General features: G+C 35.9%; 6 protein-coding genes across 16 annotated transcripts; 2 read left to right on the top strand and 4 right to left on the bottom strand.

Annotated features, from left to right (window-relative positions):
- Positions 1-3,723: 3,723 nt before the first annotated feature.
- LOC106430997 (protein WVD2-like 7) lies at positions 3,724-8,179 on the top strand. Of its 11 annotated transcripts, none has more exons than XR_007326148.1 (5): positions 4,941-5,496; positions 5,580-5,778; positions 5,868-6,921; positions 7,368-7,465; positions 7,561-8,179. XR_007326148.1 is itself a non-coding variant. In XM_048762702.1 (3 exons), exons 1-3 carry the CDS (start codon positions 5,027-5,029, stop codon positions 6,189-6,191), a joined length of 993 nt encoding a protein of 330 aa, XP_048618659.1. In that variant the 5' UTR covers positions 3,724-5,026; the 3' UTR covers positions 6,192-8,179. The 11 variants fall into 11 exon arrangements, 1 of the variants encoding a protein (XP_048618659.1); XR_002659972.2 differs by having other exon boundaries at positions 5,868-6,800; positions 6,897-6,921; positions 7,229-8,179; XR_007326147.1 differs by having other exon boundaries at positions 5,868-6,800; positions 6,897-6,921; positions 7,368-8,179.
- Positions 8,180-31,915: 23,736 nt separating this feature from the next.
- LOC125590512 (uncharacterized protein At4g04775-like) lies at positions 31,916-32,394 on the bottom strand. The gene is made up of 2 exons (XM_048764099.1): positions 32,227-32,394; positions 31,916-32,158 (listed from the first exon to the last, which is right to left on the bottom strand). The coding sequence occupies exons 1-2, from the start codon at positions 32,392-32,394 to the stop codon at positions 31,916-31,918; spliced, it is 411 nt and encodes a 136-aa protein (XP_048620056.1).
- A 7,470-nt stretch (positions 32,395-39,864) lies between these two features.
- Positions 39,865-41,476, bottom strand: LOC106431005 (glyceraldehyde-3-phosphate dehydrogenase, testis-specific). Its single transcript, XM_013871802.3, has 2 exons — positions 40,831-41,476; positions 39,865-40,132 (listed from the first exon to the last, which is right to left on the bottom strand). Exon 1 carries the CDS (start codon positions 41,300-41,302, stop codon positions 40,868-40,870), a length of 435 nt encoding a protein of 144 aa, XP_013727256.1. The 5' UTR covers positions 41,303-41,476; the 3' UTR covers positions 39,865-40,132; positions 40,831-40,867.
- A 1,934-nt stretch (positions 41,477-43,410) lies between these two features.
- LOC106431004 (U-box domain-containing protein 11-like) lies at positions 43,411-45,987 on the bottom strand. Its single transcript, XM_013871801.3, has 4 exons — positions 45,606-45,987; positions 45,234-45,350; positions 44,795-45,154; positions 43,411-44,717 (listed from the first exon to the last, which is right to left on the bottom strand). The coding sequence occupies exons 1-4, from the start codon at positions 45,885-45,887 to the stop codon at positions 43,683-43,685; spliced, it is 1,794 nt and encodes a 597-aa protein (XP_013727255.2). The 5' UTR covers positions 45,888-45,987; the 3' UTR covers positions 43,411-43,682.
- A 5,747-nt stretch (positions 45,988-51,734) lies between these two features.
- On the top strand, positions 51,735-52,412 carry LOC106430989. Its single transcript, XM_013871790.2, has one exon. It carries the CDS (start codon positions 51,735-51,737, stop codon positions 52,410-52,412), a length of 678 nt encoding a protein of 225 aa, XP_013727244.2.
- A 1,430-nt stretch (positions 52,413-53,842) lies between these two features.
- Positions 53,843-55,401, bottom strand: LOC106431002 (E3 ubiquitin-protein ligase SINA-like 10). The gene is made up of 2 exons (XM_013871799.3): positions 55,196-55,401; positions 53,843-55,008 (listed from the first exon to the last, which is right to left on the bottom strand). Exons 1-2 carry the CDS (start codon positions 55,325-55,327, stop codon positions 54,322-54,324), a joined length of 819 nt encoding a protein of 272 aa, XP_013727253.2. The 5' UTR covers positions 55,328-55,401; the 3' UTR covers positions 53,843-54,321.
- Positions 55,402-62,174: the final 6,773 nt, after the last annotated feature.

Raw genomic sequence — 62,174 nt, forward strand, 5'->3', positions numbered from 1 at the left:
ATTTCATAAATTTAGGAATATACTTTTATTCATAATATTCTTTGGATTGTTTTATGACTCATGTAATTTTGTGGTTATTTAGCTTTAAAAAAAGGTTTTGAAAATGATGAACTTGTGAAGAAAATAATATTTTGCGATTGATTCTGATTTGATAACATTTTTATAACCTCTTAGAAATGAAACTATACAACTATAAATATTAATAAAATATTAATAAATTTTATATTTTATGAATTATTTCTCAGAAATTTAAAAATCCTTATAAAGATTTATAAAACCTAATAAGTCGTTTTATAACTCAAGAAAATAATTTGCTATCTATGAAGAATAATTTATAAACTTAGAAAATGATTTAAAATTTTATAAAATAGTCCTATATATTAATTTAAAATTAAAAACCATCGATAAGAATTTAGGAAAATATTTTATAAAACTGTTAATTAATCATTTTTTAATTTTAAATAATTTACAAACATATTAACCTTATCAATGGTTATTAATTTTATAAAATATTGTAGAAAATATTGTAGAAAATTAGTAAATCATTTTAATAATTTTAAATAATTTTAAATAATTTACAAACCAGTTAACCTTCATAAACATTTTCTAAACTCTTATAAATGATGAGAAATTCTTCCTTATAAATGGTTTTATAAATCTTTATAACATTTTTATAGATCTTTATATATTGATTTGTAAACTCTTATTAATGATATAATAATCATTATTAAAAATGATTACTAAATATTTATATAATTATAAACCATTAAAAATGATATAACCCATTAGAAATGAATCAATATAAATGACTTTAATTGTTTTTACAAAATATGTATTAATCATCACAGATGATTTTAACCTAATGTAAATAATTTATAAACTCGCTATATGATGCATTAATAGTTATTATAATACTTTTATTAGAATTATATGTTTTATATATGCATATTATTACTTATACAGGAAAATAAAGTTTTTTACAACTGTTTATAATAGAAAATAAAGCTAGTAAATTATTTTTATTAACTACTTTTTGATAACATACCTGATATAATTTATAAATAGACTATTAGGGCAAAAAGAAAAGAAATGATGGAGTATTAAATAGAATTTCCATAATTGTTACCATTAAATACTATAAATGATTATGAGATGACAAAAAAACTATAAATGATTATGCATAAGAATATATAAATAATTTGGCAACTAACATTAATTGGTTTTAGGATTGTCTTTTTTAGATTTAATTAAAATAAATAAAAACTAAAAATCATTGACCAATGAAATTATAAGGATTTTTCTCAAACTGCATGTATAAGTGACACGTCAGCTGAACTTCTCAATTAATATATAGGAGGATTTAATTGAATATTCAAATAATTATACATATAAAAATATATATTTATTTAGATACTACATAGGGTATGTAACGAGTGAAGGTTCTCTAGGCTCTAACATGACCACTGGATTAAAACAAATACATGTGTATCCGACAACCTTCCTTTTTAAATAAAATTAGTATTTGATTTTCATAATCTATTAACATATATCACTGTTTACATGCGACCATGTTAATATTTTAGAAGTAAAGAATTAACTTCTAAAATCAAACAGAAAACCGACTTCTAAAATCATAAAGAGCTTCATAAGATTCTGCTTATTTCAAAAACAGCATTATGAGATGGTAAAGTTCATTTAGGCTACGAGTGGGAACAAGATAAGAGACGTTCCTACACGAAAGATGGTACCACTGCATTCGACCTTCCATTCAATAAACAAAAATGATTTAATTGTGTTTTTAATAAAATAAGATAAATAATAAAGCATTCCAATAGTTGTATAAGTATTCTATTTCTTAAAATAAAATCATGGCCTGTTAGTAACAGTATTTACACTTCATATTTTAAATGTACTATTCTGACCTGGTTAACTAATATCGATTTGTAGTATGAATGTTTACCGGTATGTGGTTAACATGTATTTTATATATAACATTTATGAATAATTTATCTTAGTTTAAAAATATTTATATACTTTAAAAATACGTATGATCTATTAAATATATTTTTAAATTTATTGTATTTATATTAAATTTAGTATTACTATGACAACAAAGTATTAAATACATATTTAACATTAAAGTATAAAATATTTTGAAAATGTGAAAATAATATATAATTCTAAACCAAATATAATAATATAAATACTTTAGACCGTTTGATTCGCTCGCTTTCCATTTTATCTAGGTTAGGTTTGACCCTAGTCGGGTTTGAGTCGGTCCTTTCAGATTGGGGTCTTTCGGATCTTAGACATTTGGATCCAACTAGGTATTTGGAAAATTTTGGTTCAGTTTCGGGTCAGGTTTTCTCGGTCCGGGTCAGTTCGGATAAACAATTTTAACACCGTAAGAAACTGCTATATTCGGATACAAACGGTTTCGGGTCTTTTGGGTACTTTTCATGTATTTTTTTGTCTTATGATCGGTTTCTTTGTAATTTTTAGGTTTTTGGTACTTTCCGTGCTTTTTCATGTTTCCGGATAGGTTTATTTGCAAATTTTGAATATGTTTTATAAATTTTGGGTAATTCAATTCTATTTTACCCTTTACTGAATTTGTACCCGAACTATTTTTGTAACATGCATTAAAAGCATGCAATATTACAAATTCATAAGAATAAAATCTAACTTTTTGCAATAGATATTAGGTTAGGGTTATTAAAATTTGGATCCACTATTACCAGATCGAGTTTAGATTTCGGTATGGGTCGGGTCTAAGACCCGTAGGTCCTCCATAATAAAATCTAATGGAGTAAAATGCATTATCATGCTCGACCAAAACCAGTTTTTTCGGGTCGGTTCCAGTTCCGGTCTTCGGATTCAGATAAATTTCCAAGACCTAGTTTGACTTGTGTGGTCTGCTTTAGTTTCATTCAATCCATTGATCACAACGTTTGATCAACTTTTTCCTTCGAAACCTTAATTGAGAATCAGTTAATGAGTTTTTCATTTTTTTGTTAAAGTTCCCTTTTTCATTTCCTTTCTTGGGCTTCATTCCCTTCTATATGGGCTGTGTGTTTGGTTACCTATTGCGGTGCACATGGTTGCCAATAGGCAATAGGCTATTAGGATACTCACATCACATGTAACTATGACATTGCTTTTCTGTTGTTCCAATTGCATCATAGGAATTGCAAGAGAGAAAAAAGAGAATTCAACCATGCATCTTCATTGCTACTAACAGAAAGAAAAAAACTTGTATTAGGGTTTCATATACATGTATAGTTATATTTTAACAGTACGCTTTGGGAAAGAAGAAGAGCTTTAGAGCATCATTATGGGATATGTGAACATAAATATTTCAAAGTATGAAAACAAATAATAATAATATATAATTGGCAAATTTTTGTGTGGGAATGTTTCAAGGATTTCAGATATCCACTAATTAAATCTAATTATTTTTTTTGCTTCCACATTTGAGATAATCAAATTGATAAGATATCCCCACTAATGATGTTCATAGAATGGGAAATGATAATCATATGCAAATGAGCTAATCATTAGATAAGACTTACGACTTTTTGCTGCTGCAAGCGCGGGAAGTCACATGCAATTGCCATGCTATGGTCTATTGCAAAATCGACATTTCTTATTAATGTTTTTTTTTTTTTTTTTTTGTCAAGGATTAATGTTATCACATGGTTTGGGCTGGTGAGGTATCAATTATTATGTTTCCTTGTTTAGCCTCCATTATATTGGTATGAGAGAGACCTAACCCCTAAATTATTTTCATTTTTTCGTCTTCGCTATAACTTCTAAGCAAAGAAGCATAGTGAAAATACACAAGTCATATTCAACTGATATTAATTTTACCGATATCTCATTCTGATCTAAATATTTTTCATTCAAACCAAAACATGTGTTTAAAGGTTTGTATTACCATCCTTCGTTTTTTTTCTTCTTGTTCTGTTAAAGTAGCATTCATATTAAAATCCGTATAATGCATATCGAAAAAAAACAAAAATTCGGTTGAAAAATTTAAAGAGATCTAATGGTCGGTCCCGTAAGCGAACGTTGGATTTGGCAACAATTGAACATGGCGAAGCGCTTTGCAATTTGCATTCACCTGTGAAATGATATCCACATGATAACATAAGAAAGATCGAACGGTTTACGAATATTCGAGATCACATTGTAAACTCTCGACTGTTGATCGTGACCCTCCTAATTAAACGTCGTTTAAAACGGAGAACGTGGGAAGCGTCCGTCAAAGAAGAGGAAGAAGTACATGTGATGTGACATGAACATGAAGATTAGTATTGATTAGTCACCCTTCGATTCCAAATCTGAATTCAACATTATATTTACAGGGAGTTCTTTTGTGGAAAGTTCCTCATTCGTGCTTTATTTCATCAACTCCGTATACTGGTACAGTAGTACTCTCTGTTTCTCATGCTCTTATTGTCCCAGAATACAGGTATGCTATTTTTTTGTGTGGTTTTTATATTCCCTTTTACAAAACTTCTAAAAGTGTACGTATATTTTCAGTTAACAGAAAATTTACTAACTCGATATGATGGCGGGAGAAATTCAAGAACCGCTTAACCTAAGCCTTCTGGTAATTTCTTCAACTATTGTCAAAATTTTACTACTTTGTCTTCTTATAGTTTCCAATATATTACACGTTTTAAACAGGCAAGAGTGTTCTTAGGCCTCGATATTTTTTATTTTTTGTTTTTTGTTTCCGTCTGCATTTAGTGTTATATTTTGCGTTTGAATTATGCAAATATATGTGTTCTATGGAGAAACTGAAAATGTTCTATTTATCAAAATATATGTATAAACAAACACAAACAAGCCTTTTAATATGTTTCCTAATGGGCTGCAGGAGAATTCTATTCACTCAGGATCCGTTTCATTTGGGAGATTCGAGAAGGAATCTTCATCATGGGAGAAGTAATCATCTTTCTCTCACAATAGATATCTAGAAGAGGCTGAGAGATTCTCTAAGCCTGGGTCTGTTACTCAGATGAGAGCTCATTTCGAGGCTCATTTTAAGAAAAAAGGAATCCAACTTCCGAGTTCTGTAGAAGCTCAAACATGGGGAGAAGTAGCTCAACATCATCAACAAACTGCTAGTGAGAAAGAAGGAAATTTGTGGGAGAGTATGAGTCAGTGTAGCCACTACAGCTATGAACTAGACAAGTGTGATAAAGAAAAGAGCTCATTCGGCGATTCTTGTGTGAGTTATGAGTCTTATGATGATCATAGTTCTCTTTCTGTTGCTCCGGAGAAGATTGGAATTGGTTGCAGTGAGAGAAGTGTAGAGGATAAAGCAGAAATGAGTTTTCCCTCTGCAACTGCATTGAAGTCTTTGAAAAATGACCGGAAAGCTACTCCTAGTTATGTGAAAACGACGAAAACTACTACCAAGAAGCATGTTGTCATAGCAAAGGGGTCTTCTAGTTGTAATACTAAAACAAGTTTTGACACTAAGAGGTAGCTTATATCCTCTCTTTTCATATAAGTTTATGTATGTGTGTGTTCACGACTCTCAAATGACTATTTTGTTCTGGTGGCAGAGGAAAGGAAATGAAGCCGGCCTTGATTGTTAAATCCAATGCATCTCAAGCTCCAGTAACAAAGAAAACTGAGAGCCTGACTCCTCTAGCTGCAAACAAGTTCAGGTCCAAGAACACTTTTGGTTCTGCTATGAAAGAGAGAACAGCTACTAATGGTTTCAGTTCAAGAAGCAGCGAGAGAGTCGAGAAGAGAAAAGAGGTACATAAATTAATATCTAACTTATCTTTCTTCTCTCATTTGCTCTGTTCCAAAATGGAGTTTATGAGGGAACATTTCTGATGTTATAGGAAAATGTGGAAGCCATAGTGCTAAAATCTCTCAACTTCAAAGCAATACCAGTGCTTAGAAGCAGACTAGCTAGACCTCAGCACACGTCAATAGGTCAAGAAAAGGTAAGAAAAGATGCTCAAGCACACTCATCTAAAGCTAGTAGTAATCGGTCATCGGCAAATGAAGCAGCCAAGAGTAAGCTCAATATTAACAAACAGAAGGTGGATACACAGAGGAGTCTAAGTGAGATTAGACCAAATAGCAGGGATCAGACCGCGAAAAACAACGCAAACGGAAGGAGTTTAGCGGTTAGGCGCTCTGCGGTTGAGGTTGCTTGGTGAGCCATTCACCGTCTCAACTGTTTCTTTGTGTTTGCGTTTGTGTTTCTATGTTATAATGATTATAATAGTATACCATTGAAACACATCTTATATATATAAAATAGTTTTGTGCTCTACTCACAGCCTTCCACGTCATCAAAGTGGATAGGGCATTTCGCGCCACGTGTCACCACACCAGAACATTTGCGTTTCTTTTTTTTCCAGCCATTCTCGAATACACTTATTTGAACTGGGCTTTTTTACATATGAAAATTAGGCCCTTAGTTAAAGCCTGTAAGAAACCCATTGGGAATTAGGTTTCGTCTTCCTCTTGCACCTGCGATCTGAACGATGAAATTCCAGAGACTTCAAGCGCAGTTTCGATCTTCGTAACGTTTCAACCATCGATAAATATGTTCTTTAATGGCGACAATAAAATCTCCCCACTTTGTGCTCTTATTTAAGTTTCTGTTGATTCTGAATCAACCATAGACACTATATATCTAGATCGTCCATAACCCAAAGCTACATCTCATGGTCATGGCTTCTTCAAAATCTTAGATTACTCAATATCTCAAATATACGTTTCCAAATTGGAGATATCTCAAGTCCTCTTTTCAGAGTTGCCCAGTCAGTATTACAACTCCTAATTTTTTCACAAGCCATCTTTTTTTTTTCAGTTTCACACCTTAATTTGCTTTTCTCCACACTGTTTGTTTATTTCAGCGATGGCAACTATCCAAATTGACAGGTAGATAACCACTCAACAACCCTGGTTATGTTTGACCATTAGTTCGTTTTTGTTACTTGATTATGTGTGCATTTTCTAAAGCATCTCTCAACTCTGGAACATGTGTCTTAGTGTGTTTGATTGCGTTAAAAGTCAGACTCGATGAAATTTTTTTTGATAACGGGTGTGAAGCCAAAAGTCATCATTGCAAGTTTGCAACCTACACTAATCCTAAATTAGTTGGAGGTCCACATCTTTTTGTTTTCCTTAATAATTTTTAATAACAACATCATACCAGCTTACACACCAACCAAATATCTGACTTCAGGTTGTCTATTACCCAGTGTAATTTCCAGAACACACTCCTACTTTGATATGAAAGCCTGGTCAGCCAGAGTTACCTTAACAAGTAAGAGGCTTCAAACTGGAGATTTTGGAATAATTTTCATCTCCACTACTCACCGCAGGTCTTGTGGAAGTGGCGTAAGTTGCTCCTAAAATTCTTCCAAATATGGAGGTGTTCAGATAATAGAGTCAATCACACTGGCTGCATTCTCCACCACAAGTTCGTTTTCTTACATCTTACATTGCATTAACTCTCAGCTGTGTTTTGAATGTCACTTGCTCTACTCTAATCAGTATGCAACTATAACACCACAGACCGTGGAGTCCCTCTGCACTCCCAAGTTGGTGGCATTGAGACTACTAACAGATGGTGCTACATATCATGTTCTAATTGCTCACAAAAACTACAATGTAGATTCACATCTGCAGGGTGCCGTTACGAGAATGCTGTTGGGTTGTTTACCTGAATTACCATCACTGTGAAAGCTCTCATGAGGTGGACAAAAGAGGTGGAGAGAACACAATAGGTTGCCTTTACAATTGATGAAGGAAGCACAATGGACTCAACACCACTACCTTGTCAAACGGAGACAGTGGTAAGCATTGACAGCAAAGCAAGTGGTGTCACGCGGAAACAGCGACAATGCAGCAAGAGTATTAGCTAATCATCATCATCAAGTGAAATAAGGGTTTGATGCCAAAAAAAAGAAGGTGAAATAAGGGTTTGGGCATGCTTAGTGTTAGGGTGAGATGCAAGTCGTGTAACTTCAATCTCTGTTTCTGGTGGTTTTGTATTTGTCTATTTCTATTAACAAAAAGAAAAATAACTTTTTATTATCATGGTCTGCAAGTTAGGTACTCCTCCCGTTTAGCCTTAGACTTTGTTTAACATCAAATAAAACCCACATACTTATTAATTCTATTGTTTTTAGTATATTATGTTCTTTTTGTGTGTTATAGGTTAACAAGCATAACAAAGATTTACAATTTGTTTTTATTTTTGCTTTTTAAATTGTTTAATTTAATTTTGCAATATAAAAGACAATAAAGATTGCATAGGTATTTGAATTTAAAAAGGCAACATCGAACATAAAATCTGAAATAAACACGACTTTCAGTGCATGTTCGGTTTCAAGATAGTTTGAGGAGGAATATAAATTCAGAAATTTTTTTATTTTATTTCAGTTCTCTTTCGTTCATCTGTTAGGTCCGTCGACAGATCCTCTCTGCTACCATCTCTGTTACAGCATTTAAGAAATATTAATGGACAATAAAATTGTCTATAGAAAATTGCAGTCAGTTATTTAGATAATATGGTTTATTCAATCTGTAACATATAAAAGAATCAATAATGTGTATTTTTAACTACAGTAATTCGACTATTTTCACATCTTTAAATAAGCAATTAATTCAAAATTATATATTAAAAAAAATATCAGTAAATTTAATAAATAAACCCCAAAAAAATATTCAATTTCTGCACTTTTAAACCAAGGATCACAGCTTTTTACAATAACTTCTACTTACAATCATAGACAAATATTTAAAATATGTAAAATAATTTTGTTTTTCTAAATTTTTAATGGTGAGATTTATTTATAATATCTTATAAAAATAATAAACTAAATAGTAAAAATAATGTTTCAAGAATATATTTATATTCCTAACAATACACTAAAATTTAAGATGTTTGTAACTCACCACTATAAGACATAGCTATATCACCTTACGGTGCTTTCAACTTTGAACTCACACAAATAACCAAAGAATGAATATCAAACCACTTTTCTCTTATGAGTTCTTACACTAAACAAGAATTTCATGAGCGAATCCCCGGCGTATACTCTAAGTCTACATCCATAGGCTCAACACATAATAATCTATCATTGATTTCCAGCAACCATCTAACACTGACCATCTAGATAATTTTAATAATCTATCATTGATTTCCAGCAACCATCTAACACTGACCATCTAGATAATTTTAATGATTCAACAACTGAGGACATGCAATTCATGTTAACATACCATGAAATACAACACCCCGACTTAACTCTGCTTATTTAAGAGACAACTTAATACGTGATGAAATTACTAACAGCCGAAGACAATAACATAACTGATGATCTTCAAGTTACTCTTACCATCACAGACTACAACCAAAACGTAACTGCATGACTTAACATCGACCTTATAATCACAGATCTTGAGGGAACTAATAGGCCTCTAACTACAGAAGAAGAAAACAATACATGTACGGTATGCTTCGAAAATTACAACAATGGAACCTATCTATGTCCTCTTACTTGCGGCCATACTTTCCATTTCTACTGCATTGATCAATGGCTTCGTACAAATATAAGCGATGTCCCATATGTGGGGAAAGTCATCTATGATTCAACATTATTATAATTTATAAGAGGGTTTATTATATTCCAATTTTCAGTTTCATTTACATACTGTTTTCGATTTTCATTTTAATTTTCAAACTAAACGTATAATGTTTTTCCTCATTTTCTAATATGTTCCATTGTCAAAATTAGTGTCTTACCAAGAATCAAATAAGAAAGAATATACGAACAAAACTTCATTACACACATTTAAATTCAGATTAGTCTCTAAAATAAAATTTTAAATGTCGTTCTGTCTCTATACTGTGCACATGGTACTTAACAGTATAAGTATGTCTCTAAATAAAATATCAACTTTACTTTATGTTTAAATTCCAACTAAATAACTTTTTTACTACTATCGGTTTTTTATTATACTTTTATTGAATCAATTAGTCACAAATGCTATTACACTTTTAACTAAACAATTTCAAAACAAAGTAATACACTTTGGTTGATAACCATTATCAAATGGATCGAAAAAATATCATTCTCTTTCAACATATTTTCATCTTCATATTTTTGAATATATTTTCTTTACTAAGACCTTAAAATGAATTGTACATTTATTTTGGTATAAAATATACGAACCCAGCGCGTAGCGCCGGAATACGACTAGTATATAATAAAACAATCAAAGCTAGGCGCTCGCAAGAATGGCTCACTGCTATTATGTATCTTCCCCTTTAGTAGCGGAGGGCTTGACTCTCAGCGAAACATGTGGGAACCGAAATTCGCACTGTCGATTTCCGTTTAAATTAGGAAAGTAGGAAAACCCTAGTTTCTCATAGGTCCCGGATATCTGCTAATACCACACGCCAAGTAATCAGAACACGAGATAACAACGATGAGAATATAAGAAATCGTAAAAAGAGCAAAAGGTGTCTTATTCTGAATTCGCGTATGAGCGTTACAACAAGGTAGTCGGCGAGATCCCTAGTTCTAACAACCTAAGACTGCAAAACCTAGTTGAGTCGCAGCTCGAAATAACAAAAACAAAAAGTTGCCTAATTGCTCTAAGTGATAAGTTTTCTCTGAAAAAAATCATCTCTTTTGCCTCTTGCCTTGGACCCCTTATATACTCGCTCCTAGGTCGGTTTACGCTTTTCCCCTTCTGCCCGTAAGCCGTCATATCTCAAAAATGGAGATATTCCATTTTTCCCGATCTTCGTGATTATCTTCGAAAACTTCAGATTTATCCGCGGAAACTTGACATTTATTTTTTCCTGTGAACCAAGCATAAACCGCCATACGGCTTATGGGCTGTTTGGTTAAGAAATCGTAAGTGGGCTTCGAGTCATGTCTGAGGTCTCTTTGGGCCGTCTTTTGACTCGAAACGTTTATTACGGTTTCTTCGATAAAAATGAACTTTTTGCGGTTTTTATCGTAAAATTTGATCAATGACTTCGAATGACGAGAAACATGAAATGGTTCAGCTACGGTCTTCGGGATATAGCATTAAAGAGTAGACGAGAATGCATGGATTCGCGTCGTATCGACGTTTTGGGAAAGCTCGATCGCTTCGTAACGATCGAAACATGCATGTGCTCAGTTGCTACGTAGCGATCGTGCCGTGTGCGTGCTCAGTCGCTACGTAGTGACCGAGCTTGGCTCGAGCTCAGTCGCTACGTAGCGACCGAGCAGTACGCGCTCCCGGTCGCTACGTAGCGACCAAGCTTGGCTTCGAGCTCGGTCGCTAAGTAGCGACCAAGACGTGTGCATGCTTGGTCGCTGCGTAGCGACCGAGCTTGGCTTGTCCGTGGTCCGATTGCCATACTCGAGCTTGTCCGTGGCTGGTTTGGATACGTGTCCGTTGCCTTGAGACAATCGGTACTTGGTTCGATCGAGATTAGAACAAGATTTTACCGCAAGGTTCTTTGTAAAGACATTTTTTACGAAGTATAACTTTCGTAAAAAATGTTCGTGCTGATTTTTACGGAGATTTGGATGTTAACTTCGCCGTGACCGTTTTTGACCCCAACAGTTAGCCCTCCAGCCCGTTAGAATCGTGGATTGTTGATGAGATTCTAGCGTGCGGTTAGGCGAGTTAGGCAAGATAGGCTTGTTGGACGAAGTTCGTATCCGAAGATTCGTAGACAAACATTGACGAAGAAAAACTTATGCATATAAAGAAATTTTTTTTTTATTGGGGCTGCGCCTTATGAAGGCTGCCTACGTATCCTTGTCGAAGGGATCAAGCCTTTCGTAGTTTGTCTTGGAGTTAAGATGCTTACGATCTGTTTTCCAATGAGACATTTACGGTTTAGTTATGTTGCCGTTGATGGCATTTTGTAGTGGACCTTTCTCGGCCTCGAGATTAGCCTTGTTGGCTGTTTATTTGGCCAAGTGTGGTCGTATTTATGTTTTCGGAACTGAAAGTGTGTGGCTTCGAATCCCAGCCGTTTTGCGACTTTTTAATAAATTGTGTTTCGTGTTTTAAGAGCATTTTTGTATTCGTGTGAGTGTAGAGGGACGAGTATGAGTTGTCATCTCATATCTAACCCTTTGTAGATCGTTGTATTAGATGTTCATTTTAGATGAGAATGTACGGAAATTTTTCTTTTCGGAAATTCATGAACGTTGGAATACAAGCGAAGAGACATATTTTAGGATCTCGTATCTTTCGATATCATGCCTAGAGATGTCAGAGACCAGTGCACTGAGTTTAGGGCAAGACCTAGGTTTACTTTTGGTTTTAGGGGGTGCGATGACTAATTCGGCTTACGTATCCCGTTACAGTTTCAACCTGATTCCATACTGATTTAAAGTCCGCGATAGGTTCTCGGCTTATACGACTTGTATGGTTGGAACCGAGCATCTCTCCAAGGATAATTTCTAAGTCTCCTGGAAGTGCTGACCAAAATTTTGGATTTCTTTTATAGCGCTATTACCCTTGTGTCGGGTGTATGAGAGCTATCTCTACGAGATGGCTAAGTCTGTTTAGGACAGTTAAGAGTTTGTTGTGATCAGCAACAAACTTATTGGTAGATATTACTGTTTTTTAATCTTCGTGAAGGATACGTGTTTTAAGAGGGTGTTAGTGCATATGATTGTTTGGTCCTCCAAGATGGTGTTTTTATCGAGGAAGATATTTTCGTCAAAAACTTATTCTTCAGGCGTCTGCGACGTCTCGCGATGCTGAAGATTAGTTCTTCTTTCGTATGCCACTTTTCGTGCTAGAAATATTTGCGGGCTTGAAGATGTTTCGCGGTGTTGTAAGGGTTTTGTCTTAACCCCGCGTCGGAGAAACATTTTTGGTTTGTCTGTGGATGTTAGCAACCAAAACTGTTATTTCCATTCGGATGCTAATATTTTGATTTGCGATCGAGGAACTAGGACTGAGGGGTCTCGTAAATTTGCCCATGGGAAGAAGCGTTTTCCTTCATAGTTCTTTGTGAAATGTTGGTCTTCCGAGATCTATTTCATGCATTTTGGAGGATGTTTCGTATAGCTCTAGGAGCTTTGGTACGAATTTTTCCTTTACATGCCGCGTATTATGGGTAAAACATAGCGGGCTTAAAGTGAATTGTCGAATGTATCAAACTTGGTCGATTGTTGAAAAGTTTAGGTTTTCCGTTAACCGTTTAGTTGTTAGGACTGAGTTTCGTTACGAAGAATTTATCGTATGATTTCCGACTGTGGCCTATACGATAATTACTCTCTTAATAGTCACACGATGTTTTTAGACAAATCGTATATTCTCGTTTAGCCGTTAAGTGATGGAACGATGGTTTCTCGAATAGTTTGGCTTGGCGTGAAGGATGTGTTCACTCAGATAGCCAAGGACGTTGTAGGTCAAGGATTAGACCATTGTACTTTCGCGTTAACATTAAGGTCATGTTAGTTTACGATCGTCTTTAAAAGGGATGCCAAATTCTGGTTTGGAATTTTACCGGAAGGCGTAATTGACCGAGGGCCAAAGAGCGATGGTTAAGATTGATCGGCCAAGTTTGCCAGAGTTATCCGTCTTAAGATGACCGATAGTCGTAGAGAACAATTCTACGCTCTAGGTTTCAGTTATACGACAAATATTTAGTATATTGTTACCTATAGTCTTACGAAAATTGTTTCGTTTTTGTCTGAGGAAGACGAAGCCTAAAAGGTTTAATACAGAACCAGTGCGGAGTCAGCTGCGGGATGATTGCTTTCTCGGATGTGACTGAGGGAAAAGAAAGGCGGATGCCAGTGAGCCGCAGGGCTATTAGATCGTAATGTGAAGAGATAAAGTTTAGATTGATCATCCAAAGTCAGATCTTATAGCTTTGTGTTTGCTATACACAATATACTTCTCCGTAAAACCAGTTATGTTTACTTTTGAAGGTTTCTTAGTAAGACTTTATCTGATTTGTACGAAGGATTTTTCGCGTAAGTAATGAGGACCGGTTTTATGAAGGTTGTAAATCGGTGATATGTATATACATGTCAAAGTAGCGTTGTTTCTGTGGGTTTTACGAGAAACATTTATGCTGTGATTTCTGTGGGAACCGAAATTCGCACTCTCGATTTCCGTTTAAATTAGGAAACTAGGAAAAACCTAATTTCCCAGAGGTCCCAGAGATCTATTAATACCACACGCTAAGCAATCAGAACACGAGATATCAACGACAAAGTACAAAAATCGAAAAAAGAGAGCAAAATAGATCTTATTCCGAATCCGTGTTTGAGCGTTACAACAAGGTATAAGCCTGGGCTCGAGAGCTGTCGGCAAGATTCCTAGTTCTAGCAACCCTAAGACGGCTAAACCTAATTGAGTCACAGCTCGAAAAAACAATAACGGAAATATGCCTAAATCGCTCTAAGTGCTAAATTTGCTCCGAAAAAAGTCTCTCCTCATGCCTCTCGCCTAGGACTCCTTATATACTGGCTCCTAGGTCGGTTTACGCTTTTTCTCTTCTGACCTTAAGCCGTCATAGCATAAAAATGGAGATATTCCATTTTTTCCGATCTTCGTAATTATGTTCAAAATTTCGTATTAATCCGCGGAAACTTGACATTTATCTTTTCTTGCGAACCAAGCGTAAACCGTCATGCGGCTTACGGACTGTTGGTCAAGAAATCGTAAGTTGGACCTCGAGTCATGTCTTAGGTCCCTTTGGGCCGTCTTCTGACTCGAAGCGTTTATTACGACTTCTTTCGATAAAGAATGAACTTTCCGCGGTTTTTAACGGAAAGTTTGATCGATGACTTAGAATGGCGGGAAACATGAAATGGGTTCGCTACGGTCTTCGGGAGATAGCATCAAAGGGTAGACGAGAATACATGGACTAATGTCGTATCGACGTTTTGGAAGAGCTCGGTCGCTACGTAGCGACCGAGCTTGGCTCGAGCTCGGTCGCTACGTAGCGACAGAGCGGGACGGACGCTCGGTCGCTACGTAACGACCAAGCTTGGCTCGAGCTCGGTCGCTACGTAGTGACAGAGCGGGACGAACGCTCGGTCGCTACATAGCGACTGAGCTTGGCTCGAGCTCGGTCGCTACGTAGCGACCGGACAGCGTGCATGTGCGGTAGTTGCATAATGACCGAGCTTGGTTCGTCCGTGTTCTGATCGTCATACTCGGACCTATCCGTAGCTGGCCTAGGTATGTTTCCGATGGATTATGTTTTATCTAAATAGAATTCGAACGAAGCTTTATCTTGGGAACACACGTTGCGACGTTTTCTTGACCGAGCATGATTTGTTGCGGAAAGACATACTTGTATTCTGCGGGGATTTGGACGTTAACTTCGTCGTAACCGTTTTCGACCCCAACAATTTCGATCTTAGGTGAAAGTTGCTTGGAGTTACTCATGGAGTGTTACCGAAGTTCATTTCACTACGATCTAGTCGCAGAACGTTTTTCATAGGTTTTTTGAGAGGATTCTCATGACACATTCATTTCTGGAACGAATTGGTCAACCAGAGGTAGATATAGCCAATGATCGGGAAGAAAGTGTTCCCTTTAATGTGCTCGATGCTACATTTATTCTCGAGTTTACTTTGTCGCAAATGTTTTCGATGCTTTTCTGTGACTTACTCGGTTCAACGGAAACTGAAAGAAATGCTTTTATGCTTGAAAATTTCTCGTAGAAAGTTTTATACGAAACTGGCTTTATAAAGCCGGATAGGGCTTCGAGACTTTGGCTAATCGTTGAATTTTTGTTTGATATTGGTACAGGTTTTCTATACGCATGATTGCGACAAGAAATGTTGTATAGTCTTTGAGATTATGTTGATGATCGTCTGGATATGTTTCTAGCGTTTAGACGAATTTTAGATTGTCGTTTGCCTATTTGGGACGATTTTCTTTGATGAAAGCGTTTTCTTGACTATTTTCAAAAGTTTTTGAAGTTTGGGAATATATGAGTATAGTATACGTACCTACTCCTTTTTTTTGAAAGAAAACGGTTAAACCGATACTTTGAAGAGATGTGTAGGTTTTTCTTTCGAGGTTTGGAATGATCGACAATTCGGGTCGATTTAGAGATGACGCTAGGACTGTTATTTGGTTTTTTCCAGGTTGACGACTTGTAATATGTCGGTTTTGAGAAAATCGCTAGAAACGAATCGGTTTTAAGACGACGTTCATGTCTCTAGTTTTTTTCTCTCTTTAGGAAGTGATTTGGATATGCGTGGCGATCGTTTCTCGATTTTCAGAGAGTTTAGATCGGTTTGCAAGACTTGGCTGAACAGTTATGGAACAATATATCGAGACAGGAAAAATCGCCTAAGACTTAGTTCGCTAGACTATCCACCTAGGTTTTACGTTCCCTAAAGTTCTATGGCAGTCTCAAAGGCGTTTTTGTTTCTTAGTACCTTCCTACGAAAATTCCAAGTTTGATCTTGAAACAAGTCGGACATACCTAAGTGTTCTCGGAGATGCAGTTTTGTCTCTTCTCAGTTTTGCTTGCTTATTTCCCCTTCCTCTTCTCGTGTATCTTCGCCATTTTCGATATTGGTGTTTATCCTTTGAAACTTGACATTTATCTTCCAAACTTGACTGTTATCTTCTACTTAGATACGGCGTCAATTTTTATAAAAAGGTTCAACGTAATCGTATAGTTGAGGCGGCTAAGGTGCTAAGTTAACTGTTGCCGTTTTATACGATCAATTTGAATTTATGCGAGAAAACAAGTCTTTGCGGGTTTTTTTTTTATTATCGTAAATTTTCAATGGTAACTCCAATCGAGACGAAACAAGAGACTTTTCGATCGAGATTTGAAGGAGAACACAAAGATGGAGGTAAGGGCGAGTAGGAGCAAGCGAAGGAGTTTAGACGAGTCTTACTTGTTTTTGTCGTAAAATCTCAACGGAAACTCCGATTGAGACGAAACGAAAAGCGTTTCGATCGGGATTCAAAAGAGAACGCAAAGGAGGACCTTTTTAGGGATGACAGGTTGCTATGTTGCGAGCGGAGGTCTGACAGGTCGCTACGTAGCGAGTAGAAGCAAACCAAGAAGAGTCCTACTTGTTTTCGTCGTAAAATCTCAAAGGAAACTCCGATTGAGATGAAACGAAAAGCGTTTCGATGAGGATTCAAAAGAGAACGCAAACGAGGACCTTTCTGAGGCCTGACAGGTTGCTATGTAGTGAGTGGAGGTTTGACAGGTCGCTACGTAGCGAGTAGAAGCAAGCCAAGAAGAGTCCTACTTGTTTTCGTCGTAAAATCTCAACGGAAACTCCGATTGAGACGAAACGAAAAGCGTTTCGATGAGGATTCAAAAGAGAACGCAAAATAGGACCTTTCCGAGGCCTGACAGGTCGCTATGTAGTGACCGAGCTTGGCTTGAGCTCGGTCGCTACGTATCGACCGAGCCGTGTTTGTACTCGGTCGCTACGTAGCGATCGAGCTTGGCTTGAGCTTAGTCGTTACGTAACGACCGAGCCGTGTTCGTGCTCGGTCGCTACGTAGCGACCGAGCTTGGCTAACTGGTCTAACTCGAGTTTTGATGATACGTTGATGCGGTCGCTTCGTAAATGATGCCAATTTTATTTCTACAAAAGTCTCATCATAAAATATTGACTCTTTTCACTTTGCAAACGACGTTCCGTAAAACATTGTCGAGTTTAATTTTACGAAAGCTATTTCGTAAATTTGTTTTCGAGTTCGGATTGACGAAATCTGTCTGGCAAAATGTTGTTTTGCTTTGTTTCGTCTCCATCTACCATTTTTTGGTTTCGAGTGATTTTTTAGGAAATCAACTTTGTTTCTCGGAATGTTATCCTGGAGAAGTACAGCAGTGGGGGTTGCGTACCCGTTTTCCTGTTTTTCTTCTTTCTGCGAGTAACCTAGGGTTTTTCCGCAGTTTTTGGGAGAGCAAGTGTTATTTTTCTGAAAAGTTTTCGGAAAAAGTCTCTTGGTCAAACCCCTACGCGCTGAGATTTCTCCAACTCGGTAATAAGAAGAACTTTACGGGGTTGGATAGATTTTATTGTTGCCCTTCGTGTTTACAGGCAGAAATCGCGAGCTCGTTTTAGTGCTCTTCCTGTGGCGGAAGGTCGCGACTAAGTTTTCGATTTTGTTGAACACTACGGCGTTTGCGTAAGTGTTGGCCATAGGAGCAGTCAGTGCTGCGAGTTTGTCTTTCATATATCCAGACATCGTTTCGATCAAGCATTTAGTGGCCATGAGTAAGAGTAATCTGTAACCCCCCCCCCCCCTCCTTCTAGCGCCAAAATGTGGGAACCAAAATTCGTACTGTCGATTTCCATTTAAATTAGGAAAGTAGGAGAACCCTAGTTTCCCAAAGGTCCTGGATATCTGCTAATACCACACGCCAAACAATCAGAACACGAGATAACAACGATGAGAATATAAGAAATCGTAAAAAGAGCAAAAGGTGTTTTATTCCGAATTCGCGTATGAGCGTTACAACAAGGTAGTCGGCGAGATCCCTAGTTCTAACAACCTAAGACTGCAAAACCTAGTTGAGTCGCAGTTCGAAATAACAAAAACGGAAAGTTGCCTAATTGCTCTAAGTGCTAAGTTTTCTCTGAAAAAAGTCATCTCTTTTGCCTCTTGCCTAAGAATCCTTATATACTCGCTCCTAGGTTGGTTTACGCTTTTTCCCTTCTGCCCTTAAGCCGTCATAGCTCAAAAATGGAGATATTCCATTTTTCCCAATCTTCGTGATTATCTTCAAAAACTTTAGATTTATCCGCGGAAACTTGGCATTTATTTTTCCCTGTGAACCAAGCATAAACCGCCATACGGCTTATGGGCTGTTTGGTTAGGAAATCGTAAGTGGGCTTCGAGTCATGTCTTAGGTCTCTTTGGACCGTCTTTTGACTCGAAACGTTTATTACGGTTTCTTCGATAAAAATGAACTTTCTGCGGTTTTTATCGTAAAGTTTGATCAATGACTTCAAATGACGAGAAACATGAAATGGTTCAGCTACGGTCTTCGGGATATAGCATTAAAGAGTAGACGAGAATGCATAGATTCACGTCATATCGACGTTTTGGAAAAGCTCGATCGCTTCGTAACTATCGAAACGTGCATGTGCTCGATCGCTACGTAGCGACCGTGCCGTGCGCGTGCTCGGTTGCTACGTAGCGACCGAGATTGGCTCGAGCTCAGGCGCTACGTAGCGACCGCGCGCCCGGTCGCTACGTAGCGACCGAGGAGTACGCGTGCTCGGTCGCTACGTAGCGACCGAGCAGTACGCATGCTCGGTCGCTACGTAGCGACCAAGCCATAAGCGTGCTCGGCGCTATGTAGCGACCAAGCTTGGCTTCGAGCTCGGTCGCTACTTAGCGACCGAGCTTGGCTCGTGCTCGGTCGCTACGTAGCGACCAAGCTTGGCTCGAGCTCGGTCGCTACGTAGCGACCGAGCCGCTTGGTCGCTGCGTAGCGACCGAGCCGCTTGGTCGCTGCGTAGCGACCGAGCCGCTTGGTCGCTGCGTAGCGACCGAGCTTGGCTTGTCCGTGGTCCGATTGCCATACTCGAGCTTGTCTGTGGCTGGTTTGGATATGTGTTTGTTGCCTTGAGACAATCGGTACTTGGTTTGATTGAGATTAAAACAAGATTTTACCGCAAGGTTCTTTGTAAAGACATTTTTTACGAAGTATAACTTTCGTAAAAAATATTTGTGCTGATTTTTACGGAGATTTGGATGTTAACTTCGTCGTGACCGTTTTTGACCCCAACAAAGCACTATTTCTGCAAGCGTAAAGGGCTACGAAAGCTACAGGTGTTTTCAGACTCCCTCAAGCTCATAAAAGCGATGAAGACAAAGACCCTACCATCTGAGTTATATGGTATTGCGTCGGACATCATTGGCCTTGCCTCTGATTTTGAATTTATCTCTTTCTCTTGGTTTCATAGAAGCAAAAACAAAGAAGCTGATGCTCTTGCAAAGCAAGCTTTATTTGTAGAATCTAATGTATTGAACTCTGGGTGTTAAACCTTGTTTTAATGGAAGTTTGTCACAAAAAAAAAAAAGAGCTAGGCGCTCGCTTATGTTATAATCACCATTCAAATAAATAATCTCACATTATAAATGTAGAAGGCATTATTTGAAAGGGGTTGTAGAAGAAACCTCTAAAGTGGCAAGCTTTGTGAAACAATATTTTCATATATATACAAAATTCAATCCAATTTTCCCTTACCATAAAATTTAGTTTTAATTTTCAAATTATATAATTAGATGCTGCGGCCTAGTTAATTATAATTTAGTTTCCCCATTATAAAAGAGACAATATCTAAGTACTAGTATTATTAATCCTTTTTATTCGTTAACTTCCATTGCTGTCCACTACGAAGTCACCAACGAAAAGTGACGTTATTGACATTGTTCGTGCTCATCCTAATTCAAGGATCGCGACTAATATTGATGTGATGTAACTTTTAAAATTGCATATTTGTATTAAGCGTAATAATAAAAGAAATACTAACGAATAGTATTCGTAGCATCTAGAGACAATCTTTTTTTGGCTTTTTTTGCTTTAGTTCAGTATATTCTTTTTTTTTGTCAACAGTTCAGTATATTCAAAAATCAAAAGCATTACAACACCTTATATAAACATATCAAAACTTTCTACAATAATTATTAACTTAATTACCAGAAGTTACCAGAACTCCAACAACCACAAGATTTGCCACGGCTACGATCATCGCCGTCAATGTCCCTGGAACCGACATGAGTTGAGACGACGACGTTTGGTCCGTCTGATGAAGGATTTCTAAAGTAGTAGGGGAAGTAAGGCAAGATAGCATCCGGTGGTGGAGGACCATAGAAGCTGCCGCCACCTTCGCCTTCACTCGCTGGGGAAGGGTAATTCGGTAAATTTTCAGCCGGAGAAGGGTAGTAAAATGCTGGAGAAGGATATGGTGGTGATTGAGTCGCGGGGGGCGTGGAGGAGCCACCGCGAATGGTTGGTTGCTACTATAGCTCCTCCTTAGTCACATAACTTATTGTTGTTAATTTATCACTGGTTAATAATTATTCGATTTTAGTGAATCCCTCTTCGTTAGTTATTGGATTTTCTTTTGTTAGTTGTGGATTTGTACTGAGCCAGGGTTGACTTCTTTGGTTTTGTTGTTGTTATTAGTGTTGCCTTCTTTAGTTAGCATGTTGTAATATTTTCTATAATATATGTGTATATGTGCAAGCTACTCGACATAGTTTAGATCACTATGTACTCGAAGCAGATCTGCCGCGCAAACAGTTTTCTCACACTTAAATCACCATTCACCTCTTTTTTTTTTATAAAAACAGTTCAAACGGAAGATCTGTATGCAATTCAATATTTTTGTCTTTTTGTGGAAAAAGCGGAAGATCTGCATGCAGACCTCATCTGCTAATATTAAGTGGTGTTGATCTGTTTTTTTTTTTGACCATTTGTTACAGATATTTAACTTAAAATATATTTATTTGATTTTATAAATAATGTACGATGATTAACTCAAACTATATAGCTCACATTAATACTATTTTTGTCATTTTAAAATTATAAACATGATGTCCAATTGCCGACAAAACACAACATTTTCTAAAGAATAAGATATAAATCTTTCTACATTCACGGATAAGTAATTAATAATTATTTATGTTTCAAAATAGTTAATATATAAATAAATGATTAAAATTTTATAAATCTATTGAGAGAAGATAATTTTAAATGGACTCTTAACCGAGAACGGGTATTTATTGAGTTGTACGATCAATTATTTTTTATGACCAATTACCGTTTTAAAGATTCTACACCCACTATAGTAGAAAGTTTCGCGGTGATAAGTTCAACCAAGAGTTTAATATTAGTGTAACCTTTCGGTTCTCCAAAGAAAAACTCGATCAACTAGAATGAAAATAGAAGAAGTAGAAGTATCTTATGAAAAAAATCTACAGGCATTTCGGTCGATTCTACAGTATTTAAGATATTTGTTTTGATATTTTAGTATAGCTTTTATTGTTTTAATATATAATTTATAACTTTGAATTGCTTTTGCCATTCATAATAATAAATTACTTTATCTAATTGATCAACATTTCTCTTGCATGATCCACTTGTTCTGCACTTGTCTCACTTGATCTGCACTTGTTCCGTTTGATCTACCTGATCTGCTTGATCTGCAACGCTTGAACTGCATTTACCATTCATACCCTATGTAAAATGATAGGTTTGCATAATTCTCGATTAGTGACCATCTTGGATCCTAGTTTGATTATAATTATATTAACGGTCTGTTCAACTCTCTATGTGGAGATGTAATTTTAAGCACTTAAAAAATGTGGAGATATTTTTTTTGATTAGCGAAAGATATCTGGCGAGACGAGATCCAACCAACTAATTTTATGAATATTTTCTCATCGATGACAGATAAGTCTGCATTTATGTGGGAGTTAGAAGTTTACGCTATCTAACTACATAAAAAGCTGGAAACTTTGGTTATGAATGGGAAGCTGAACAAAAAGTGGTTCGCCTGCTTGTATGGAGCATCCACTCACAAATTGCCATTCACCAAAACAAAATAAATGTGTGCGTACAACTATCAAAATAATAATATAAACTTTTGATCCACAAGCAGTCCAATTTATAGAGCAAATATGAAGATCCGCTAGGAACAGTATAAACACTCCTCATTTGAAGTGTTTTGTGCGGTCTGTCTATTTTTTGTTTTATTTATATTCTAAAATATTATAAAATTCTAGTTGTGTATGAATTTTGTTATATAAGCTAAATCTATTACATAATTTTATGTTTTATATTAAGTCAATTAAATTATTTTCTATGATATTTTATTTATTTGATTTAAAAGTTTTATATGTCGGTTCACTGAGGACGGAGAACTGACACGTGGACCGATTTATCGTAGACTGCTAACATATAGCTAGTCTGGACCCAATTCGATGGAGCCAGGATTCTCCTGTATAATTAAAAATTCTTTTTTTTAATATGTAAAATTGCAAATTTAAATTTAAACTAGTTTCAGTCATATAAGTGTTGAAAAAATCAGTCTTAAACAAAATAAGAACTTATATAATATATTAAATATTCATATTCAAAATTTTATTCTAATTTTATGCTTTTATATTTAATTCTAAAATCTATGTACACGACAAACTTTTGAATAATTTAGATGGTACCCAAACCTAAATTGAAACCCGGAAATATCCAAACAGAAATTTATTAATATACGAATGAAATTTAAATCTCTAACCTGGAAACTTGAAATCCGAGTAGACAGAACCGAATTTAAATGGGTATCCAAAAGCCCACTCTAATTATATTACTTTATCAAAAACATAATTATTTTTAATTCTTTCAAAGTTAGATATAAATTTCATTTCACAGCTCAATATATATATATATATATATATATATATATATGTGTGTGTGTGTGTTTAAAATAATTTGTATTATATTTTGAATAAAATTTATATAACTTATTTTTAAAATAAATACTTTGAATTATAAAATTAAATAATAATATAAATTATTTTAAATATACAGAGTATTTTGAACCACTTTTTATCCACTTTCACCATTCATACATATGTTTTGAACCGCTAGATCTGCTTGACCCACTCTTGTACCACTAGATCCGCTCGATCCGCTCTTGTTTCACTTGATCTATTTGATCCGCTGGATACGCAACGCTAGATCCGCTTCTCCCATTCGAAGCCTTTGCAATGGAAAAAAAATCAATCCCTAACTTGGATCAATATGACGACTCCTCGTCCAGTGCGTCGGTGTGGAGATCAATAAACCACCGCAAAGTTGTTTAAAATGTGGAGGTGTTTTGGTTGACTATTTGTATTATTGACTAAGGAAAAGTTTCGAAAAACATGCATGTTTTGCATTGTATTAAAAAAATATATCTGTTATTAAAAGGAGATATATATCTATCTTATTACTACCTTTTGTCGAATATATGCAACAATCTTATCGAGAAAACAAAATTTGTTTTGTTAATACGACAAAATTTTAGATGAATATTCGACACGTCAACCACTACGATGACCTAATAATGTTCCCTAAAGAAATCAATGCGTCATTGATGCTTAACGTGGTGGTAGATGGTTGTATTTTAACCTCCCAAAGACAAATGGATAGACAGTATCATTTTCTAAAAGACTTATTATTTTTCAAGTAAAAAAATCATAACTAACAATCAAATCAAACAATAATTTTAAATAAAGTTATAAAAAGAAAATGGTAATTAATTAGGGAAATTTACTTAAATATACAAAATTTTAGGACAATTGACAAGAACCATACATATCTTTTTTTTTTATTATTGGTATTTTTTAAATACCAAACGTGCCCTTTTTTTACGTTATGAGAAAAAACATATTTACAGGAATGTCATTACTTTTCGCTGCCACATAAACAAAAACCCGGCGCCACATAAGAATTATGTTCCGTGTTTCATTAAGCCAGTCGTAATTCGCTACATACGTCGTTACTGCTGATTTATATCTATATGTCGGCTGAATAAACAAACGCGGCTTAGTTAAGAGGAAAATGCTGACTTAAGAACATAAGTCAGCCGGACGGTACGACTGAATTACAAAAATATGGCTGATTTATGAGATAAAGGCTGACGTACAGACAAAGGTTACGGCTGACCTATACATCGGCGGTTTGTTTTCTGGAAAATTTGGCTGAGTTGTAACTAAGAGACGGCTGAGTTATGTTTCCCCGGCTGAGTTAATGAATATCGACTGGCTGAGTTATATAATTTACGGCTGACTAATGTGATGTTGTTATGGCTAAGTTTATGATTAGTCGGCCGTAATAGGATGAATTAACAGTAAACTCAGATCGGTTACGGCTGACTTATTAGCGAAAGATTAATTACTAGAATATCATTCGTTTGACGGCTGATCTATGTGACGATACGGCTGATTTATCGTTTTTCATCCTAATTACGGCTGATTAAGGATCAAAAGATTAATTACTGAAATATTTCAATGGTTCAGCTGACTTACATTGTAAATGAGAGCTGATTTACGGAGGCTGAGTTATATATTTGTTTGTCGGCTGATTAACCGATTTTCCATGTCATCCGCCATGTCATCAATTCGAATTTTCCATGTCATTGCTAACAAACTACTTTACAACTACGTTTGTCTGTCTGTTCATCTTTTTTCTTCATCTTCTTTATCTATCTATATATCTATCTTCTTCATCTTATTCTTCATCTTTCTCCGAGATCTTATGGATCCAGTAATTATTGTTTATGGTAACTGGATTAAGAAAAACAGATATGTATTCAACGCCGACAGTAGAGAGTGTAGAGTTATGCATTTAAATGAGAAAACAAAACATGAAGAATTCGCAAAGTCTGTACTCGATGATTACATATTGAATGAATTGAGAACAACAGATTGAATTCGCAACAACAGATATGTATTCAACGAACGACACTCCACCAGTTTACGGAGAACAAGGATGACGAAATGAATCGGAATGACAGAGCAAGAGAGACGATGAAAAGAATTGGGTTTTAATGTTTTGTATTACGGCTGGGTTTTGGGTTTTAATGTTTTACATTACGACTGAGTTATATAAACATGTTACGATTATATTGGGTTTTCTTGATTAGTATAACGGCTGAGGTATGGATTTTAATGTTTTCGTATTATGACTGAGTTATCGTTAATTTCTGCCTTATTTAACTTTTTAAACTCCTCGTGATTATCGTCTCCATGTTATAAATGGCCTCGATATTAGTTTTGAGCCATCAAATCAAGAAAGACGAAACGTTCCATTATTATAAGGCGTTTAATATTATAAAAAAGGATTACCGTGAATGTTAAATCAGTTTTTAAATACTAAAGTATCGTCTCGATGTTATAAAAGTCTCGATATTAGTTCTGAGCCGTATTTTCTATACTCAGTCGTCCCAAAGTATCAATCCTAAATCTCGATGGGCCATGATAAAACCCAAAATATTAACGGCTGAGTTATGTTAATATTAATGGCTGAGTTATATTATGAGTTAAATAATAAAGTATTACCGTCTCGATCTCTACGAAGGCGTCGATGTTATATTAACCAACATGGCTGAGTTATGTCAAATATCATTTCTTAGTTATATGAACGTTACATTAATGGATTATTTCTCGATACTTGAATTGCCTGAAGAGATTCAGGCGTTAGTGGTTGAACGTGTGGCCGGTAACTCCTTCACAGATCTCTATGGCCTAAGAGCATCGTGCAAGACGATGAAGGCGTTAGCAGAGCGGAGCAGGGTAAACCATTTTTACGATGTGTTATCCGTTCCCAGGAGACTCAATATGCCTCCTGAGTTGTTTAAAACTTGCTACGCAGAGAGAAATCCAAGCACACTTTATATGAAGGGTGTACAATTTTTCTTCACATTTAACCTTCAGGAAGAAGGACTTGCTTTCATGAAGCTTGCAGCGGATGAAGGATATGAGCGTGCTGTGTATACATACGCAATGACTAGAAAAATATTTTGGGGTGATGAGGAGTATTTTGCTCGTTTTACGAGGGAATCAGTTGTCAGGATCGGGAAACTAGTTCGATCTCTAAAATGGGCATGGGGTTTGTCGCACAGTGACGAGTTTCTGGCAAAGAGGGACGAGTTCATTTCAACCGTTTTTCCTTCGTTCTATAGTTGCCAATGTGTTCCTATTATGGAGCGAGATTGGGTCTTGTGGTACATTGAAAACAGTAAGGGTGACAAAATGTGTAACCGCTGTTTCTGGATCAAAGAGTTGGGGCTCTTCTTCCGTGAGTTTGAACCGATGAGCGTGATTATGGACACAAGGGAGTGGTGAAGATGTATTTTATCAAAATATTTTCTCTTTTTATGTTCTTTGCTGTGACATTATTACGACTGGTTTATATTTTACATTATGGTTGGTTTGTTGTCTTTTAATTACGGCTGATTTTTGTAAAAAGGGTTCTCTTCAATTACGGCTGAGTTTTAATTTCATAATGACTTAGATATTTTGTTGGAGTGTTATTAAATACGACATGGCTGGGTTAATTAAATACGTGATAGCCGAGTTATTGTTACTTAAAGGCTGAGGTAATGTTAACTTTTTGGCTGAGTTTTGTAAAAAAATCCAAGATACAGACTCGGAATCCGCCATGTCAACAAACTCCTTGCCATGTCATCACTAACGAACGAAATTTATAGCTTGCTTTATGAGACTGTTCATGTTCTTCTTCATCTTAGTTATCTATCGTCTTCATCTTTCTAAGTTGGTTATGGATCCGGTAATTATTGTTTCCGGTAACTGGATTAAGAAAAACAAATATGTATTCAACATCGACAGTAGAGGGTGTAAAGTTCTTCATTTAGATGAGAAAACAACCCATGAATATTTCGGAAAGTCTGTTCTTGATGATTACGGATTGAATGATTTGAAGGATCATATTCAGCTTAGCTACATGTTCTCGAATAAAGCATTGAAAACGATGGCGCACGACACTCCATCAGTTTACATGTCCAATACTCGACAATTGCAAGGTTTTCTAAGCCTGAAGAAAATCGAACAACTACGTCTCTGTGTGGAGATTACAGAGAACAGAGCAAGAGAGAAGAGTAAAACATTTTTGAATTTTAGCTCAGAAGCAGAAGCAGAAGCTTCAGTAGTTGAGTCAAGAGACGAAAATTACAAGGGGAGTTACGATGGTTGCAGTTTGGAGAAGGAACAAGAGGACAATGAGAATGACTGCTCTAGTAATGTCGAAGGAGAAAAACATGACGTAGTCAGAGAAGATGAAATAGGCGAAGAAAATAAAGAAAATGAAGAAGATGATGAATTTGAAAGCCGATTTGATATGTTCGACGATTCAGACGGTGCGTCATCTGAAGATGATAACTTCAGCTAATACGGTGAGTCTCCTACAGATGACGAAGATTCACCAACGCTACTTCCCAAGAAGAGATATCAGAACTTCTCAATGAGCGGATCTAAAGGGAATATGGAGGTTCTAAGTTTGGAGATGTCGTCGATAGACATTGCGGTAGGTCAACGATACGATAGTATAGACGATTTGGAGAGACGACTGAAACTTCTTACAGTCAGGTATAAATTTGATTTTTATGTAGAAACATCAACCCTGACATCATATGTTGTTAAGTGTTGGGTTGATGGATGTCTCTGGAGAGTTCGTGCTTCTACCCAAGGAGAATCCAAGGCGTTTTATGTTCATATTTACGATTCGAAGCATACATGTTCCTGCACAGAGCGTTCTAATCGATCTCGACAAGCAACACCAGATATTTTAGGTATGTTGTACAAGAACTTTCTCGGCAACGTTGGTCCGGCCGTTCGCCCTACGAGCGTCGGAATAGCTATCACTAAGCAGTTTGGTATAAATGTAATTACTTTGTTGTGGCTAAGTTATTTTAACGACACGGCTGAGTAATGTCAAATGTACAGGCTGACATAATCATACAATTCGGCTGGGTTACTATATATTTAGATGCGGACGAGTTATAGTAAAATAGGGTTGAGTTATTCAGTACGTTATGGCTGTCTTAATTATTTGATGCGGCTGGTAATGAGGATCGTTTTTTCATGTGAACAGATGGATTATTGGAAATCACACCGGTCGCTGAAATTTGCAAGGGAAATCGATGAGGGAACACCTAAGTGTGGGTTTGAAAGCTTGCCTTCTTACTTATACATGATAAGAAGGGCAAATCCAAGTACAGTTACGCGTCTTCAAATCGATGAGCTTGGAAGATTCATGTATGTGTTTCTTGCCTTTGGTGCGAGCGTTAATGGGTTTCCTTTCATGCGCAAAGTTGTTGTAGTTGACGGTACGTTTCTCAATGGTAAATACAAAGGGACGCTACTCACAGCACTAGCTCAGGACGGTAACTTCCAGATTTTTCCAATAGCCTTCGCAGTGGTTGACACAGAAAATGATGATTCGTGGCATTGGTTTTTTACGCAACTAAAACTTCTGATTCCTGACGACGAGGGTCTTGCGATAATCTCGGACAAGCATAACTCGATAGGGAAAGCAATTAGAAACGTGTATCCGTTGGCTGCTCGGGGAATATGCACCTACCATTTATATAAGAACATATTGGGACGGTACAAAGGAAAAGAAGCATTCCGTCTGGTGAAGAAAGCGGCGAGATGTTTTAGAATGTCTGACTTTACTGCGATCTTCGAGGAGATTGAAGCGATTCATCCTACACTCCACGGCTACCTCCAAAGAGCTGATGTCCGCCTGTGGACGCGTGTTCATTTCCCGGGCGAGAGGTACAATTTGATGAATACAAACATAGCGGAATCAATGAACAGAGCATTGTCGCATGCTAGAGGTCTAAACATTGTTCGAATATTAGAATCGATACGGGTTATGATGACCAGATGGTTTGCTGAACGGAGAGAGGATGCCAGATCGCAGCCAACGACGCTTACGCGTGGTGTCGAGAAACTACTACATGTAAGTCAGTCGTAACAGTAAAAATAAGTCTGTCTTTAAAATTCATAAAATTCTTAAGTCAGCCGTTTCATAAAATTCATAAGTCAACCTTTATAATTCTTAAATCAGTCGTAATATGTAATAACTCAGTCGTTTCATATTTATTCTTTTTTTGTTAATAGGATCGTGTAACTGCCGCCAGAGAATTGACGGTCCAAAGGATTGATGATCATCACACTGAAGTTAAATATGGATCTTTTAGCGAGTCTTTGAATGTTGTTAATTTGGTAGAGCGAAAGTGCACATGTCAGCGTTTCGAACGCGAGAAATTACCATGTGTACACGAAATCGCAGCTGCGGAGTACGACAATTTTTGTCGTATATCCCTGTGCAGTCCTTACTATAACAGTGAATATTTGGTGAGCGCATACGCTGAATCTATCTTGCCGGCTGACTCAGTGCAACCTGTTCCAGGAATCGTGGCAAACCAACCGTGCTTGCCCCCGTATATTCGTCAACAACCAGGAAGATCTAAGAAAAATAGGATGAAATCTGCTTTAGAAGTTGCACTTCAAAACAAACGTCCTAGGAAAGAACACACATGTTCTCGATGTAGACAGAGTGGCCATAATGCGAAAACTTGTCCGATGTAAGCAAGTGTTGTAGGGATTTTCATGTTTTTGAATTACGGCTGGGTTTTTGTTTTCGCTTATATATATTACGGCTGGATTAGGAATTTTCATGTATTTGAATTACGGCTGGGTTTTTGTTTTCATTTATATATATTACGGCTGAATTAGGGATTTTCATGTATTTGCATTACGGCTGGGTTTCTGTTTTCAAACGCAACTGTTATAATTCCCGCCCAAAATAAGAAACGTCGCGAAGTCAATAAACGGCTGATTAATTGAAAGAATTTGTATTACGACTGAATAAATAAGGCATTTCTCGAACAATTATATGTTCAACTCTCTATTTTTTACAATTTCTCTCTCTATCTAAATGGAATATTTCCCTCTTCTTGAATTGCCTGAAGAAATTCAGGCGTTGGTGGTTGAACGTGTGGCCCGTAACTCCTTCCAAGATCTCTATGGCCTCAAAGCATCGTCCAATTCGATGAAAGCGTTAGCAGAGCGGCGTGGTGTATACTATTTTTAAGATGTGTTATCCGTTCCCTGGGGACTCAATATGCCTTCGCAGTTGTTGAAATCTTGCTACGCTGAGGGAAATTCAAGCGCACTTTATATAAAGGGTGTACAGTTCTACTTCACATTCGGCCTTCAAGAAGAAGGTCTTTCTCTCATGAAGCGTGCAGCAGATGCAGGATATGAGCGTGCTGTGTATACACACGCAATTACTCAAGCAATCTTTTTGTGTGATGGGCAGTATTTTCATGGTATTCCAAGAGAATGAGTTCAGAGGATAGGGAAACTAGTGCGATCTGTGAAATGGGGATGGGGTTTGTGGCATTCTGACGAGTTCCGCCAAAATAGGGCGCTGTTCATTTCAAAGTTTGTTTAGTCGTTCTACAGATGCCAATGTGCAACACATGTGTGGTGACAATGTCTCTGCTTGTGGCACCTTGATATGACTAAGGAGGACAACATGTGTGAGCGATGTTTCTGGATCAAAGAGATTGGCACGTTTTTACGTGATTTTGAACCGATAAGCGTTATTAGGGACACAAGGAAGTGGTGAAGATGTAATCTATCGGTACCTTATCTTTTTAAGTTCTTTTCTATTTTCTTTTTAAGTTCAAATGAATGTAATGAAGGCTTAGTTATTGTTTCTTTTGGCTGATTTATTGTTCAATTACAGTTGTATTACTGTTTTATCACGGCTGATTTATTGTGCATTAAACACTTAAAAAAAGAGGTTCATTTACGTGCATTACAAAACATTCAGATTTCTTAGTTTACGTGCAAAAATCTAAAATGTCAATTACAAACGAACGGAGGGAGTAATAATTAGCCTCGATATTCTCATATCGTTGGCTGAGTTAAAGTAATAATTAGCCTCGATATTTTAAACACGCGCCACCATTGATCGACAACTCAGTCCAATCAAGCAAGTGGAAACGTCCCATTAATAATGAAAGTGGGTGAGTGATAATCTTCTTTGTGGTATAAACAATGATGAGTTAGCTGAGTTACTTTACACTTTACAGCTGAGTTACTTTATACATTACGGCTGCTCGGCTGAGTTACTTTACGCTTTACAACTGAGTTACTTTATACATAACGGCTGAGTTTCTAAACAATGTTATCATTTGTTTGCTTCACGGCTGAGTTTGTAAACAATGTTATCATTTGTTTGCTTAACGGCTGAGTTTGTAAACAATGTTATCATTTGTTTGTTTCACGGCTGAGATACTTTAATACGTTAAGTCTGAGTTACATAAAACATAGGCTGACTTACAAAACATTACTAAACAAAGTAGTAGTAGTAGCAAAGTAACGACATTTCAAACACATTCCTCAAACACCGACCCTGACTCATACATTCTTCTCCTTTTCCCTCAGACGCCGTCTTCATTACTTCAATCTCTTTCTCCAACCGAGCAACGCTAAGTCTGAATTTCGAGATGTCTTTGTTCATGCCACTTATCAATGAATTAATATCCTCAACCTCTTCAACCAAACACTCATCCGCCCATTTGAATAAATGTCTCTGTTTTCACAATATAACCAGATCTAAGTACTACGTTACAGAACATGCGAAATAAGAACCAAACGAACCTTATTATATCCTTCTCCGCAGCAATAGTATAATCTTCCTGGATTTGTAGCGGTTCCAGATGTAGAAATGTAACAGGGTTCACCACACCAACACTGTTTCGGCGTTCCTCTTTCCGCGTTCAAACGGCGTCTGTGAGAATTTCCTGAAACGCAGGATGAAGAAGACATTTTGATTCTCAAAACAATTTCAGAAACGAAATGGAATTACATGGAATTAGGGTGAGAAAGACGACATGATGAAACTGCATCGTTTCCACACGCGCCATAGTTAAAATAATATTTAATTGTGTCGATATTGTAAATCCCTCGACACATGCGTCACAGATTGTTAATAATTAGCCTCGATATTAGGTTTGAGCCGTATTTTTCATACGCGCCATAATTAATCGACAACTTAGTCCAATCAAGCAAGTGGAAACATCACATTAGAAATGTATTATATTAACATTCACAGCTGGGTTTTGCCGTTTTACAATGGCTGAATTATGATTAATTTATTTACGGTTGAGTTTCGGTCACTTATGGCTGGGTTTATCGTAAACTAACATTCTCAACTGAGTTACCTTGTACGTTTTGGCTGAATTAACTTTAAGTTTTCACTAAGTTAACATTCACAGCTGAGTTATTTTATACGTAGAGGCTGAGTTATTATAAAGATACGGCTGAATTAAACAAACACATTATGACTGAGTTATAGTACTTAATATACAAGAAATATGAATTCGACATGTTTACATTCAGGAACCGAAATTATCAGATTCAAAATACAGACAACGCAACACTTTCAGAAACCATAATTGTGAGGACCAAACTCTTCAAACATGTGGACAAGATCACACCAGACTCTTGTTAACATCCACGGAGGCTTGTCGCCTCCGATTACCCAAGTTCTCTTCAAATAGCGCATCTGGCAACGAAATCGGGTTCTGGCCACAAGATTAAAATGTGTCCAAACTGTCGAATTATGCCTTCGATCCCATGTGTTTTTGCGCTACAACAAAAAAAATTACAAAACCGTTGAGAACACAACAGAAAAATAACTCAGCAACGCTATGCTGTCATTTTAAGTGGACAAACTGTTCTTACAATGAGTTGAAGAAACCAGCGTTCCTTAAAATGATCGGGAATTGCGCGGTATGTCGGCCAATCATGAACCCAGCCTTCTGGAAGAATCGACGGGATGACGAGAGAGAGATCACTTAAAAATTTGAACCAGATAGTACTGGTTGTGTCAAGTAATTCACCCGGACCAGGGTATAGAAGAGGGAGGTTTTCACGATTTACAGAACTTAGTATCGCATTGACACAGTTCTCTAACATCGTCGAATAACAAGGAACAATCGTCATAACTTTTGATGGGGATAGAGAGTTTTTGTTTATGTTTTTTTTAGAGAGAGAAAGGTGTAAGAGAGGAGACAATATATAGAGAGGTACAGAATGTCAAACGTCTCGAGTTAAAATTTCCCAAAAATCAGTTATCTTTTTCCCGCCAAACGCCAGGATGAAGTTACACTTTACGGCTGAGTTACAGACCACATTTACGGCTGACTTAGTAAATGGGGTTTAGGGTTTAGGGTTCCTTATTTAGGGTTTAGGTTTGCTTTTTTGGGTTTTTAAGTTTGGGATTTGGATTTATGGTGCAAGAATAGTTATAAAAACACAAATTCATGATAAATAACACAATAATAGTTTATGAGTTTTGAATTATGCTCACACCTTATATGTATCAGTTAAGTTTATGAGTAATTGTAAGACAAACATATACCTCAAAATCATGATTGATTCTAAACTCGTAGATTCAATAAAGAAGACACATTCAGTTGATTATATATTCACTTCAGATATATAATTGGAGTTTCAATTTAACATTTTAAAGTATAAACATTTATTTTTTTGATTATAGGGTATGTTTGAGGTATGGCTGAGTTATAATATCGTAACGGCTGACTAATACTAATCGATACGGCTGAGTTATATAAACATGTTACGATTATAGGGTATGTTTGGGGTAAGGCTGAGTTACGTATATACGATACGACAGGGTTATAAAAACGATATGACTGAGTCAAATACTTAATAACAACATAAATCAAGTACAAAATAACAACATAAGTTCATCATAAAACAACAACAACATACGTCAAGTACTTCATAACAACACATGTTCATTTAGCCATCATTTGGTCTGTCACAACATTTCCTCCTTCAGCGAGGATATATGTTGCCATCTTCATCCGTAATCCTTGAATATTTTGATTGTTTATCCCATCAAACGTTACACCAAGCGCTAGACACTCCACAAACTTCAACGAATACACCCCACAATCGCTAACCTGGGTGTTTTGTGGAGTGTATCTTTTGCTCCTCCTTCTGAATGAGAACTTCTTCCTGCTAATGGGTCGGATATTGGCAGGAATATGTACACTCAACATAGCGGGAATCATGTGCGTCAGCGGTTTAAATGAATTCAGAATTCTCTGCTCACTTTCGAGTGTTACCTCTCCAAAGATTGGATCGTAGCAATCAATCTTCTCATTCTTCAGATCCACGTGATACGCAACCCAGTGATTTTGAAGACATTCGTACAAGTGATCCACATCTTCATACCACTTCAAGTTTGTTCGACAATGATCGGGAATCCTACCATTTATCATATCTTCATAACCATTGCATTTGAACATGAACATTGTGGGTTTCATCTTGAACTGAGCGTAATCGTGAATCAAAAACTTTGCCACCAAACGTCAACGAAGGCAATCCGCTTGGACCATAATGGAGTGGGCTCTCGCATGGACCTTTTAATGAGGACGTTCATATACGCCAGGACATGCTACATAAATAATATTAACAAGTCAGCCGTAATCAAATATATAACTCAGCCGTTATATAATAAAAGAATATATAACTCAGCCGTGATATAATAAAAGAATATATAACTCAGCCATAAAAATTAGATAACACAGCCGTAATAAAATAAAATAATATATAACTCAGCCGTAATAAAGACTTACATTATCAAACACCCATCCATACTCATTCTCCGGCCACGGTCTCTCATGGATGAGTATGCTGTAGAAGTCACTCTCATGATCAGCTGTTAGTAATTCTTTTTTACCTGGTGCTGCTGGTGGTTTGGGTGGAATTGCCTTGATGTGTTGCATAAGTTTCTCCAATAGCGTCGGATCAACAGGTGCTAGAAGGTCATATATTGCTGATGAAGGAGTAACATTCTTCCTCATGCATGTCGTTCCATCATGTCCTACGTTCGGAAAAACTAATGATGAAGAACATTTTTCTCCCGGTAGTCCTTAATTATGGCAGATCTAACCACTTTAGAATTCTAGACATCAGACTCCGGCGCGAATTTGTTCTGTTCTGCAACAACTTCGTCAGTTATATCAGCCAATGAACTGTCCTCTACATCAGGTTGTACCTTGCATCTTGTTACACCATCACGCGGTGGAGTCACTTTTTTGTACTTTGACCAACCTGTTTTTGCTTCTTTAGCTCATCCTCTTGTTTCTTCTTTAACTCAGCCTCTTTTTTTCTTAGCCTCAGCCACTTTTTTCTTAGCTTCAGCCTCTTTTTTCTTATCCTCAGCAGCTTTTTTCTTAGCCTCAGCCTTCTCATTCCTCTTAAACGCAGCATCTGCCTGCGATGCTTTTTTCTTCTCATCGGCTTCCTCACCCTTAACAATACGCTTATGCTTGCAGCCGCATCCATAGGCTGGATCCTTAGCAGCCTTATCATCCTTAGTAGCCTTATCATCCTTAGTAACCTTTGCAGGAGAAACTACTACGAAATCAAGAGGCCGCATATCAGTAGCTTTATCGACACTACCAAACTCCTCATCCAAAGTCCTTTTCACCCCTGATTCCTTTTCAAGCTCCTTGGCCAAATTCTTTTTCGGTCCAAACTCCTTACCAGGAGTCGCAGCTACTAACGCTGGACTATTGACAGACTTCTGATGCGTTCGAACCACCAGTGATGCCATCGATAAAGAGTTATCTGATAATTGTGGAGAGGGGTTATCATGGTTTTCGGGAATTTTCCCAATCCCCAGATCTTTCAGACGCTCCTCCAGTAAAGCATTCACCCTGTCATCAATGGTCTTTTGGTCCATCAATGGTCTGTTCCGGTCTAACTCGTAAGCTTCAAACCGTGAGTCAACCTGATCAAATTTTCTGGAAATAATATCCAGAGTACTCACAATGGTCGTTAGAGTCGCTTTGTTCTCCAACTCCAACTCTTTGCTACCTTCCTTCTCACTAGAACCCTTTCCCGCTGCATCAGCTTCAGACTCATTCTGTGTCTTAACTTTCTTCTGCTTCTTAGTGGGTGGCTCAACTTCAGCTTCATTCTCTTCTTCTCATTCCCCTTCCCCTTTGCATTCCCCTGCACTTCCCACAAACCTTTCACAAATCTACCTGAATGTATGTCTGTTATCAACCTAACGAGTTGTGGGTTGTCATCTTCACCCGGCCAAATAGGAAACATCTCTTCAATTGAGTCCTTCAAAACCATTCTCCTCACACGCACCTGCAACACCAGGTTATAACAAAACTCAGCCTCCAAACTAACACAAAACTCAGCCATCAACTAAAATAATCCAGCCGTTATTTAACACATAACTCAGCCATCAACTAAAATAATTCAGCCGTAATTTAACACATAACTCAACCATTAAGTAACTCCGAACTCAGCCATCAAATAAATTAAGTCAGCGTTAAACCTTACCTCGCCATGCTTTTCGATTTCAGCAGACAACAATTTATCAAAGCTTGCATGTGTACGCTTTCCACCCCATCGCAAAAGCGGAACGTCTTCGTTATTGATCACTCTCCCAAAACTCTCACCGAAGCATGTGACGGATTCATAAGCCCAAATCAATAACGCGTCCTTCATGCCGCTTATTGTGTATGAACCTCCATCTGGAGCCAACGTTTTAATAGAGTCAATTAGAACTTCGTATGCAGTCCGACCCCATGGATACGACCTCATGGCTTCATCGTCGAATACCCTTATTGCACTTTGAAAGGGTATCCTTGAATTGTGATGCAAACAATAGACTCCCATGGCTTGAAGAAGTAGCAGCCCCAACCACTTGCGCTTTTTTTTTTTTGAAAGAATGTTAAATTTATTCAAACAAAAAAACTGTTTTACACTTTGTGTTACCTTGGGATATAAATTTTTATAAACTCAGAAAAAACTTCGATGAACTATCTCGTTGCAAACCATAGAACTAAACCTCCCGTGTGCGCTCGAGCGCGGAAAAAGTCTTGGTGTTATAGAACCTAAACCACTTGCGCTTTTCAAAACTCTAAAGCGGACAGAACGCTAATGCTGCCTTCAGTTCATCTAACTTTGGTCCCATCCCAAGCGACACCTTCAACTCCCCCCCAAAACTCGTTGTATTGACCAGGATCAAATTTTTCTGTTGGAAATGGACTTGTGTCTAGCCCAGTGATCTCACCAAACTCGAGCAAGCTAAAACTGATAGCCTCATCAGCCATGAGACACCATATCTCCTTCTTTATAACTCGCAGCTGTCTACACAGTAGATAGTGCACGGTCCTACCAGACCACATGCTTTCGCGTTCAGCTAGCCTAGAAACTACTCCAATGGGAGAGTTCACCAGTTCTTCCCACACATCAAGTCCTATTGTTTCTCTAACGTGGGGGAAATGCCCTGGATGGAAATTGTGATTAATAACTTACCATCTAGGTTAGAAGACCTTCATGGTAAAGTCTTGGTGGGTTCTCCCCTGATTTAACTTCAGCAACATCCATCTGATCATATAACCCAACAATAAAATCAGCCACAACAAAACAGTAACTCAGCCGCATCATAAGAGTAACACGGTCATAACATAACATTAGGTTATTCACGACACAAATATAACTCAGCCATAACATAACCATAACTCAGCCGCAGCAAAACCCTAACTCAGACGCAACGAAACCCCCAACAAAACAAAATCATAGCCGCAACACAACCTTATCTCAGTCGCAACAAAATATAAATCAGATGAAATATAATACATAACTGACCCACAAACTCAACAAAACACAATATATAATGTCGCGATATCCTACCGGAAAAGACGAACTCGGAGATAAGAATGTGGCGAAGACGGCGGCGAAGACGATTTCGTACAAACGAGTTCAGAATTCTGATTTCGGGCACGATGATAACAGAGAAAACAGAGTACAACGACAAAGAGCTATTTCGACGAAGAGGAAGTTAGCACATACAATGTCGATGACGGAGAGTGGGAGTATCCTCGCGGTTCCTTCTTCGACGGTTCTTCTTCGAGACGACAAAACGATGTTCTTAGTTAGTTTTTTTTTTAAATTTCGATTTAGTTATGTTTGAGAAGAGACGGTTTGGTTTCTATTGTGGTGGTGATGTGTAATTTTAATTACTGATGTGGATTATATGTTTAAAAGTAATTTCAATTAAAAAAACTAACCAAAAGTCCTTAGAGTCATTTACTATGGGTGTCCAAACATTCTAGTCATTTTAAAAAGATGTTTAACATTCTAGTAATAAATCAACTTTTGTTATAATTTTCTCAATTAATTATGATTACAGTTCTAAGAAATTTCGAGACATCTGTAAAGGGCTGCACGTTGAGTCTGAAGGTTTAAGAAATGCACACTTGCTCTCGAGATTGGTATCGATAAGAGTTTCTTTTAAGTGGAAAATTAACTAATTACCATCTATACTCATACAAATGAAGAACATGTTAAATTGTTAATCTTAAGTGCCCATGAATATCGCACTAGTAATGTCATTTTCTACGCGTTCGATAGTCAGTTGTAAATTTAAACAATAGCTTGGATTGATATGGCAGTGAAAAACCGAAATAGATCATGTGCATTATACATAGGAAAATTTTCTTGTAATTGGCTGTATTAGCAATGGTTCATACAATATATGATATAGTGGTTTGAAATATATCTCTAAATACTAATTACAGAGATGTTATTAGTGGTTTGGGAGGGGGGGGGGGGGGGGGGGGGGGGGGGGGGGGGAGTTAGCTTAATAGTATCGAGTAATAACATCCAGTATTTGCATATGCAGTGTGTCACATGTTTAGGGTGAGACCCTGATCTTTTTTACATATGATTCTATCCTAATAGTATCTTTGTTTCATGACTCAAATGACTAACTCTTTTTTTTTTGTTTAACCATGAAGTATCCCGGACCCATAGAATAGTCAATATTAATCTCCAAAATGGCTAAACCTAACATTCAACTATTGATTGGCTATTTACTCTTAATATTCTGTGAAAGGGAAAGAGTAACAAATAAGAAGAATTTTAGTCGGTGTGGTAGTTATAGCTACTACTATAACTCCCGACTTTCCTCTAACCTAAATACGTCAAAAGCGATAGTGACAATCAGACGTACTACAGAGTTCCTGGTGTGTTAACATTTTTTAGACAATATATAAGCATAGCAGTACAGCTGTGTGATGCACAATGATTTTTTTTTTTTGATTCATATAGTATTTTATTCACAGAGAATAATATTTAAAATACAGAAAAGTAAATGTATAAGAAGATAGTCTTTCTAGAAAATAAACTATATACCTCGAAAGCTTAAGAAAAAACAAATAAAAGTTTCAAATATATATTCCAAATTTAGTACTTTATTATATAAACCAATATTACACTTTCATAGTACTTTCGGATGAAATTTTTTAAATTCTACATTCGGTGTGTATGAAGAAATCAAAGTGAAAGCGTAGGTGAGATGCCATTTGGTAGAGTGGATATAGCGTTAGGCGAAACAGATGCACATGTCATGTCTGAGGTCGGCCGTCTATGGCCCAGTTTTGTTGAAACCCAAGTTGATCTCCATCTCTTTCACATCAAAGCATATACATTTCCTTGACACCTGTTCCAGCTTCATCTCAAATATATATTTTTTTTTTTGAAAAAAAGGCTATCTCAAATATTTTTTTGTCAACGTTATTCACTTTACTTGAATTAAGAAGACATACCGGCCAGTTTTGTATCAAATGAGAAAATGATAGAATAACTAAAAATAGTAAGGAATTGTTGTAAAAATAATGGTGTGATATAAATATAGATATTTATATCTTCCATAGCACAAAAAGTATACAGTAAAAGGTAAAAACTATTTGTAGATATATGTTAATCACATATTTGACTGAAGAATAACCAAAATGAACAAAAGTATTTTCACCAATTTCGCCTATCTACCCTTTTCAATTTACATTTTTTTCTGGGAATAATTTCAACTTTACATTTGTTAACTTTTGTAAGTAGAATTGCTTTTCTATAAAATTATTCCACATAAAGTACAATTTTTCAAGTTCAAGAATCAATGCGAACGGCAAGTTGATAAAGAGATGAGAACATATCACATAGAGAGAATACATTCTAGAAATTTACATATTACCCTTAACATAATTTTGGTCTACGCACCTTATTAATGTGTTTAAAACCCCATTAGAAAAATGGATATAGGAAAATATGATGAAACATACGTGATCCTAGCTAGAAAATTTATTATTAACCAAAGGATCAGTAACGTTCTTCAATAAACTGATCAAAAGTATCCGAACATACCGACAAATCTTCGATTTCTCTTTTCTCCGATCATTTCTCAAAGAACCAACACCCACAGAACTCCAAACCCTATTAGACCGGCGAGCTTCACCACCGTAAAGCTTTTTCCGGCGGCCGCACCGAATTGCTCATCAACGGGGTAAAGATTTCCAGGCGGACCCGTTATATACAAGAAATTAGTTGGTGGAGGCGGTGGATAGTTAGGTGAGACTTTCTTAGGCGGTGGAGGGAGAGCAGGGGGAGGAGGACACGCTGGAGGCGGTGGAGATGGTGGTGGAGGAGATGGTGGAGGAGGGTTTTGGATACAGCTTGGCGAGCACTTTATGGGATCTACCTCGTCGAGCTTCCTCATGTTGGCTGGAGAAGAATCTGATGAAGCGTTAATGATTATTGGACAAGTCAGCAACGTGATCATCACCGTGAAGATTATGACTGCAACGTTGGATCCTTGGCTGTGATAGTTTCCCGGCATGTTCTTTTTTTGGGGGATTAGAACAATGAGAAATAAAAAGAAGAGTTTGTGGAGGTTACGCTTAAAGAGGTATAGAGTGAAGAGTTAAGAGGAGAGGTGATGATGAATGCGTTCTCGTTACGTAAGCCAAGTGCATGAGACTCATAGACTTCTTAAATAGTGTATACTAACTATTTCCATAAACTTCTAGTCATTTTAATAAAAAGGAAATCTTAACTAAACTTAAATATAATTAATAAATTAAGAATATGGTTGGTCCACTAAGATATTGCTTTTTCATGTGAGTCCACATGAACAAATTTGGTTTTCCACGTTATGAAAAATTTCAACTTGGGAATTATTATAGTGGTTAACTACCACCGTAGTACACCAAAACAATAGTATAAACTACAAATGTGTGAGATGGATAGTGGTTCAAAGTCATACTGCATGTGTGAATGTAATTTCATAATTCGTTTGTAATTATCCAAAGTTAGTTAAGCCTTCTTTCTTTTTTGAATATTAGTTAAATCTTCTTTATCAAATGTTTTTTAGCATATACTATTGAATTGAATAAAGTAATTGGAGGTATAATAGGCCTTTTATCACAAAAAAAGAAAAGAAGAAGTAATTGGAGGTATAGTAAATGTATATACGAGTGCGGGTAGTTTTGCTTAAAGCGTAAGTGTTGCTTTTCAGTGGAACTTTGCTTTAGGTATTCGATTACATAAAGAAAAGATATCAGAAAATAATTTTTCGTTTGAAAGAGAAAGATTGGATAAATGCTTTCGTATGATTGAAGAATAATTCGTGACAGAAAATTTAACAGCGTAGACTATTTTATCACATATAAAAATTATATTAATCGAGAAAAATTATTTAGGTGGCCATGGAACATGCAACGGAGAATCTGAGTCTAGTAGTCCAAAATTTTGATTAAAAGATCAGCAATCGTTATAAACTGTATATTATTTAGACGCCGGTTCATAGAATACAAGACAAAGTTGGATTATATTCCATAGGCGAAAAGTATGACCTGTACTAACCGGAAGTATCCGGGTAATGCAAATAGCATTATGAAGCTTGGTTTGTAAAACAAGTCAAAGCCCACATAATTTATAGAATTATAGTCGTCAACTAGAGTTAGCGGCGAGATCATATCTCTAAGTTGGGTCCAGTCCTGAAAACAGTCCACTTGAGAACAGTTTAGTTCTCTTGGACACGTTGTACTTCATACAAGAGAGGAGAGACCTTATGTGACATTTTCTTGATCAAGAAGATATTTGATTAAGAAAGTCAGACTAAGAAAGGCCCATTGTACCCATTCCAAAGTAATTCATAGTTTCATACTAGTTCCTGTACATTTTTAGTTGTTCCCAATAAAATTTCCCACAAAAAGGCAAAAAAGAAGCAAAAACAGTTAAATAGGACACCATGTTACTTAAATATGAAACAAAACTATTTGGATTCACAAGGTTCATTGAAGTACAAAATATTTGGCAATGATCCCGAAATGCTTCGTTGCTTCAAACCGAAATCGTTAACTAATCTTACTGAACTTTCAATTTCTTAATTCTCAAGCTACCTTACCCCCCCCCCCCCCCCCCCCCCCCCCCCCCCCAATTTTAAATTTGGGGGTTATGGGTCGTTGAAGATGCTAATGAACCATGATACCATGTCGTTGAAGATGCTAATGAACCATGATACCATTACCATATGACTTTTGACTTTTTGTAATCACAAAAGAAAAACTACAAAACAATGAGAGGAGTATTATGACTCATTTCGCTTTCGGTCTTGAAGAAACTTTCAAACAATCACAAAAACATATATATTCGTTTTCAGATTAATCTCGTTCATTGAATATGTCTTCCTTGCCACTTGACAATCATGTGAAACACTGAAGTTTATGAGGTAATGTTTGAAAGTTTTGATACATCCATCGAATATATTGACTCTTCCCATAATTCGCCAGTTAACAAGGACATGTTGTCCTCTACTTGCCTACCGAAGCAACAGAAACTTTGACATTTAACAAATGCTAAATCAATTTTTATTTACATCTGTTGCTTCTCTTCCAAGTAACCTTGTTCACAAGAGTAACCAAGAAACAAAAATGGAAATTCATGAATCAGAAACCAATGCTTATTGTTCCCCAAATTCATTACAAATATAACAAAAATAAATACACAGAAAACCAAATAAGAGTGTCGATTCTCGAAAACCCTTTTGGCCTCACCATCTCCACATTCGATTCCGCAAATGAAATTTATATCCCACAAAAATATCAAATCAATTGAACAAAATATTAACATAATAATCAAACAAATAGCCAGCCAATTTTCCAAAAAAAAATGAGAGATTGACCAACCTTTTTCTTTTATTTTCAGACCACTAATAATCATTGACATGCTTTACGTAGAAGCTCTAACAAAGACACAGCTTTCCTTTGACCTCTCTCTGTTCCATTCTTAGATAGCTCCATCAACGGCACAACCGCACCGAGTCTTCCTATCAAGACCAGTCTCTCATTGTCTCTCTTACACAACGAAAGCAATATCGCTGCTGCGTTCTCTCTGTTTCTACCTTGACCCGTCTGGAGAATACCTATCAACGCAGGTAAAGTATTCGCTTTAACCATCGCGGACTTAGCGTCTAGGTTACTTGCAAGGACCGAGAGTATTGTCAAAGCTTCATCAACCATCATCCTGTGGCTGCTCGTCTCACTTAGCATCTTAACCAAAGCAGGTACTATACCTGCTCTAACCGCTCTGCCTTTGTTCCCCTGATAAATGCAGAGGTTGAACAATGCAGTCGCTGCGTCTTTCTTCCCTCTCGGCGTCCCGTTCTCGAGAAGATCAACCAAGGCAGGTATCGCACCAGACCCGCCTATTATGATCTTGTTCTCATCGGCTAACGAGAGGCTAAAGAGTGTAGCCGCTGCGTTTTCTCTTGCTTCCATGGTTCCGGCTCTAAGTACTTGAACTATTGACGTGACTGCACCAGCGAACATTATCAGCTCTTTGTTGTTGTCGTATATAGAGAGGTTGAGAAGGCAAGTGATTGCGTTCTCCTGCGTGGCGACGTCCTCTGAGGTTGTTAAGAGGTTCACCAAAACAGGGATCGCTCCTGCTTCTGCAATCATAATGCGATTGTCTGTGCTTCTCTTTGACATAGAACGGATCTCAGAAACTGCGTTCCTGCGTTCCTCTAGGGACCGGTTTGAGAGACTGCGAACCAGTGACCTGATCATTGACATGTCTCCACACCTGCCGTTTGCAGGTTGCTCAATGTTGTGTTCAGTGCACCACCGAGAGATCAAGCTTCTGAGCACGTAGTTTGGAGTGAGAGTAAAGTTTTGGAGTTTCTGCTGAGTCTTTGGACATGTTAGGTTCCCACAATCGATCCATCTCTGTATGTACGCCCTCTCGTAAGTCTGTAATCGAAGAGACAAAACCATCAATAAACCAAGCAACAACAGTAAGAAAAAAGGTACAAATCTTGAAACCAGACCTGTCCTGTGGAGACAATAACAGGATCCTTCATCAGTTCAAGAGACACAGGACACAGAAAGTCAACAGGAACCGTGAGTTTACTCGATTCATCAGTGTTCTTGGTGACCATTTTGTCTAATCTCTCGCTATCCGCGTCTTTGGACAAGTAAAAAGCCAAAGAGATGGAAGGGCTTTTCGTCAGCTGCTTCTTCTCCTCAGCGAGATGAAGTGTCTCTGCAACACTCTCATCCTTCTCTTCCTCAGCTTTGATCTTTACATCTCTCTCCATCAACTCAAATAAGGCACTCGAGAACTTGTTAGAGTTCAGTAAACCGTATCTCTGCATCGCTCTTCTCAGCTGCGATCTCGCTAGCTCCACCTACACGGAACAAAGAAACAACCTTGAAGCACTCCAAAAACACAAGCAAGATCATATCCTTTGATGAGTATAATGTTACCTGTTCTCTAACTTCGTCAGAGATATCGTAAAGATCGTATGGTAGATTGCTTAACGCTTTCTCAAGCTTCCATGTAACGCACTGGAACTGGAACGAGATTCTCTTCGCAGCAACGTCCTTTAACCGAGAAAAAAAAATCAACGTTTTAGCTAAACCGGTGATAACCGAAATATAATCAGTGGTTGAATTCAATTTAACCTATACTAAACCAGTGATTCTGTATTAACCGAGGATTTCAACGTCTAAGGATTTGAACAGAGAAAATCAACGTTTTAGCCAAACCAGAGATAAACGTAATATTATCCGGTAGTTTACTTTAAATTCGATTTAACCGATACTAAACCGGTAATTACGTCTAACGATTTTGCTTACAGATGAGTCGCGAGCTTGGAATCGGACGGCTGAGGAGAGGAGACGCTTCGAGGCTTCAAGCGCCACCACGAGATCAGACCACCAGTCATTCTCCGACGAAGATGAAGCGGCTGAATCGATCTGGTTTGAGTCTTTAATCTCCTCTATCAAATGCGTCAGGAGAGAGACTCGCCGAGTGAGATCTGTGCAATCCTTCTTGAACACGCCGGCGTTGAGTGGAATCTCAGCAATCTCGGCGATGCGTTTGAGTAGAGAGGCGGGTGGGATGATTACTCCGGCCATTACGCCGATCAGCCGCCGTCTATAAGGAAATTAAATAAATAAAGAATAATAAATCCACTTGGAGATTAGCTCTGTGCTCGGAGAAGCGACTTACGTCGCTTTTATTTATCCACGCGACCATTTGTCAAGAGAGATGTCGCTGTTACGGCACCGTTTTAGTGGGCATACCTTAAGTTTTTTTAATTAGAAAAATACCCTCGAATAGCCTTAAAATAATAATTTGTCAAAAAAATAAAACACAAAAAGAAAATTTCACACAATAGTATTTATTAAAAAGAAACTTTTATATAAGATTTGGTTTATATTTTAATATTTAAGGGTGTATGCAATTTTTTTGTTGTAAAATGAAGGTTATTTTGGAAAGTTTTTCTTTTGTATGCTATTTTTACAATATATTTTTAAAAGGTGCTATATTGGATATTTGACATTTTTATTAAATCGAATTAGGAAAATGATAATATTCAAAATATTTAATTTAAGAAATATACAAATTCAAAATTGTTATTAAAAATCATGGATGGAGCTTGGTAATTTAATTTTATTGAATGTCTTTATTTGTAAATAACAAGTTTAAAAAAAAAGTATGTCAACGTAAACATTTAATAAGAATGCTAAATTCATCAACATTATCGATATTCACTCTTTTGGATAAGAACTTTGCTTTGGTGTTTTCTTATATACCATGTTCTCTTAATCGCATAGCATGCAAATACATTTTATGAAGAAAAAGATAGCCAAACTGGCGGTGGGAGATTGGAAGAGAAGAAGAAGACGAGGAAGATACAGTTGGCTATGGAATATTATGGTTCATAATGCAACCACAACATATAATTGAAATGAGCCACACACTCACACACACGCTTTAATTATACACTAGATCTCGGATTTTTTGTTTTCATTTATTTTTATATAAATATTTTTTTTCAATTCTAAATTGGTATATATTATAATATATATGTGTCTATCAATTTTTAAAACATGATAAATTTATAGTATATTTTTTTTCATTGAATAGATTATTTCAAACTTTCACATGTATTTGTATCTTCTTCTACATATATATTTTCGGATTATTATTTCATTATTAAAATCGTAACTATATATATAAAGATTAGTAAAATATTATTTTATTGTCATATTCAAAGATATTGTAACATTTACAAATTTAGAAAGTTTTTTAAAAATTAAACTTTTCGCTTCATAGATTTATATTACCGAGTAAATAATTAAACATTTAGTTTTTGTTTAATTTTTAAAATAAACTATATAGTTTAAAATTTGTTTTCATTCGTTTAACGTAGTAAAGATTAATCATTGTTAGATAATATGATTTTTTTTATTTTAAAAAAATATTTCTAATTTTGACATATAGAGATATAATATTACAACATTAAATTATATCTATTTTATTTATACTATCTATAAATCCAATGGATAATCTATTGTTTAAATTTAATTATTGATATCCCAATAAAAGTTTCTGGTAGATCCAAAATTTAAATGATAAGATTAGAGATTAAATGTAACATGACTTTCTATAAATAAGTATATTAGATCTATTTTTTTTTAAATTAGACAACAGAGTGATCGAGCACCACTGCTTTTCTTTTCTTGCTTCGTTGTAAAGCCGACTTTATATTATCATCCCGTTTTTATATAAAATAGTAATGGATTCTAATAATATATATAAACAGAATGGGTCAATCTTATAAATAGACATTACTATGTCAAAATTAGGTAACTGTTTGTTCTGGCCGGAACTATTATGAAATTATAAAAGATTATCATCATCAATCATCGATTAGGTATGTAATCTTTTGGTTTAAAATTCATCTCTATATTCGTATAAAATGGGTGATATAAAAGAATATATGTCAAAAAAGAAGAAAAAAAAATAACTCGAAGAATAGACTCATCCACCGAAGTCTAAATCGTATGTACCTTTTTCCAGGACCACTAAACTTATCTCGTTTGATTTGTTCCCAAACGGATTCAATCCTAATGTGTTTTTGCATAAGAAGGACAATTGTCGTTCGACGTTCAAAAAATCTATTGCACGCCAGCAATACCGTTCCAAACTGTTTCTCATTAATTAATCATCGTTCGTTAAATGGATTTGGGACGATCGAAAGAGGTCTTATACGACTTTTAGCAAATTTGGTTTAAACCCTAATCATCACTGTCGAATACTAACACAAACCACTAAGATGAATGCTTAGTCTATGTTTTCTTCACCTTTCCGGCAGCGCCGGACCAACCTTTTATATTGCCCCAATCAAAATTTAAAACTATGCCTTCATACATGTTTTATCAAGATCACAAAACAGTATAAAAAATAACTTAAATTTTCATTAAAAAAATCAAATTTCATAATATGTTCATAAAAAACATTGATATAAAAACACTTATTGCTGAAATATAGATCTTCTTGCATTTTTCCCTGCAAAATCATCCATTAAACTCCTATAGTCAAGTTTTTCGACCATAACAGTCTCAATTGTTATGTTTCTATTTTAGAATTAGGGTTTTAACTATTATCTAAAATATAAATTTACTAATATATTTAAAAAGTTTGACAAATCTTATTATAACTAAATATGCCCAATAGATAATTTTTTAACAAAATAATCTACAGATTTTCTTTTTATGTATATACTAATAATTTTTTTTTTAAATATGCCCCACTAATTTGGATGCCCTAATCCTTGGCTTGGGTGGCTTCCCCTCGAGGCCGGCCCTGCTTTCCGGCATGTTTTTAGAAAACATGAATTTGGTTTTTTCTATTCAGTACTCAAATTCGTACTAATATGTACAGTCGTTTAAAACAATAACGAGACAATCTCAAGCAGTTGGGGCAGAACCCCTAATTACTTCATTATAACAACACTATGTACCCTATTAAATGAAATAACAAAATCCTATCCCAAAAGCTATGAAACACACAAAACGAACCAAAAATCAACATATCATCATAACAAGAAATCTTAAATGGAAAAAACAAACAAACAAACTAGCTTTCTCTCTCTGAAAAAGAGCGGCTCCAAAGGCGATTTCTCCCACCGGCGCCGGTCACTGGCCTCCGTCGTCGGCAATCCCAATGGCTAAGAAAAAGCAAACCTCATCCAAGCTCTCTCTTTCCCTCCTCATCCCCCCGACCAAAAACCTCCCTACCGGCAAAACCCTATCCCCGAAAACCACTCCAAAATCCCCTCCGCCCCGCAGCTCCGCCTCCTTCGACGCCCCTCCTTCCACCCCTCCTTCTGGAGCCTCTCATCAGCCTTTGAAACCCTCTTCTCAACCAGATTCGACCCTGATGGAAAAGAGTGATTTTCTCCTTTTGGCGGCCTCCAAGCCCTTGCCATCTGGGGGCTCTGTCCCTCCTTCCTCCTCCCATCCTGTTGCTCCGATGAAGGTCTCCTACAGCGAGATTGCTCAGAGCTAAAGCAGGAAGATGCAACGTAAAGGTGAAACATTTTTGCTTGAATCGGGCGAGATCTGTGTTTCCATATCAAACTCGGTGATTGAGAAGAACGAGCACCGGTGGGATGACTTTATCATTGCTCAGTTTCATGCTAAAGCCCCCTTCCCAGGAGCTCTTCACGCCATTGCAAACGGGATTTGGAGTAACAAGCTTCGGAACATTACTGTCTCAAAGCTCTCCCAAAAATCCTTTCTGATTAAAATCCCCTGCTCCATCACTCGTCAGCGAGTCCTTGCTCAAGGGATGTGGCATATTGACAACCAGTCTATGTTTCTCGCAAAGTGGAAACCAGGGCTCTAGCCAGAGATTCCAGAGCTTTCATATCTTCCAGTGTTGCTTGACTTTCACAATGTTCCGCTGCAATTATATTCAGAAGAAGGCCTCGAGCACATTACGGGTACATTGGGACACCCCCTTTTTCTGCATCCAGTGACATCAAACATGTCTAACTTGGAGGTGGCTCGGGTCTTTACTATTATTGACCCGACCAAACCTCTGCCTGAGGCGGTGAATGTGAGGTTTGACTCAGGGCACATTGAGCGCGTGGAAGTTTCAAGTCCTTGGCTCCCTCCTACCTGCGACCATTGCAAGGAAGTGGGTCATAGCATTAAGAACTGTCTTACTGCTCCTATTACCTGCTCCCTCTGCCAATCCACAGCTCACAAGCCAAAGGACTGTCCAAAGGCCAAGAGGCAAGCGGACACAAAGGATGGAGAAAGGAAGAAGAGGAAAAAGAAAAAAGAAGGTTAAGGTAACTGGCCCTCCAGCTGAAACTGAGCAGACTGCTGCAGCGATAGTGGAAAAAGAAGGGAACATTATCATTGAGATCGGCCTTGATAAGATCAGTAACACAGCAAATGGTATCTATGACAAGCCTTGGATCATACTTAGAGATTTTAACCAGTCGCTTGACCCAGTTGATGCCTCGTCTGGAGGCTCAAGAGTTACTAGAGGAATGGAAGAATTTTGTGATTGTCTCCTCTCCTCCAACATCTCGGACCTACCTTTCAGAGGAAACCACTACACCTGGTGGAACAATCAGGAGAGTAATCATATAGCAAAGAAGATTGATAAAATTCTGGTAAACGACGGTTGACTGCTCGCTTTCCCACTATCTTATGGTTCATTCGGCACAATGGAGTTCTCTGATTACTGTCCTAGCTGTGTTAACATTAGCAAACAGTTTGGGGGGAGAAACAAACCTTTTAAGCTGTCCAATTTTTTGATGCACCACCCAGAGTTCATCGAGAAAATCCGGGCAACATGGGAACGGCTGGCTTATCAAGGTACTCCAATGTTCACACTCTCAAAGAAGCTGAAATTTCTGAAGGGAATGATACAGACTTTCAATAGAAAACACTATTCTGGTCTGGAGAAAAGAGGTTATCAAGCGGCTCAGAACCTAAAGACTTGCCAAAACAATCTTCTAGCAGCCCCTTCATCCTATCTTGCTGGTCTGGAGAAAGAGGCTCACCAGTCCTGGTCTGAACTAGCACTAGGAGAAGAGAGATTCATGTGTCAAAAATCCAGAGTCCTCTGGCTCAAATGTGGAGATAGCAACACTGCATTTTTTCATATGATGATGAATGTAAGGAGGGCTATCAACGAAATTCACTATCCTCCCACCTCATCTCTGCAGAGGGATTAAGCCAGATTCAGTCTTTGACGAGATTCAAGTGTGATGAGAATACGAGACAGCAACTGGAAGCAGAGGTCTCAGAGGCAGATATCAAATCAGAATTTTTTGCTCTACCTTCAAACAAATCACATGGCCCTGATGGATACACCTCTGAATTCTTCAAGAAAACCTGGAGTATTGTAGGACCAAGTCTCATTGCAACCGTTCAAGAATTCTTCAGATCAGGGAGGCTTCTAGGACAATGGAATAGTACTACCGTCACGCTGGTTCCCAAGAAGCCAAATGCAGACAAGATCACTTAGTTTCGCCCGATCTCCTATTGTAATGCGATTTATAAGGTGATCTCCAAGCTCCTGGCTAGAAGACTTGAACAAATCCTCCCTCTCTGTATTTCTCCTTCTCAGTCTGCTTTCGTGAAAGGTCTTCTCCTCACTGAGAACATTCTCCTTGCTACAGAACTGGTCCAAGGCTTTGGGCAGGAAAACATCTCTAGTCGGGGGGTTCTAAAAGTTGATCTTAGGAAAGCTTTTAACTTTGTGGGATGGGGCTTCATCATTGAGACTCTTAAGGCCGCAAACGCACCTCCCTGCTTTGTAAACTGGATTAAGCAATGCATCACCTCTACTAGCTTCTCGATCAACGTCAATGGTTCTCTCTGTGGTTATTTCAAAGGATCAAAGGGCCTCATATAGGGTGACCCCCTATCCCTTCTCTCTTTGTTATTGCCATGGAAATCTTATCTCGGTTGCTTGAGAACAAATTCTCGGATGGATCAATAGGCTACCACCCTAAAGCCAGGGACGTCAGGATCTCTAGCTTAGCATTCGCTGATGATCTAATGATCTTCTATGATGGGAAAGCCTCTTCTCTCCGAGGTATTAAGTCATTTCTGGAATCCTTCAAGAGTCTATCAGGCCTCGAGATGTACACAGAGAAGTCTGCTGTCTACACTACGGGGTTAGAAGATACTAATAAGGAAGACACCCTGGTCTTCGATTTTATTAACGGTATGTTCCCTTTCTGCTACCTTGGGCTACCCCTTCTACACCGCAAGCTTAGGAGATCTGACTACTCACAGTTGATCGATAAAATAGCTGCTAGATTCAATCATTGGGCCACAAAGACCCCTTTTTTTGCTGGCAGACTCCAGTTAATCTCTTCAGTTATCTACAGTACGGTGAACTTCTGGTTGTCCTCATTTATATTTCCTAAATGCTGCCTCAAGACTATTGAACAGATGTGCAACAGATTTCTCTGGGGTAATGACATCACCAGGAGAGGGGACATCAAAGTTTTGTGGCAGAACTCATGTCTCCCTAAGGCGGAAGGAGGTCTGGGATTGAGAAACTTCTGGATCTGGAACAAAACCGCTGAACCTCATACTCATATGGATGTTATTTGCTAGAAGAGATTCTCTCTGGGTCGCATGGAATCACTCCTCCAGACTCAGACATGTAAACTTCTGGAACGCTGAAACTGCCAGTCATCACTCTTGGATTTGGAAAGCCATCCTAGGACTTAGACCTCTTGCTAAATGCTTCCTAAGAGGTGCCGTTGGAGATGGACAATTACTAAGCTACTGGTATGACCACTCGAGTGATTTGGGTCCACTAATCGAAGCGAAAACCCGCGGGCCGCAGCTTACATGTATTCACGTGTATGTTGTGGTTGCTGAAGCGTCTTCTTCTAGCATATGGATTCTCCCCTCTGCTAGGACAAGGAATGCCTCCCTAGCAAACCTAAAGTCCACGCTTCTCAATTCCCCAGCTACAAGTGGTGACAGAGGAGAAGACACATACACTTGGCACATAGAGGGTTCACCTAGTAGCAGCTTCTCATCAAAGCTTACTTGGGAATGTCTTCGACCAAGAGATACTACCAAACAGTGGTCTGCAGCAGGCTGGTATAAGGGGTGCATTCCCAAACATGCCTTCAACTTCTGGGTTGCCCATCTCAATAAACTTCCAGTAAGAGTTTGTAATACTCACTGGAGCCCAAACAGACCCTCCCTCTGTTGTATCTGTCAAAGAGAAACAGAGACCCGTGACCACCTCTTTATCCACTGCACGTTCGGCTCTCTCATTTGGCAGCAGGTTCTTGCTCGATTTGGGAGGAGTCAAATGTTTAGTGAATGGAAGGACATTATTGAGTGGATGCTCTCTAGTCATGGTTGCTTCAGTGGAAATCTGAAAAGGCTTGCAGTTCAGACAACAATATTCCACATCTGGAAAGAGAGAAACAGTCGATTGTACAGCGCCACGTCTACCTCACCAGAAGAAATTTCAAGGATCTCTTGTCGCAGTGGTTTACTTTTGAATGAGGTGTTCCTTCACCCTCTTTTTTTGGTTATTTTTAGGATTTTTCCACTTTTTTTTGGGCTTTCTTTAACATTTAGCTCCGCCGAGCATCTGTATTAAAACCGTTTCAGTTTTTGGTAAATAAAATTCACATTTTATCAAAAAAAAAACAAGAAATCTTAAATGAAGCTGAAACATCTAGTTTGACACGTAAGATTGCATAGTTTCTGCTCCAAACCAAAGCCACGAAGCACTGTGAAAAATACTGATGTTACAAAAGAACCTGGTCATATACCATTTTTTGGGAAAAAATCCAGTTTTTTTTATAACCGTAGTGTGATCCCAAAGGCTTTCTAAACCCAAAGACTAATTACTACGAGGCCCGCAGGATCCGTATTTTCTTACCACTTAAGGCGTCCAGAGTGGCCAAGGGGAATCGAACCCAGGGCGGTACTCACAGCTGTGAGCCTTTTACCACTAGACCAGGACCACTTGGTTGAAAAAATACATTAATCTTCGATAGATTAAAGATAAAAAGAAAAAGAAAATAAAAATAACTTTTATTTTGGAAGAGAATTTTATTACAAGGCTTTGCTTTTTTTACATTCTCTAAGTTATGTTTATTACTCACTTGCATTTGCATTGATTTTACAAGTGCCACTAAATTTTTATTTATACAAATAATGACTTAAACACTAACTATTTCTGAAACTCTTTAATCGTCCTTCTCCATAGTTCTCCTTCTTCTCAATGTTTCTAGAATATATTTATTTGTAGACTTTTCTTCTAGAATGATATATAGATAATCCAGCAGTACATTTGGTGTCCAATAACTTTAGAACTTTAGAGTTTAGCAATTTGTTACCAGGGCATGTAAATCAGCCTTGTGTTGTAAGCTTAAAACATGGAAGATTATTTTTTAAAAATCTAATTCCTTAGTAGCGCTCAACGTTATAGGATTACAAAACAACCACATTAGTAGACACACAGGAAAAACACTGCACAGTACATTAGCACTCAAGCACGAATAAAACTATCCATGCCACGGCTGAAACAAATATCAATACCAAAGCTCCAGTCAGTAAGCATTAACATATGCGAGGGAATCAACATAAAACTATCCTTGGGCTCTTCATGAATCTTCTTCTGGATTTCCCTAACCGTGGATGCCTGCTTTAGTTTGATACTAGGATCAATTATCACATCCATACAACAGGAGAATCTTCCGAGCCCATGTGCCGATGGTGCAATGCAGTTCACGCTGACAACCAAACCATACGATTTGCGAAAAGCTTGAACCACAAATAGTTCCCCATCTTTCTTTTCCTGAAAACATGCAATCTTCTCGCTCGAGCCCATGACAAGTGTTAAAGGAGTATCAAACACAATCGGAATTACGTGGTCCTTGTGTTTAGCACGAATGTGGTTGCGGAGATTCTTGTCTGAGCCAACATAGTTGCAATCATTCAAGGGCACGGGGCAGAAACAAGGGGCGAAAAGACACTGCTTCTCATGGCTAGCGCGATTTCCAAACGAGGTATTTTCTTTACACCCGTATTTAGCATTTGGGCATGACACTCTACATGCTTCAATGACTCTCTCCATGGCTCTGCAACGACTGTACCCATTCGGTGATTTACAGGACGGGCAAATCTTCTTCACTTTTTCGCAGCACTGAGAACAAGCTAGATGGCCATTTTCACACTACAAAAAGAATCACAAAAATGGTTTAACTAATTGACCTACTCTCCCTTGGAAAAACAAATGAAATAATAAGAATTCTCTCTATACAAACCCAATGAGAAATAAATGTCAACATTTCGTACGATCGAGAGTCTAGCAAGATTCAACGACACTATATAAAGTTGTGAATCATGAAGAAGGACAAAACCTGAAATATAGGAATCTTCAGGGGCTCGCGGCAAATAGGGCACTCGAGAACATCTGGATCCAACAGAGTCAGAGAAACGGGTGTAGTGCTACTACTCTGATTCTCAGCCGGCGGAATTTGTTGCTCAGCCATGTTACATTTGAAATATCCGTGAATAGTGATTTGGAGATATAAATAAGAGAGATGGCTAAACCCTAACGCTTTTAGGTTCCGACTTCCCAAGAGTTTTTTTCCTTAAAAAAAGAAGGAAATTGAATCTAAGCATGTAGTTGATAATATGAGTACATTTTTCTTGGAAACAGGCAAACAGCTATCAGTTATGCATATAATTTGGTTGAGGTTTCCCAAGAGTTTATTTGTTCCTTTAAACCCTAAAGGGCTAAAAAAACGAAACTTGTTTAAAATTATAGTACTAAGAAAATTAAAAAATAAAAATTCTCTACTAAGGAAATTAATAAAAACAAGAATCGTAATCAAAGAAATGAAAATTCAAAACAGAACTTTAACCAAATTATTTAGGCGTAATAGAACCAAACAAAACTAGTTATAATTTGTCATTTATTAAAATTCTAAATTTATGCATTTATAGAATTTGAATAACTGTTTTACTTTTTTTCTGAACAAATAATAACTGTTTTACATTAGACTAAATTGGAAAAAAAAACATTTCAGATTTCAATATTGAACTTTTTTTTTTTTTTTTTTTTTTGCTAAAATATTTTCTTCAATATTGAACTTTAACAAAATTTATAAAATGATACTCTATAATTATTATTTATAAAACAAAATTTGGTAGAAAACTAGTTGTTCTGACAAACACGCACGGGCTAGACACGCAACTGTTGCTAGTCACGCAATTGTTGCTTCAATGGCTTAGTTTTCCCTTTTTGAACTTTGATGGCTTAATTTTTTTGAAATGTGAAAGAAATTAACCAACATAAATAAATTAATTGGGAAAAATTCATGAAAATATTCTAACTAAATTTTGTTAAGTTTTTTAATACATGAACTTTTTAATACCCAATTTAATAGTTCAAAAAATTATTTTATTCATTTTTAAAAATTAATTTTTAAAACTTTGCTCATTTAATATTTAAAATATGTTTATTTTAGTTAAAATATTGATAAGTTTTAAACAAAAATTTTAAAATTTCTCAAATTCAAAACAAATCTTTAAAAAGAAAATTCAAATTTTAGGAGTATAAATAACTAAACTTTGGATAAAATTTGAAAATTTAGAAAAACTTGGATCGTCTTTGAGATTCATTTTGATATTTGCTTCTATTATACCCACATGTCGCGTCTCAACCTCTTCTATGAATGATGTTGGCCTTTGAATAAAAGTCAAGCCCCATTCCCTTTGTTGAACTTCTTCTTTCAGAAATTGATAGTATTTGTAGTAAGCGTTCTCTTCGGTGTTGGATTGTGCAGAGGCACGTGTCCCAAGTCTTTGGCAGTGAACTAACAAATAGATTGGCTTGCATTTTCTGTTCGACCTTCATTTCGACTTTATTTAGATGATTTTATGAGTTTTTTTTTATTGTTTCAAGTTTTCTATGATTCCAAATATAAATTTAAGTTTTCTATAATTCCAAATATGTATAAGTATAGACATGTTAAAAAAAAATTAGCCGATGGCTTACAGATTACTACAACCACTTTTCTATTTAGAATCACTTCGATCATTGTTTTCGTATAGACAAGGTATGTGACTAACATTACTACTTTATTATTTCCCAAATTTATAGAAAAACTAGAAAATTATGATGAGAGCAGTACCATGTATTAACATTGTAATTAAGGACTTAGGAATCGTTACGAGTTTGCTTTTCTATCTGTTCGCCAATCTTAATGATAGTCAATTATTTATAGAATATTACAGTAAATTTAAATGATATTTTATTGTTAATTGGTCACTGAATCACGTTTTGTTTTATACTTTTGTTTATCCAGACTAAGAGCATAGTTTGATTTTCTATTATATGATTTTAAATGACATATATACAAGGGCATATTTTTTTGAACCGGTTTAGGACATTATAAAATGTTAGGCTGGCACTGCCATCGGCTTTCAATAAGAGTAGTCATCTTCCATGATTTTGAACATGTCATCTTTGTACGAAGTAGTAACCTACATTAAGGCATGTGCATAATTTTAAAAGTCCTTTTCCACACAAAAGACAATAACTAGAATTTTTGTTTGTAAAGTAGTTGGATAAGTGCTTTTGCTCCTCTCGCACATGTTAAGAGCCGACTCTTTGTATTGTAGAATATCAATATGTATAAGTTTTTATCTGCCAAGGAAAAGTGTTGATTTTGTTTTAGCTTGCCTATAACTCAAATCATGGTTGTGAAAGTAAGAACTAAGAATATTGTTGTCATACATCGGGCTTTTAAATTTGTTTTTGGTTCAGGGTTTTAGTAGGGTCGGTTTTGGTTCAGGGTTTTAGTAGGGTCGGTTTTCGTAATGTGGGCTTTGATCACAAATTCAAATAACATAATGAAAATTAAATGTACTAAACTACTACGCGAGATGAGTTTTTATAATAATGTTTATTTATTACTCTTTTTATTTTTTAATATAAGTCGTTTTAGAATTGTGCACATAGATTAAGAAATCATTATTTTTTTATATTTTCTAAATAAAACATCATTAATTATTTACCTAACCACAAATCAACCAATAACAAAATAGAATGTATATTATCATTGGTCATATAACATTAAGTGTTAAAAGTTTACAAAGAAAACCAAAAACGTCATATAATTTGAAACATAAAAAATTCTCTAAAACGACTTATATTAAAAACGGAGGGAGTAAATGGTTTTGACATTTTGCAACACTACAATTTTTATCGATTATAAAATGATGAATATAAATGTTTGTCTTTTAAATATATTATCGTTGTTTAATAATTAACGTATTACATCTAATTTTAATTATTTTTAAGATTTCATATACACAAAAAGAAATTAAGTTTTACGGCCGACACAAATCACCAAAACCAAATAGGCAATATCGATTGTATAATGACGAAAATAGATTAGGTTTTCTGCTTTCGATTTGTTTAATATTTACTTTCCATAAATGATTTCATTTTCTACCTCTATAAAATTGTGTTTTCTTTCCCGTCTTTATTTCATTGATATGAATTAAGTTTTTTTTTTGAATTTTTTTATGAATTCGGTGAATTACATAAGTGTCAATTTAAAAAAAAAAATAGACATCTGTAAAAAAATAATTTCACTTCAGATACATATCCAAGAATCAAAATTTTAAAAAAGAATCACCGACAAACTATATTAATAGGTTAGTGTTCAAATCTAATATATCAAGTTGTTATAGAATATAAGTGCAGACTCAAAATATAAATGCATGTCTAGTATATATTCACCAGCTCGGTCTAAAAATCATCTAATTCAAGAACAACAAAACAAGTAATTATTCACCAGTTCAGGTAATATCCAAACCCGAATGGATATCCAAAGATAACCAAACAATATTTAACCCTATATTTCTAGTTTATTTTTCTCATTTTATTCAAAATATTTGCATTAATGATGTTTATTGCTAAAAATTAGATAATATACATATAATTATGGACAAAATCATTTGTTACTCACTTAAAATACATATCAAGCTTTTGTTTCTTGCATTAACAAAAGTTGCATATAATATTTCAAAACAACTACTAAATTAGTGTCTTTCTAACCTATTAATAGTTTACTCTTTCAAAAATTAGAAAACAGTTAAGTTAAAATATATTTTAAATACAAAAATTAAACAATGAATAATTTTTTTTTTTTTTTCAAAATTTAAATATCCGAATCCAACCCAAAGTATCTGAACCCGAACATAAAATACTCGAACCCGACTCGAAATGTAGAAATACCCGAATGAGTTCCATACCTTTATACTGAAATATCCGATACGAACCCAAACATGTATCCGAACGTCCACCCTACGATATATGATCATTTGTATCTTGCTTGAAGAAAAGAAATTAAATCATTAAAATTTTCAATGTGAGACTTTTACCATTTTTACCTTTTTTAGTAATTTATAGTTGTTTTAAAAAATTCAAAATATAACATATAAGAAAAAATCTATTTTTTTATATTATATGCCTGTTGTGATTGTTGAATTTCTTTTAATAGTATAAAATTAAACAAAAAGAGAGAGTTTAGAAAAATTATTATCAAATATGTATTATTCATAATCATTAATTGTCATATATATGTTAGTCATATTAAGTAATTTCGTAACTTTTATTTAAAGAAATAAAAAAATATTATTTTGTACACTACTAATTAATTTGATTGTCAGTTTAATAAAAATCATAGTATATGTTTATACGGACCAACTTATTTTTCTAACAATTTTAAAAATCATTTTCGTGATGACACGTGACTACTAAAATATGTTATAATGCTCCAGGATTAATATACAGGGGATTTTAGTTTATATAACAAAAGTTATCAATAACTTAATGTAATTTAGTGTTGTATATATTATATAACTCTATAATTCCTATGTTTATGTGGTTTATATATTAAAACTATAAATGTTATAAATTTATATTTTTGTAACAACATTTATTTTGAAAAAACTATTATGTAACAATACTACTTTACATAATTTTGTTTTATTTATAAATTTGAAATTTGAAACTTATGGACGTAAATTAAATTGGACCTATATTTAATAGAGAAGATTTTTTTTTGAGACACTGTTAAAAACAAAATGAAATAAGGAATCTAGAATACACTGTTAAAAACAAAATAATTTTGTTGTAAAGATCTTATTTGATAAATTGCTTAAAATACACTAAGTTGGGTGATTTTTTTTAATTGAAATAGAAATGGATCTTTCGGATTATAGTTTTTGGTAATTAAAATTTAAATTAAGTACTTTTGAAAATGAAATTTAAAATGTTTATGTAAAGAGATTTAAAAGATTTTTTTTAGAATTTTCTTAAAAACATTTATTTGTATTTCAAATAAGAAGATAAAGATATTAAAATTGAGTCATGTAAAATTTGATAAACTTTTAAAGAATTGTCCAAATTAAAAAATCAATTATTAAAGAAGTATAAGAGTATAATAAATATTATTAAAGATGTATATCAATCCGTATTAAATGTTCAAAATATAAGAGTATCATAAATTATACAACAAAGTATAAAAGTAACATAAATTATTTACGTGTATATGTTTCTGCATATTTGCTACTTCTTTAATCTACGTACATCTATTATCTTATAGGTTGTTGTATCAAATGATCTAAAAAGCTATATGAATATATGTATTGTTCTCTTGAACCGTAGATGAAAAGATACGTTTTATAATGTTCCTTTTTAATTAAAATGGATATATTTCAGCTACAATTAAATCAGAAAAATTAAATATCACACGTTAAAACAAAAAAGAAGCATATGTTTAATAAAGAAATCAAGAACAAATTTCATTAACAATACTTTTAATTAGTTGTTTAGCGAAAAGAAAAGACTAAAAATGCAGTCACAGTTATTGTTATGATGTTATTATACAAATAGAAAAATTCATTAAAATAACTATTTAGAAGATTGTCTAACTTAAATAATAACACATCAAAAAAATTATAACTTCTATTTTAATAGATAAGATTACCTCTTCACAAAATTTGTTTTACTTAGAACGACAACATCAGTTTAGACAGTGCAAATCAACTGAATAATATAAGGTTTTTTAATTTTATTTTTGGATGATATAATGTTGTACGGTTTAAATGTGGTTTTGTAAAAAACAATATATTGTAGAATATGAATAGATGAAGTAAATAACGGTGCCTAATAAAGCTTGAGAAGTTATAATATATATATATATATATATATATATATATATTTAACATTTTACGAAAAATAAAAAAAGTTATCAAAATAACATGCAGTGCAGAATGAATGGTAAAAATTTAGATAAACACATATGTATATATAATATGTAAAAAAATATAGGTATGTATGACATACAATATTAATCATTTTGCATTATTTTTAAAAAATATTTAAATGTATAGTAATAAATATTATCTTAACTAAATAACACACATTTGAAATACAATTTATCCGTATATAAAGAAAATATTAATTGTTGAATATGTGTTTTTGCATTTTTAGCAATAAAAATATAAAAAAATATTTTTTTAAAAAAATAAAGTAGGTTCACATCTTTTGACTATCTTCTCAATGCATTTCAGCACAATTATCTGCCTCTTTTTTCTTTAATTTATCCGTATTTTTTATGAAAAGTAAGACAAAAAAATGTAAGTTTAATGGTACGTATTTTCATTCCACGATGTATTTTTTCATCCCACTGCATACTTCAAGGCTTTAATCTGATATGAGTTTACAAATTATATACATGGGTGGATCTAGTCATAGCGGGGGCCGGCTTAGATAGAGGGGGGGAAACGTTGCGACCGTCCCGGATCTAATCCATTTTCCTCTATTTTTTAGTAGATAAGATCCCGATTTTTTGTTAAAATACATTTATTTTCATATTAAAAATAAAAAAGGGGCCCAATATTTTTTTATATGAAAGTAATTTTATTTTATCACAGTTTTTTTAAATACTTTTTGTATTTTGAAAAAATAAATATCTATCAGATTTGTTTTTTTAAATATTAGTTTAATTTTTTTTTTTGCTCCAGTGCCCATGACACCATTGATTAACTCTAGATTTTGTAGAGATTGTATATGTAGACATAAATCCTATATCGTATTTTAGTAATAATATATATATGCATAATTTTCTTAAATTAAAATTTCTGTCCTCCAGAATCTTAAAACTGATCTGATTATCCTATCTTACTATATATTAATTGAGAAGTCACTTTATTGATTTTTGCTTACGTGTCGATCATTGGTGAACTCTTACAAAATTGTTATAATTTGATTGGTCGATGATTTTTAATTTTTATTTATTTTAATTAGATTTAAAA

Source organism: Brassica napus, chromosome C7 (genome assembly GCF_020379485.1).
Source record: "Brassica napus cultivar Da-Ae chromosome C7, Da-Ae, whole genome shotgun sequence".
NCBI lineage: Eukaryota > Viridiplantae > Streptophyta > Magnoliopsida > Brassicales > Brassicaceae > Brassica > Brassica napus.

Excerpts from the sequence above, each read along its gene's own strand:
- LOC106430997 (XM_048762702.1), top strand. The coding sequence starts at position 5,027 with ATGAGAGCTCATTTCGAGGCTCATTTTAAGAAAAAAGGAATCCAACTT. Across the intron at positions 5,497-5,579 it reads ACAAGTTTTGACACTAAGAG|AGGAAAGGAAATGAAGCCGG; the intron begins GTAGCTTATATC and ends TTCTGGTGGCAG. Across the intron at positions 5,779-5,867 it reads GAGTCGAGAAGAGAAAAGAG|GAAAATGTGGAAGCCATAGT; the intron begins GTACATAAATTA and ends CTGATGTTATAG.
- LOC125590512 (XM_048764099.1), bottom strand. The coding sequence starts at position 32,394 with ATGTCTTCTTCATCCTGCGTTTCAGGAAATTCTCACAGACGCCGTTTG. Across the intron at positions 32,159-32,226 it reads GCGGAGAAGGATATAATAAG|AGACATTTATTCAAATGGGC; the intron begins GTTCGTTTGGTT and ends TTGTGAAAACAG.
- LOC106431005 (XM_013871802.3), bottom strand. The coding sequence starts at position 41,302 with ATGCCGGGAAACTATCACAGCCAAGGATCCAACGTTGCAGTCATAATC.
- LOC106431004 (XM_013871801.3), bottom strand. The coding sequence starts at position 45,887 with ATGGCCGGAGTAATCATCCCACCCGCCTCTCTACTCAAACGCATCGCC. Across the intron at positions 45,155-45,233 it reads CTGACGAAGTTAGAGAACAG|GTGGAGCTAGCGAGATCGCA; the intron begins GTAACATTATAC and ends TGTTCCGTGTAG. Across the intron at positions 44,718-44,794 it reads TTATTGTCTCCACAGGACAG|ACTTACGAGAGGGCGTACAT; the intron begins GTCTGGTTTCAA and ends CTTCGATTACAG.
- LOC106430989 (XM_013871790.2), top strand. The coding sequence starts at position 51,735 with ATGGAAATCTTATCTCGGTTGCTTGAGAACAAATTCTCGGATGGATCA.
- LOC106431002 (XM_013871799.3), bottom strand. The coding sequence starts at position 55,327 with ATGGCTGAGCAACAAATTCCGCCGGCTGAGAATCAGAGTAGTAGCACT. Across the intron at positions 55,009-55,195 it reads TGAAGATTCCTATATTTCAG|TGTGAAAATGGCCATCTAGC; the intron begins GTTTTGTCCTTC and ends TTCTTTTTGTAG.